The 63113-nt window shown below is 43.0% G+C and overlaps 6 protein-coding genes across 9 annotated transcripts; 1 reads left to right on the top strand and 5 right to left on the bottom strand.

Annotated features, from left to right (window-relative positions):
* Positions 1–9514: 9514 nt before the first annotated feature.
* Positions 9515–29558, bottom strand: LOC306788526 (pterin-4-alpha-carbinolamine dehydratase 2). Its single transcript, XM_079284083.1, has 4 exons — positions 29397–29558; positions 28297–28428; positions 11346–11426; positions 9515–9704 (listed from the first exon to the last, which is right to left on the bottom strand). The coding sequence occupies exons 1-4, from the start codon at positions 29517–29519 to the stop codon at positions 9609–9611; spliced, it is 432 nt and encodes a 143-aa protein (XP_079140209.1). The 5' UTR covers positions 29520–29558; the 3' UTR covers positions 9515–9608.
* Positions 29559–30030: 472 nt separating this feature from the next.
* txndc15 (thioredoxin domain containing 15) lies at positions 30031–33825 on the bottom strand. The gene is made up of 6 exons (XM_079283557.1): positions 33653–33825; positions 32529–32848; positions 31978–32124; positions 31322–31485; positions 30896–31026; positions 30031–30383 (listed from the first exon to the last, which is right to left on the bottom strand). The coding sequence occupies exons 1-6, from the start codon at positions 33747–33749 to the stop codon at positions 30187–30189; spliced, it is 1056 nt and encodes a 351-aa protein (XP_079139683.1). The 5' UTR covers positions 33750–33825; the 3' UTR covers positions 30031–30186.
* A 1145-nt stretch (positions 33826–34970) lies between these two features.
* On the top strand, positions 34971–40671 carry LOC306787978 (uncharacterized protein). Its single transcript, XM_079283304.1, has 2 exons — positions 34971–36675; positions 38311–40671. Exons 1-2 carry the CDS (start codon positions 35003–35005, stop codon positions 40010–40012), a joined length of 3375 nt encoding a protein of 1124 aa, XP_079139430.1. The 5' UTR covers positions 34971–35002; the 3' UTR covers positions 40013–40671.
* Positions 40672–43982: 3311 nt separating this feature from the next.
* Positions 43983–45618, bottom strand: cUnh5orf24 (chromosome Un C5orf24 homolog; the record flags this gene model as incomplete). 2 transcript variants are annotated; one of them, XM_079282795.1, is made up of 2 exons in its annotated part: positions 45461–45618; positions 43983–44600 (listed from the first exon to the last, which is right to left on the bottom strand). In XM_079282795.1, exon 2 carries the CDS (start codon positions 44592–44594, stop codon positions 43983–43985), a length of 612 nt encoding a protein of 203 aa, XP_079138921.1. In that variant the 5' UTR covers positions 44595–44600; positions 45461–45618. The 2 variants fall into 2 exon arrangements, with proteins under 2 accessions (XP_079138921.1, XP_079138922.1); XM_079282796.1 differs by having other exon boundaries at positions 43983–44597.
* A 1032-nt stretch (positions 45619–46650) lies between these two features.
* ddx46 (DEAD (Asp-Glu-Ala-Asp) box polypeptide 46) lies at positions 46651–56854 on the bottom strand. Of its 2 annotated transcripts, none has more exons than XM_079282919.1 (23): positions 56718–56854; positions 56317–56475; positions 55875–55997; positions 55663–55750; positions 55398–55566; positions 54886–55166; positions 54646–54756; positions 54300–54465; positions 53500–53620; positions 53171–53346; positions 52645–52766; positions 51801–51879; positions 50633–50715; positions 50325–50489; positions 50034–50196; positions 49274–49467; positions 49021–49158; positions 48728–48877; positions 48249–48476; positions 47890–48108; positions 47543–47687; positions 47312–47385; positions 46651–47160 (listed from the first exon to the last, which is right to left on the bottom strand). In XM_079282919.1, exons 1-23 carry the CDS (start codon positions 56732–56734, stop codon positions 47113–47115), a joined length of 3219 nt encoding a protein of 1072 aa, XP_079139045.1. In that variant the 5' UTR covers positions 56735–56854; the 3' UTR covers positions 46651–47112. The 2 variants fall into 2 exon arrangements, with proteins under 2 accessions (XP_079139045.1, XP_079139046.1); XM_079282920.1 differs by having other exon boundaries at positions 55875–55988.
* A 921-nt stretch (positions 56855–57775) lies between these two features.
* Positions 57776–61891, bottom strand: camlg (calcium modulating ligand). Of its 2 annotated transcripts, none has more exons than XM_079283259.1 (4): positions 61625–61891; positions 60478–60941; positions 60326–60391; positions 57776–60033 (listed from the first exon to the last, which is right to left on the bottom strand). In XM_079283259.1, the coding sequence occupies exons 1-4, from the start codon at positions 61758–61760 to the stop codon at positions 59815–59817; spliced, it is 885 nt and encodes a 294-aa protein (XP_079139385.1). In that variant the 5' UTR covers positions 61761–61891; the 3' UTR covers positions 57776–59814. The 2 variants fall into 2 exon arrangements, with proteins under 2 accessions (XP_079139385.1, XP_079139386.1); XM_079283260.1 differs by having other exon boundaries at positions 60478–60917.
* Positions 61892–63113: the final 1222 nt, after the last annotated feature.

Genomic DNA, 63113 nt, shown 5'->3' with positions numbered 1-63113 from the left:
AAAGTGAGTTTATATTGACTTAATGTGGGAACTCTAGTCGGCCTTTTTCTATTAATTAAATGAAATATTCAATATTGACTTGTAATGTGTCCGTGATATTAAAAATGTAGTTCATGTTAACCTGAAATACCTTTTTGAAAAATGTATTATATTGTTCCTGACACTCAAAAGTCCGATTTTTGGTAATTGTTCTAGTTTTTATTTAATATTCTATTCATATTTTGTAACCCATAGTTTACAGTGTCTGTACTCAAACGTGATGTTGACCTCTGTGCCTTTTTGGAAAATCTCTCCTAGGGACTCTAATTTAATATTTCACCATAACATTTAGCGTTTATCTCCCATGATAAGCCTATAATATTCCTTTAATATTTTTTAAAAACTCGATTATTGAGCTTGAGGTTCTATAAAAGAAAGTCCTATATTCGTCATATTTGTTAGCAGGCTTCTGGCTTCTGGCTTCTTGACTTCATGGCGCCCTTTTCCTGTTATTAATAAATAATGTTCCTATAATATTTTATCTTAACCTGTAGCGTGTCTGATCATCAAAAGCAAGTTTATGAATCACTTATCTCTAGAATGCATTTGTTATTTTACCAGAGTTTCTGACGCTCAAAAGTTAGTTAAATGTAATTTGGGTGTTTTACTGATGAATTTATCTCTTATATAATATTTGACCTTATCGTCTGGTGAGTTTGTAGACGAGTTTCGGTGATTTGATCTTCTGTAGCAGACTAAAACATATATAATATTTTCTCATAACTTCTGTCAAACACACTGCTGTTACTATTTCTGTAAGTCTAACTGTCACAGGTTACTGAAGCTCTCTTGTCGTTGAGGTCCACCATTCATAAGTCATAACAGTAACATCAGCAGCGCACGCGGTTCATACTAATTCTTTCCTGGGGCGTGCCCGCGCGCATGGACCTAATGGCAGAGCGTTTGGGTGGGCATGCGCACTGGCTGTGATTGCAACCATCCGCTTTGATTTGGAAATGTTTAACGAGTGGACAAAGCGCACCCGAGGCTCATAATGATTCGTAACGAAAACAAAGCGCGCATGCTGTCGTAAATGTTGCCCACAATACTTGTTTCCGGGTATAAATAAGACCACGCGGGACCGTGAACGCCCCTGAACTAAGAGAGCAGAGTTCAACACGCCGCTTTATAGCCGGTAAATATTTGAACTCGTGTTTGTATGATGAGGAAGTCCCCACTTCTCCTTAATTATGAGAGATACTGCAACGGAATAGAAGAAAACAATGGAATCACAATATCAGTTGCGTTTCCTTCCTCTCTCAAGAACGAATGATTCAGAGTGAAAAGATGAGAATAAGTTAGGCAAGAGATAAATCACAAAAGTTGTTGTGAGTAATTGAAGATAAAAGAAAAGGGTCAACTGATCTCAATTTGTATTTTTCTGGACATTTCAAGAAGTCACAACTGAGATATGATGGGATTTGTTCATGGTTTTATGATATTCCATTTTAAAAAACGATGAATCGGTTTCTTTAAGGAAATAATCGGCTGATTGATCAAGAATGAAAATACCATCTTAAAGTCACAGCATCAAGATGAAGGCTGCAGCCAAACTGAACTGTCATAACGGAGCTTTGCTGACGAGTCGCATTTCTCAAGAAGAACTCAACCAGCAAACTTACAAAACTTTGAATGCGTAAATAATACCAGCTTTCCACAAGGCCCCTTTATAAGTCAACTGTGCTCCTGCCGACCACATCGGAGTGCCGAGGTGGTCTGAAGTAGTTTTGAATTACAAGTTGTTTTCACGAATTACAACTGTACTACCGGTATTAACTATTAGCTTACGGTTTGTGTTAAACTGAGGTTCACACTCATTTGGTGGTGGCCTAGCAACAATAGAATAAAAAGACGCAGCAAAAACTTGCATTCTCTCTAATGTCCACCAGGGGGCGACTCCTCTGGTTGCATAGAAGTCTATGAGAAAATGACTCTACTTCTCTCTTGATTTATTACCTCAGTAAACATTGTAAACATGAGTTTATGGTCTCAATCTCTAGTTTCAGGTCTTCTTCAGTACAGCATGATGTTCATTTAGTCGGCTTTGTCCGATCTGGGAGTTATCCGTGTTTTCGTCTTACAATTCCTCACCCTGGTTGCAAAAAAGCAAGATGGCAACTGCCAAAATAATAAAATCGAGGCTTCAAAACGGCAGGCCAAGAATAAAGTGGTGACGTCACAGTGACTAGATTCACCTGTAATATACAGTTGATGGTCTGATCAGGCAACAAAATGTCAGCGCCAGGACCTGCATCATTATTATTATTACTATTATTATTATTATGTTAAGTTCCTGACTTGTGTCTGGTGCCTTGTTTTCACAATCTAGTCTCAAGACTTTATCTTAATTTTCATTGTGCTCACATGGTGCATATTCCTTAATAAAGTTAATACAATTACAGAAAACTAACTCGGCTGCCATGAGGGTGTTAGGTGTTGAGGTCAAACGGGGCCCAACAGCATTTCTTTTGCCCTGGGGCCCCTGAGAGGTTATGCGACCATGGCTGAAATGATATTGTACTGCATGACCAAAATCAAGTACAGAAACCAAGAGCCAAATAGTATTTGTAGACACGCTTAACGTTTGCATAAAGGAGGCAGCTCCTAACCTCCTTATGAAAAATTAAAGATGTCTTCATTTGGGTGACACAGCACGATCTTGGCAAATATCACCACGGCATCAAAAGAAAGGAAGCAACTTGTATTTGAAGCCATTATTTGAATGTCACTACACTTCTGTGGCTGATATCTAAATACCGGCCATCTGGTGTACCCTAATTAACAAAACAAGCTCTCCTACAACCGAGGCCTCCCCTCAGCTATGACTACAATGCTGCTCAGCTTCTGTTAGTTGTCTCCTGCCAACTCTCTGCAGCGGCTCGTCTGATCCTGAAACCTGCACTACAGCTGCTGCATCCTATAAACACACCACGTCCCCGTTTAGATCCAGACCTGTAGTTTATTCAGAAGCACTATAATACAACAATACTGACCCTGCAATCAAACAGCAGCAGCAGCGAGCCATTAGGACGGCACCAGGGTGACTGGTATCTCTCTGGGTGTGTAAAAGCAGCTGCTGCACCCCAAAAACAAGACCACACAAAACAGGTGTATGTACTTTACAGCACCGCTGACCATATTCTGCAGCACAATATTTGGGTTTTAAGTCTTCTAGGAAGCCATTGGCTTCCTTTAATTTTCAAAAAGGTATGAAAATCTGAAAAAGACCTGAAAAGTGCACGAGATGCAGTGCAGACCTTCCAATCGAAAGCGGACACTCACTGTGATCAGACAATTATTCATAGCCGCATAGAGACTGTATATTAAGTGTGCATTGAGTACCTGCAGGTTGTACCATGCTATGATCGATCAAAAGTAATGACTGCTGGGAGTGGAGGGGAAAAAAGCATTCGGTGACACCGAATCTCATCTGTTTTACGATCACGTTTTCAAAATCTCAAACTCTAAGAGAACAAAAAAAGTGCCTTGACAAGAAGGTGGCTGGATCCTGAATCACTGCTCACATTTAATTGCTTTTGGATCAATGTTGCCATGAAATGCGCATCACAAACGGCAACTGAAGTTGTTGCATGTTGCATGAATGACCGATGTAAATGCCTAAATAATAAAATGTGTTGTGAATAAGGTGCATATGCTTAAGACAACATTTTGCAATACAAACAGAGTATACAGGAACACCACTGCAGATGAGATGCGACTTGAAATGCATCAATTTACTGCGGCCAACTTTATTAACAGACACGCATCCCCTCTAAGTCTATGAGACTGTTTTTCACTTCAGCATCAATCAAATCCACAAAGCATTTCTTAATTTATTCAAATCTCTACTTTTAGAATAGGTGTGTTACGATGCTTTCAGACAGAATTGAAGGGCCTCATGTTGCCCTCATGTGTCATGTGTGAGGGCTAAACCCTTATATTTCCCATAACACTCATTTTCAGCATATATAAGCATCATTATCACTTTATATCACATGATAGGCACAAAAGGGGAGCATTTTGATACAACTTGACAAACAAATAGGAGGGAAAACACCACATGACTTACTAGCAATACATATACATTTTAAAAAATGGATTGGCCTGCTATCCTGCTAATGTCACTTTATATCTTTTGATTGTTTTATTGCAGACGAGGGCTGATGGAGATAATCCCTCGAATTCCAGGTGTAACATTTCATGCATTGTGTGTTTTGATGTTTGTGCGACATAAGAGTCGTGAGCGTGCAGTCTTCTAGTAATGGAAGTCAGCGCGACACAAACCAGGCCAGTGGCACAAAAAGGCATGTTTGCTGTAAATGTTTGATAGTAAGCTAAGTGCTGCTAGCATACTTCCAATAGCAGGACGCGTGTCATACCTTTGTTAGTGATCTTCTTTATGGTCCTCAGGCAAAAGGAGCCTCAGGACTCATATCTATTTATACTTCCTGGTTTTACCATGTTTGAAGAAGGGGGGGGGGATGTCTATTTTTGTTGTTGTGTTTTTGTGAAGCTGCTGATGCTTGTTACATATACAGGTGGCGCTGTGATTTATTGGTGACTTATGAACACAACTTGTAAACATCAAGTGGCCAACTTGTCTGTCTATTGCCCGTGTGTGTTTAAGCTGAGCTCCCCTACTAGTGGTGCAGCCCACTCCAATTTACTTGGAGGGTATATAAAGGGTGGTTGTGCGAGGTGTTGGAGGATCCATACCCCACTACTGCCCACCACTGTCCAGTGGTGGGCAGTAATGCATCTATAAGCTGGTCTAGCAACCACCAATACGACCTGAAGAAAAAAGCGTTTGGGAAAAGTATGTGTTAGCAATCACAAGGATTAAGATACGAGTGTATCCAACAATCATAGTTATGAAATCTTGTTCACCAGTTCCAGAAAAGTTAATCAAGTGAAAACGTCACATTCAGAAGAACTTATACAGAATACAGGCAACCAGGTTGGGTAGGGTAAAAAGTATGTTGGAGTGCGGAGATAGTGGGGAGGCCTGTCCTCTCCCTGCTTAGTTTCTGTAATATTACTTCAATAAAGATGTTTGTGTCTAAGCCTGATCCTCTGTGCGACTGACCACAGCACTGGGGTCACATGTTCCCTCATTACCATGAACACTTTGCAATGAGTCACTTCCACATTTACTGTCCTGCTGCCAGAAATACCCATAGAAGTGTGTGTTAATCCACCTCATAAAATAGTCCCCAAATAAACACCACTCTGCTCAAAATCTTCCTGGATGCTGTGAGCATCAGCAAAATGTCTCAAACGGCCCAATGGCTGCTCATTTGACTTCCTTCCTCCTCCTCTTTGAATTACAATATCACCTAAATCCGATGAGCTGTATATATCCATGTTGAGCATGCACCCTGAGTTAATCATGTCATCTTTATGAATGTACTTTAATTTAATCGGCCTAAAGCCAACCTGATGATTTTAATATGAACCGCTAAAACAAGCCAACATTCATGACATGCTGCAAAGAGACACGCTTTGATTTATGGAGCTGAAGATTTATTGCAAAATACTGGATCACATAGTCAAAAGAGCATTTGGCCAATGGCTGCATGCTGTTGCAAGCCAACGTACAACAACATGAATTACTATAAGTATACGTGTCTTGAGAAAATGATGTAATTACCGGCAAGTCTCTGTCTCAGTACCGCAGTAACTCTGACAAAGCTGATACATGACAGTCATTTTGAGATTAGTGACCGTGCTGACTCCAACTGCAGTGACTTCACGGCCAAGTGTTTGTGTGTGTGTGTGTGTGTGTGTGTGTGTGTGTGTGTGTGTGTGTGTGTGTGTGTGTGTGTGCGTTTAAAACACACTAGAGACCTGTGGGTGGCTGAGTAAAGAAAGAAGCCTACTGTATGAAGGATCTGGTTCAACATACTTTATTGATTATCTGACTGATTATCTGATTTGCATTAGTGAGGCCGGCAAATGGTGTTGGGCGACAAGGCCTCTCTTGTTCCAGTTCTTTGACTTTGATGGGGTTGAGACAACAGATTCTGCATTCATAGGTAAAATCTGTCTGCAATATTTTGGTATTGGAAACGTTAGAAGTCCAATTGACCAATCAGATCCGAGCAGGCTTTAGCCCAGACCGTTTGTGTGGAGAGCAAAAGAGGCGGAATAAATAGCTTTTTGGGAAATACAATCTGGGAAACCATTTGCTGTCGTCTGACGATGATTTCGCTTTTTATTCATTTTAAATGATCTTGTAAACTGGCTACTGTGAGACAATCCTGTCGTACACGTCGTCTCACATCATTGCAGCCCACTGACTTTGATGATCCCCGGAGTTTTACCCAAGCGCCACCATGAGGTTGACATTTATTTTCTGTGTGTGTGAGATGTCTCGACAACTATTGGACGGATTCTCACGGTTCAGATGTTCAGATGAATTTGAATCTGTTGATCCCATCATCAGGTCCGGTTTCAATTTTGTCCAATATAAATACTTGCAATACGAACGACATTCCCACGAGCCTCAGCTGTACTTTATATTTAGTGCTAATTAGCAAATATTTGCATGTTAATAGATTGTAAACATGTTAAGCCAAATACGCCTGTAACATCTGCATAATAGCGTTCTGATGTCGGCATTTACCTCAAAGTATAAAGCCTCAGAGAGCCGCTCTAATGGCTGTATACACTCAGATATTTAGATCGGTTTACTCTGTACAAAAAACAAATAAACAACTGTACAGTCACATTAGACATTACAGATTGTTGCTTTCTAGTAAAAAACCATGTATCACCATTTTTTTTCAACATTTTTTCTGCTAAACTAAAAATAAATAAACGTCCCTATATGGGCTGAGGAAATTCTCCTACTTCTTTCAGATAAACCTTTTCATTGGACTGCTGCATCTTAACAATGCATTGCCACAAAGCTAAAGTTGTTCTCAGCTCGTGAAAAGCTGACGACCGTAATGGATGTCTGTATTAGGGAGCTCCCCTGTTGCTGATCTTTTACATCACTCTCCAATCAGACAGAAATCCTTCACATCCCAGAGAAAATGTGTTTTTCCTTTACACAAAAAGAAAAGAAAGACTACCGACAACTTGTATTTTAAATGGAAGAAGACAGCGTGAAACTGCCATTTATCAGCAAAACAGACAACAATATGTTTCTGTTCAGGCAGATGAGAACAGTCAGTGGCCGTCCAGTAATACAAACGGGGTGCATTTGATCAAAATAACAAATGGCGTACAAATGTTAAGCCCTCCGTTTTCTTTCTGGCAACAAGCGAACACTGTGATTACTATCAGCGGTGTGTACGAATCCCACAGACGAGCCCACATGCTAAACGCTGGCCTGTGCACTCCCCCACAGAGACTCCAAAAGAAGCAGACTCAAGTCAAGATTGACTGTCTATGACCTTGTTATCTTTATTTGGCGGTATCAGATTGCAACTACTGCCCCCCCCCCCCCCCCCCCCCCTCAAACCCTCCCCCCACATGGCCACAGAGTGAAGCTGCGATTCACACACCGGAGGAGAAATATGGGCCGCTACTTGGAAAAAGCCCAGAAAGCCTCTCTCCTGCTCCCACTCCATCTCTCTCTTTACCCTTCTGACGCTTTATGCTGGGGAGAATTATTATTTTTCCATCTCAAGGTCTGCACACAAAAAAAAAGCCCACCTGGTCTGTCCCACTCATCTATTCTCAACTCCATTCCCTTTCCACTCTTCTCTCTCTCCGTCTGTCTTTTACTCCCCTCCACCTCTGCAATGCCTACTGAACCTCCCCACTTTCTCTGCCTCTTCCTTCCCCTCGCTGTCTTTCTGTCTCCCTCTGCTTCTCTGGACTGCTGGCGGTGCAGAATTGGTAGGTGAAGCTGAACAAAACGGACTAAGGAGCCAGAATGCAAGGGGTTCACTAATGGGAGAGCTGGCTTGGCTGCCTGCTGCTTCTGGCCATCAGCTGAGGCCAATTATGTGAAGGGGCCACATGTGGCCCGGTCTGGCTTGGCCTTGTAGGAACTGCTGTCTGGTCACTTAAAAGTCTCCCTCCTCCTCCTCCTCCTCTTCCTCAGAGGACAGATGATGGTGGCCTAGCAGAGAGGCGTTCAGGGCTGAAACAATCAGTCAATTAAACTAGTTGATTGACAGAAACAAATGAATCATTTGAATTCATGTTTCAAGGAACGTTTTTATTAAACATGCACTGCATGCTGCCAGCTTCTCAGATGTGAGGAATGGATTGTTCATCGACAGATGGCGACGGGCATTTTGTGGACTTAACAATAAATTGGAAACAAAATGATCAGATAATTTGAGGGAAAATAATTGTTCCTCGCAACCATGAAAAGAAAAGTCAGTGTTTCAAATGTGCAGCCTCAGCTGAAAAGCACCAAGTAAGACACTGGAGACACATTGTGGCCAGCTTCCTGAAGAGAACCTGCTCTGTATGCAACTATAAACCGCTCATTCTAAGGTAACAACATATTTATTCTTATTTTCAGATGATACACTAGAAAACATATTAATATAATACTGTATATACAGTAGTTAAAACTAGCTCCACCTCAAACAGCTACAACAGTAAAATACTTACATGCAATAAAGTGTGGTATATATATTCAGTTTATCAGACACAGAGCAACCAAGTTTACTTTTGATGCTTAAATACTTGCTAAATATATTACCGAAACCTAACTTAGTGGTTTTGTTGCATTTTTGTTTTGTTGCGTTTCAATTTAGAACTTTGACCACGTGTTTCAAAGTGTGTAAAACTGCAAACCGAAGGATAGAACGTGAATTTGTTGGATTTTTACACCTTGACCTGATCAGGAAAGGCCGACAAAGTATAAGTACTCATTGTTTAGTAACAACTCAATGATTTGGAGCAACCGCCATCATCCAGCAGGTTGCCTCAGGCATACACTCTGTCCTTCATACATGAGCTTCCCTTCACCAGGTTACTGAGCACACAAGAGGATGAAAAGAAATTGTTTTGCTACATAGGTTGTCAGCATGAACATAGTTCCACTGATTTGGCTTTTATTACCCTCTTTTCTCTTTGCTGATCGTCTCCTGATGGCGATCCAGTCCAGGGAAACACAGCAGCTCCGTCTGACTCATCCCCTACCAAACCGTAAACCGTACAAATCCACCTCCTGCTGACTTTGACCCCTTCCTCACTGTGCTCCACTCTCCATGGCCAAAAGGAGAACGTGTGGTCTGGTGGAGGACTGACGGGGAAAAGCATCCTCTGGATCGTTGGCATGTAGCGGACAGAGTCGGCCTACTGCGAAGCAATGAGCACATGTGCTGCAAACGAGAAAACACCACACAGTGACACACACAACGTAATTAAATCTGTTCGGATCATTTACTCATGAAATCCTGAACCACAGAGAAAGGTTTTCAATCAATTCAGCGCTACAAAAATGTGAATAACAGAGACAACACCGTTTCACAAAATCAAAGTTTTATTCTTAACGAAAGCTTCTTACAAAATTTCAACAATGTCTAATGATTTTTATGAAGAATACTGGAGAGTTGTGACTGAAAGCAGAGAAACTTTCTGATCGAAGAGCAAATATATTATATGGAAAGTGCAATTTTGTCGATAAACTTGGCCATTTTGATGTCCCGTTTGGACAGTCCTCCACAGTCGTGTGTCGTCAACGTAATCTGGACCTGTGAGCAAACATACACATTGTTTGCAATCACAAAGCAAGAACATAACTGCTTGGAGTTAAGGGTAAGTTAAGGGTAACTTCCTCGAGTCTCAGCTGGTTGCCTGGCAGGCCAACAGTCCAGCTTTAACCCCCGTGAACCCACAGCATGCTATTTCTATACTCTTTTATTTTGGTACAAATTAAACAGTTATTAAATAAAAAGTGTTAATTCGTGAGCTTTACAGGCGCTCAAAGACGGATTTTGTTATCTCTGGACAGAGCCGTTTCTCCCCGCTTCCAATCTTTGAGCTAAGCTAAGCTAACTGCCCGCTCGCCTTAACTTCATATTTACTGTAACGAGCCTGTCTCCTGAAACTTACGTTCCCATACGACAAAACTGCATTGTGAATCACGTTTTCGAGGGAAACATATTTTGTCCTGGATTACGTTTGCCTTTGACGAATCACAAATACATTTCAAACTGCGCGAAAGTCTGCGTAGGGAAGAGTTCTGGGACGGATCCAAAAACAGCTTTCACCAAGGAGACTGTAAATCTCAGCGAGACATTGAATAACCTCAGAAAATGTCAAACTATTCCTTTTATGTGCACGACTCTGAATACATCGTACGTCTGATGAAAGAATGGGAATTTATTGGATTTTTACACCTTGAACTGATCATTTGGACGGAGCCAGGCCAGCTGCTTCTCCCATTTCCAGTCTTGATGCTAAGCTAGATAGCTAAATTTGAAAAAAGAACGTGAATCAGCACATTTCCCAAAATGTTGAACTATTTCTTTGAGCCTTGATCCACATAAGATATTCGGCAGGAGCCGTCAGCAGGCTGCATTTGGCCCCACACATTGAGATTGTGATGAAAACATTAAATGCTTGTAAACACACAACTTAATATTGAGATCCAATAAAACAGAACAGAACATGAATGAATATTAATAGAGTATTAGCAGTAGCGCAGAATACTGCATCTATTTCGTCGAGGCTGCAGCTCAGTCAGAGTGGGATTTATGTGCAAGTGCCTGGTGGAAAGTGCTGTGGGGGCCCAGAGACCCGCAGCACCATTCTGCAGCCACTTTAATAAAGAGTGGATTAGGAGCAGCATTCCTGTCAGAGCGTCCCGCTCCGCCACACTGTAACTCAGTGGCTACAGACTAATGCTGTGAGATTTTGAGGGACTGGGTTTGTCATATCAACCGCTACTTTATTTCTGAGGGCGGAGAAAAGTGAGAGTGTGCGTGAGCGTTGGGGTCGCCGAGGGGGAGGTAGAGATACTCGCGGCGCTTTTGCAAGAGAAACGATGGGATTAGAGTGTGAAGCTACTGCGTTTTTTCGTCGTTGCGACTAACGGAGTGTGTTTCGGGCTTTGAGCGGAGAGCTCTCCAGAACCAGTGAGGATTGTTTGACATGAAAAACATCTGACTTTATCCCGGGTTGATTGATCTCAGTGTGCCTGTAATTTGTCATAAGCCAACCGTAGCATTGCAAATATGGCAGTGACTCAAACACGTAGCCACGGTAAGACGGTTTGATTCTGCGAGCCGAGATGTTCAGTAATGGGAACTAAACAAATGCAGCACTGTAAGTGACTCCTCAATCACGATTACAAATTGTGATTTGGGCCATAATGTGGAGAACGTTATTACCTTATTATAAACATTGAACCATTCTGGGTGATGGTTCATCTTCTCTGCCTGCAGAGCCACTCGAGACATGAAGCCAAATGCCTGTTGAGAGAGAAACAATCAACTGTCAATCAAAAGCAATTCAGGAACTTATCCTCCAAAAAACTGCAAAGCAAGTACAAAAAAATATATACTATACATTACTTATTGATACAAAAAAATAATAACTGCCGAGAATCAAGTTTTTTTTCCGCTGTGCATATAGACGGACAGAGACAGACAGAGAGAGTTAGATAGAGGGAAATGTGCCTGTTACAGCAAAAAGTACACTTTACTATACAACACGCTTCAATACCAAAACTGAGCAGTATACAACATTTTGTCGACAATAGCTTTTTTTTACTGTGCATATAAACATGTGTATTGCTGTGAGGTGGACAACATTGTGCAAGTAGTGCAAAAATAAACGTTTAAATAAATTTGTGCAGATATGGGTCAGATCATTCAAGGGGATGAAAGATGAGAATGTTTGTCGTCTTTAGGAGGAAGCGTGAGGTCGACCCTCTCCTGACAGAGACTTTTTGGACCGAGAGATGGCAGTTGGCAGGAAGAAGCTCCTGCAGCGTAATAGTGAGTTTTTAAAACGACCTTTATTGATATGAATGGGGTGGGCAAAATATAAGAAACAACTGATGCAAAACAGTTAAACTACAGCCTCCAAAACAGAGCGTATATCGTTGAAATGTATTATTACAAACAATAACAAAAGCCTGGCCAGCAGCTCCCAGTCGGAAAAATGCAATTCCTAAAATAATTGCCCAACAACAAAAAAAACGTAATCATTTAGTGAGAAAAACACAAAGAAATCTTCCCGTTGATATCTTATAAAATCATAATGCTCCATCCATGTCATTCAGTCGGCGGTTTTAATGAATAATTTATTCGTGATTTGGTCAACCAAATGGCAGTAAATAGTGAAGAATGGTACAATCTTCCAAAAGACCATGGTGTCTTGCTTTGAAAAAAAAAAAACCGAGAGAAATTCTATTTTAAATCATAGAACACGAAATAAACCAGATCAGTTTCAGATTTGAGAAGCTGTATCCAAATAATTTTGCCATTTGTTCTGACTCGAGCTGATGAATCTTCTGTCTTTTGACTAATTGATTAACCGACTAGTTGTCGCAGCCGTAAAGGAAATGATCAAAGCATGTAGCTGCAGACGGATGCAGCACAAGGAGCAATGCTGCCCTCTGAGGCGCAGAGAAGCACAATATTCTGTGCATGCAGGAAACCCTCCTGAAGGCGTGTATGCGCGTACTTCCACACCCTCGCAAGTTAGCAGACAGCATGCAGGCACACACTCAGGAGACATACACACTCTTCATATTTCAAGTTCGGCATGTGGCTCTCTCCAATCACAGGCCATCCAGGGAGTGATTATGGTTATTCTAATTATCTACAAAGAGGAGAGTGAAATCCCTCGTCATGCCCACTGTGAAGAGAGAAAAAAAACCAGGTAGACCTATTTCAGAGCAATTTCCCACTGCAATCTCAATTAAGCCCCTAAATACTTCCTCCCCGCCTAATTAAATCAACTGAAACGCCATTGTTTACCGGCCATGGCTGCGGCCCCGTCCACCACCTGACATGACGAAACAGAATTACTCTCGCCGAAGAAATTAGTGCGTTGTAACCAATTTCTGAGACGTCCTGTTCAGTGCTCGAGCAGCGCGACGTGTGTAACGCGATCGGCAGCTTGATCAAATTGGTTATCAAGGAAAACCGTCTCCTGATCAATTTAAGTAATTGGCATATTCCTGCAACTTGACCCCACTGGCACCAATTTGGAGACCGAGGCGGTCTGCCTTTTCTCAGTTCCCATTGACTCTAATGGAGATGGCAAAGCAGCCTGTCATGTCAGGTGTTGTCCAAACATGTCGTCTCTCTCTCTCGCTCTCTCTCAGGGTCGAGCTCAGGATAATCTGCTGCTGAGGAACATTGAGTGACAGGGAAAAGGATTCTGTGTGAACACTTAAAGCTTCCTGCACATTGTCCCGTTTCAAAACACCACGTTCCTTTAAGAAAACTCACTTTCCAGCCTCGACTGTTATGGAACACAAACGCATCGCCCTGGCAGTTCAACATACTCCTTATTGGGCAAAGCTTGGACTAAGAATATGTGTAAAGAGGGTTTTTTATGTTTAAATTAATACTTTTCTTATTCTTATTATCATTGGCACCAGGTATATAAGAAGTGGAAGTAGTCACCGTGACGTCAACCACTTTGAAGCCTCCAGTTTGATATTTTAGCCGTCGCCATCTTGTTTTTTTGCAACCAGAAGTGCAAATAATAATAATAACCGCTGAATAAGACAATTTAAGGCAACCAAAATGTTCATGAACTGGAAAAAAAACAAACTGTGAAAGGGTTCAAGTTGTAAAACGTAAACATGACATTTTACTGTTTATTATCTGATCAACTGTGATCAGAGTCATTGTTATTGTTGAAATATCAATATCAGCCTAAAAAAATCCAATCAGGCTCTACTTGATGCCTGTTTAATTTCCTGACGGAATTTGGATTATTTTGGTCAGCAGTCCAAATGCTGTATGCCGATTGTAGCCATCTACACATGACTGTAAGAACATCAGGTTGAATTTGACTGAAACAGTTTTGTACTTTATCCCGCTGGAGAATAACTCTTTTCAGGCTTAATTGACCAGCATGTGTGACTAATAGGTGAACTTCCTTATTTAATAGAGGGTGGATCCCTTTTAACACCATATGTCTGCCAACTGGGTCACACCACTTTAAAGCAACATTATCACAATAACACAGTTGTCGATTCACTGACATTGCGGCGGGTCCGCCACTGCAAACATCTGCAGTCACATCTGTATGATACGTTTCCACATATTTCCAAACTTGGCAGAAGATGGAAGTTGTAGTCTGGACGAATAATTCACTTCGATTCAATTTTAATTCAAGAAATATATTTTTCATCAAAAGCCAGCTCATGGCATGAAGAAGTTTGCCCATGATTAAGAACAAATGCTGTATTATAAGTGTGTTTTTTATTTGCATTTTGAATCCATTGAATTGACAGTGAACCGAACCCAACCAGAGCTTAAACTCATTATCCAAACTTCAAAGTGCTGCACAAAACGCGGGCCGCGCTGCTTTTATCAAGCCAAGTGTCACGCTTCCCGAAAAGTTACACGTCTACGTTTACTCAAAATGGAATTTGGAGGAAGGCGGAATGTGAAACACAAGACGACAAGTTCAGCGTGTATGCAACATGAGCCCTGAATGTCCCAGGAAGACAAAAATGAGGAGAATAAGCAGTAATCTCCCACTGCAAATGAATCAGAGCTGAATGTCCGAATAGCCTGAAATCCTGAGAAGGCCTGAAGCTGGTGGTCCCTTGGGGGCGGTAAGGAGAGCAGCAGGACACAATACTGCCAAAGTGGCGGTCTGTCACCTGTAGGTCATCTCAACGCCCTCCACTTGGGCCAAACAAGGAAATAAAACCAACGCTCAACACGCTGCTGAGGCCTGATGTCAACACAGGTCAAGGACTCTCCCTCTCAAAGTGCTTTGTTTACCCCATTTGTATTATGCGGGCCACACTTCTTGAGTCGACGGGTCGGCTATCCATCCATCCAGCCAGCCATCCGTTCTCTCCAACCGGCCCGACAAGCTGCAGCTGTCAAGAGTCAGATAATTTGACATGACATTAAGCAGGCCCCTCGTCTCAAATAATCAGAAACACACCGACGGCAGACCCCCGCTATGCCCCCTTTTTGAGGAGCCGATTTGGTGCTATTACAGCATGATTGTCATACAACACTGGATGAGACAGTTTGACGTTGGAGCAGAGTGGTGTTCTCTCTCTCACTGCGGCCGTGGGCTGGAATACAGGACTCGGTTTCAAACACATGTGTCTGTTATTTACAGATCGGTTTTCCACCGCCGCGCGGTCCAAGGGCTTAGAAACGCCTGCTCAGTCTTGCCAGGACTAAGTGCATGCAGATTGTGCCTGTTCTTGCTAGCCCCTGACAGACACACACGTGCACGCTGAAGCATGTGCGAATGCACATATGCAAAGCCTCCTCGGCATACACGCGAGTATGTGTCGACACACATGAAGACAAGCCGCTCTCCTCCATTACACACCGCCATGACTACCCGATGATTACCCCGCAAGCCCCATCAGCGCCCGCGTCAGCGTCGGCCCCCTGGAAAACCTTCGCTACTCCACAGTGAAAGGCAAGAACGCTGTGAATTGCACGGTGGTGGTGGTCATGAGGATGAGGATGATGACGACCACACCTCTTATGTCTCATTTCTCTCCTTCACAAGCTTCCAGCTGGCCTGGACAGGACGGCCCGCTAAGTTGACATGTAACCTAAAGCAAAAATATTGAATAATTTGGAAGCACAGCTGCAAAGCGCTGAAGTTCTTTCTTGCAGCAGAGAGATCTCTGCTGGGTCATGTGTAACATCGTAATCTTCTTGAATGAACGTTCTTAAAGCTAAGAAACACAGAGAAGAGCTTCAATTTGATACCCTGAAGGTGATGCGCGCTGTGAACACTCATTAAGTGACTGTTATCCTGTGTAACAAACGTTCACGCCACGGTCAGCTCCCATTTATGTAACGAGTGTCATGTCCTGTAATGCTCAGGCGTGGCATTATGGCCAACTTATGCAAACCCCCTCATTAACTGCAGGGTTACCAGCAAGGGCTTAAAAAGACATTGGGCTCGTCAAAAGACAGCAGACGTCAGGGCCATCTTAGCTTGCCCAAGGACTGATAGCCGGATTATCTAACCACCTCCGCATGGGCGCCACACCTCGCTGCTTCCCTGCAGCCATTTTTCACAAGATGAGATGAATGCGCGATGCCTCCAGCTCACAGGGCGAAGTTTCATTTTGGAGATGTGGGAACTGAACACCACTGAGCTGATTAACCGGTCTCTCGCTGTGAGTAAAGGATATGGTGTGAGCACTTGTGTAGGGTGATTATCTTTGCATGCGGGTGTAAATACTAGGGTCTAGATATGGAGTTTTAAGGACTTTTTAACTCTTTTAAACATTCACATTCCACAAAATTACCAGTTTTTGTTTTTTACCCCTACAATTAGATTTTTGTCAGGGTGGTCAAGTCACTGAACCAGTTTATTTATGACACAAAAACTCTTTGAGAGTCTCTTCAAAAGCAATTTCACTCGGATATACTCTGGGAACAACATGCTAAAACTTTAATTTAACAATCAATTGAGTTAGGGTTGATTTTTTCCAAAACTGACAAATCCATCCATTCGTTTTTCAATTATCAACTCCATCTGTATTCAAAAGTAATCATTTTATAATAATACAACACAAAGAATGCCATGATAGAGTAAAGAATGTTAAGCATTTTTACTTGATAATTGACCAAAATAATAACTGTATAACATAAACAGGAATAGATTGTTTGATTGTGAAAAAAGATAGAATTGCATTGTCAATTTCCTAAACGATATGTCAGAGAATAATTTTTGTCAGAAGTAGGGACCACAAGGAAGCGATATCAAGGAATGTCTGCACACACAATTACAGTTTTATATTGTATAATATTATTGTGTTCATTGAGAAGTTTACAGTCGTTCCAGAGCAGCTGGTTGAATATTTCATCACCCACCTACTACTGGATTATTAATATTATTCAAATGAGGCATATTTAGATATTTTCTCCTCCTTCTAAAGATGTAAATCGGATCCAAATGCTAAATATGTTTGGACATTGTGCATGAGAAAAATGAATGAATTTCTGGAACCAGGGGAGGAGCCCAACATAGTCTTCGACAGACAGCCAAAGTCTTCAAACAGCAACCAAAGTCTTCAACCAGCAACCCAAGTCTTCAACCAGCAACCAAAGTCTTCAAACAGCAACCAAAGTCTTCAAACAGCAACCCAAGTCTTCAACCAGCAACCAAAGTCTTCAAACAGCAACCAAAGTCTTCAACCAGCAACCAAAGTCTTCAAACAGCAACCAAAGTCTTCAACCAGCAACCCAAGTCTTCAACCAGTAACCCAAGTCTTCAAACAGCAACCAAAGTCTTCAAACAGCAACCAAAGTCTTAGCCAGACAACCAAAGTCTTCGACCAACAAAAAAAGTCTTCGGCATTATTGAACTGATGGAGACAAAAGTAAACCAGATGAAGGACGAGAGGAAGAAATCAATTTCTTAATTAAGTTCACAAAGGACCTCACCCAGACACACTACAGCTGGGACACGCTGCAGAAGGAATACCAGAGGAAGGTGAACCAGGTGGAGGAGCAGATCCACCAGAGGGATACTTAAATCATGGATCTCTGCAAGGAGAAAGAGGGTCTCTGTCAGAAGCTCAGAGAGACCAAAAACCAGCTGTTGACTAAACGAGCTGAACTCCTCCAGAGCGAGAAAGCTTGGCAAGCTAAATACAATGCTCGGGAGGAGAAGTTCACAAAGGAAATGGCCTTGAAAGAATAGAGCTGGGAGACCAAAGTAAAAGCTTGGCAGGCAAATCACAAAGCTCGGGATGGGAAGTTCAAGAAGGAGCTGACCGAGAACAAACTGTGGGAGACCAAAATGAAACAGGTGGAAGACACGACGAAGGACCTGGTCGAGAAACAACCGAGCTTGGAGACAGAAGTCAAACTGATGGACACCTATGTAAAACAGAAGGAGGAAGACCTGGCCAACAAAGAACTGAGCTAGGAAACAACAGTCAAACAGATGGAGGACGAGAACAAGGACCTGGAGGTGTCAGGAGCCAGGATTCCCCTGTCTGTTGTGGTGTGCCATGTGCTCTGTTTGTCCTCTGCCTTCAGACACCTCCCAGGGCCGCACCCTTAATCGTGCACGGCTGAGGACACTCAAGCTGATCACCTCCTGCAGCCTGACACACCAGACTCAGGGCCCCTTAATGAGTAGCCTGCCACTATATAAACTCTGGTCCTGCAGTCTGGGAGTGTCAGGTCGTACCGTCTTCTCCCGCTGAAACCCCGTGGTTCCTCTGCCCGCCTTGTGTCTGTGGATTACACTCCGCTCCTCTGCCCTCCTTGTGTCTGTGGATTACACTTCGCCGCTCTGCCCTCCTTGTGTTTTGTGGATGCGCTCTGCCGCTCTGCTCTCGTTGTGGTCTACGGATTACACTCTGTCGACTCCAGTATCGAGCCACGGGACTTCACGCCGTCAACTCACCAGCCCTCCAGTGTCGAGCCACGGGACTCACACCGTCGATCTGTCAACTCTCCAGTGTCGAGCCACGGGACATCACACTGTCGATCTGCCACTCGGGTGTCGGACCACGGGCTCCACACCTGCACCCACCTGTCTATAAATAAAGCCTGTTTAACATTCACTTCTGTCTCCTGTGGTCTTGCGTTTGGGTCCTATCTGTGAACTCCCGTGACAGAACGACCTGACCATAATGGACCCAGCAACCACAGGAGCAGCTACGCTGGCCGGACATAGCACGCAGCTGGAGGCACCCCAGCAGATGCTCATGGAGATGCGTCAAGCCCTGCAATCCATGGCAGGTGAGGTCTCTGAGGTTGGCCGCATCTTGCAGCGACTGGTTCGGACAGGCCAGCTTCAGCCGGCTCCAGCACCGGACCCATCACCTGCACTCCCCTCTCCAGTCCTCGCCCCGCCGGTTCGGGAGTCCCCCGTGCCACCTCCAGGTCCCTATGATGGAACACTGGGGAAGTGTCAGGGCTTCCTGTTGCTATGCCAACGGGTGTTTGACCGACAGCCCCTGACTTTCGCCTCAGACAGGTCCAAGGTGTCTTACGTGGTCTGCTTACTGCGGGGAAGGGCTTTGGACTGGGCCATGTACACCGTGAGCAGCGACCAGCCTAATACTGTGGGGTATGTGGACTTTGTGACTGCTCTGATGAGAGTTTTTGACCCTCTGGGGAACTCTGAGTGTATGGTCAAGCGCCTTCTCAGCCGGAGACTGAGCCATGCAAGGGTAGCGGAACACTCAGTGGCCCGGTCGACTCCGGCTCCCCGTAGTCAGACTGCATTGCAGCCGGCTCCTGTTCCTGTCACCTCTTCGCCGCAGCTAGCTCCGGTTCCTACCGCCTCTGCGGCACCGCTTTCGCCAGTCCCGGCCGCCGCCGTCTCCGTACCGCGGCGACCTCCAGTCCCGGCCGCCGCTGTCTCCATACCGTGGCGACCTCCAGTCCCGGCCGCCGCAGTCGCAGTGCAGCAGCGACCTCCAGTTCCCGCCGCTGCCGTCCCGGAGCAGCAGCAACCTCCAGGTCCCGCCGCTGCCGTCGCAGTGCAGCAGCGACCTCCAGCTCCCGCCGCTGCCGTCCCAGAGCAGCGACCGCCAGTTCCCGCCGCTGCCGTCCCGGAGCAGCAGCGACCTCCAGTTCCCGCCGCTGTCATCCCGGAGCAGCAGCGAGCTCCAGTTCCTGCCGCCGCAGGGCCAGCTCCAGTTCCTGCCGCCGCAGCTCCAGTTCCTGCCGCCGCAGCTCCAGTTCCTGCCGCCGCAGGGCCAGCGCCAGTTCCTGCCGCCGCAGCTCCAGTTCCTGCCGCCGCAGCTCCAGTTCCTGCCGCCGCAGGGCCAGCTCCAGTTCCTGCCGCCGCAGCTCCAGTTCCTACCGCCGCAGCTCCAGTTCCTGCCGCCGCAGCTCCAGTTCCTGCCGCCGCAGTCCCAGTTCCCGCCGCAGCGCCAGCTCCAGTTCCTGCCGCGGCCGCCTCTACGCCGCAGCCCGCTCCAGTTCCTGCCGCCGCAGCGCCAGCTCCAGTTCCTGCCGCTGCCACCTCTACGCCAGTTCCTGCCGCTGCCGCCTCTACGCCGCAGCCCGCTTCAGTTCCGGCCGCCTCAGCGCCGCAGCCCGCTCCAGTTCCTGCCGCCTCAGCGCCGCAGTCCGCTCCAGTTCCTGTCGCCGCCTCCGTGCCGCAGCCTCTCCCAGACCCGGCCGCCGTCCCAGAGGCGCAACGACCTCCAGTTGCCGTCCCTGAGCGGCAGCAACCTCCAGTGCCCGCTGCCGTCTCTGAGCAGCAGCGACCTCCAGTGCCCGCTGCCGTCGCGGAGCAGCGGAGGCCTCCAGTACCTGCCACTGCGGCACCAGCATCCTATTCTCCAGAGCCCTTCCGCCCGCCCGGCCGTCCGCCGGAGCACCCGGGGCCGGAGCACTTCCGCCCGCCCGGCCGTCCGCCGGAGCACCCGTGGCCGGAGCCCTTCTGCCCTCCCGGCCGTCCGCCGGAGCACCCGTGTCCGGAGCCCTTCTGCCCTCCCGGCCGTCCGCCGGAGCACCGGGGGCCGACGCTCTTCGGCGGCCCCGTGGCGGGTCAGATCCTGTCACCCCTCCTCCGGACCCCCGCCGCCCACCCTAGTCGGCCTTATAGCTGTGGGGGGATCCCTCCTCCGGACCCCCTCCACCCGCCCTGTGTTGGGTCTTGTGTTACGTCTGGAATCCGTGCCTTAAGGGGGGGGTACTGTCAGGAGCCAGGATTCCCCTGTCTGTTGTGGTGTGCCATGTGCTCTGTTTGTCCTCTGCCTTCAGACACCTCCCAGGGCCGCACCCTTAATCGTGCACGGCTGAGGACACTCAAGCTGATCACCTCCTGCAGCCTGACACACCAGACTCAGGGCCCCTTAATGAGTAGCCTGCCACTATATAAACTCTGGTCCTGCAGTCTGGGAGTGTCAGGTCGTACCGTCTTCTCCCGCTGAAACCCCGTGGTTCCTCTGCCCGCCTTGTGTCTGTGGATTACACTCCGCTCCTCTGCCCTCCTTGTGTCTGTGGATTACACTTCGCCGCTCTGCCCTCCTTGTGTTTTGTGGATGCGCTCTGCCGCTCTGCTCTCGTTGTGGTCTACGGATTACACTCTGTCGACTCCAGTATCGAGCCACGGGACTTCACGCCGTCAACTCACCAGCCCTCCAGTGTCGAGCCACGGGACTCACACCGTCGATCTGTCAACTCTCCAGTGTCGAGCCACGGGACATCACACTGTCGATCTGCCACTCGGGTGTCGGACCACGGGCTCCACACCTGCACCCACCTGTCTATAAATAAAGCCTGTTTAACATTCACTTCTGTCTCCTGTGGTCTTGCGTTTGGGTCCTATCTGTGAACTCCCGTGACAGGAGGAGCTCTGTCTGAAAATGAAGAAGAAGAGGAGAGGCTTCTTGTCCCGCAAGAAGAGCACGGAGGAAAGGCAGACTGAATTGCAGAAAATGAATAGCAGAACGTATGAGAAGGGGATGGAGCAGAAAGAGAAGAAGAAGAAAAAGTTTTTTTAAGCCAGATGCACAACAAGAACGAGTAAGGTGGAGGAGGCTCCTGGTTGTTCAGCTTGGGTTGGACTACAGTAGCTCCCCTTTCCTCCCCCCGTCCACCCTCATCATCCCGTTATATTCACGGTGACAACGTGGCTCAGTGGCTCAGCACTGTGGCCTCACAGAGACCCCTGCACCTGACCGGCTGTGTAGGGTATATTCTCCCTGTGTCTGCATTGGCTTTCCTCCTGGTGGTCATGTTACCTCCCACAATCCAAAATCAAAAACGATGCACTTTAGGCTAATTGGAAACTCGAAATGATCTACTTAAATCAATCGTATTTATGTAAGGGTTTTCTCCTGCTGCTCAGGTTTCTCCAACAATCCAAAGATATACACTTTGTGTTAATTGGACAAAAAACAAACAAATAACATAATTTAAAGTCAAATAAACAGTGAAACAAAGTTCTATGTGTCTGCCTCTCTGAATAAATACATACAGTATAAATTAAATTGTTTGGGGGTGTTGGCTAGAGCCGATCCCAGCTGACATTGGGCGAAGGCAGGGCAGCATGTCTATTGCCTGTGGGAGGAGGACGGAGAACCCGGAGAGAACCCACACCGACACGGGGAGAACATGAAAACTCCACACAGAAGGGCCGTTCAGCCTGGGCCCCTCTCGCTGTGAGGAGAGTGCTAGCGAGAGTGCTAACATCCTGTCTGAATGTTCAGACTTACACAAAGCAAGCTCATTCGTCATACTTAAGTTTTTTCACCGTTATGTAAAGTTTAGGACCATTCGAATTTTTTTTTACATAATTGACAAGATTATAAAAGTAAACCATTTGGATAAATACTTTGAACAAGGTCAACTCTATTGCTCACTGATTAAAAAGCTGTGTGATCTTCTTCATCCGTCCATTACGCAAGTGATATGACAAAGAAAGAACGGCCGTCTCCTGGCTGAAAGATCGCTGGTTGATCTGTTTCTCTTACTAACTGAAGGGTGAGACGCGACAGACGCTCTTGAAGAGAAGGAGGTTCTCCTTTGACACAGTAACAGATTCTCTCTCCCTCTCTCTGTGCTGGGAGGGCGAGGCCTCTGAGAGTTTGGCTCACCCAGGGGCTCAGTTTTACTCGAAGGACAACTTTATTCAACACAAGCAGAGCGAGGCCCGTAACGACAGGCAGAGGCTTGAAGGAGATTTGGTGGAGAGGGAGCCCCCCCGACTGAATATAAAAAGGGGGATCAGCCCTGTCGAAACACAGCAGCGCTCTCCTCAGTCTCAAAACTGGAACTCAAGTCCAGAAGCCGTGTGGACGCTGCAGATTTGTTTCCGGTGCTTGTTATGCGTTTACCGTCGGTGCTTTCAAACCGATTTTCAATATACGTCTTTCATCTTATACATAGATAATACGTGAGGTAGTCATTCAGAGGTGAGGACAACATTGCCCCAATAACACTGAGTGAATACTGCAAAAACACCCTCAGAATGTAAAACATGTATGCTTCATATTGGTTAATACAGCAATATCTCCTGACTTTCATGAATCCTTTCATCCCCTTCGTTGGACAAAACCTTGTTCCCTTGCTGCATATTTAGAGATGGGGTTGGTTATCTCGAGTACTACAGCAACAGTACGCTGGATTTCAAACATTATCCAACTGAAAAACCCAGTCCAGTGTTGCCAACTCTTCTCCACTGAAAGTAGCAGCACTAGCTCCAAAAGTCGCTAAATCCAGCAAAAAACGTCGGCTTCTCTCCAAAGCCACTCCCCCAAAATGATATTAATAAACGTAAACAGTACTCACAGCTCTTAAGCTAGTAGCTTGTGGAAGACTTTAGTGATGACGATGCGTTCATTGATTGCTGTCGGGATGCAACGAGAATTTCAACAAAAAAATAATAATGTTTTTGACGATTACCGACCCTGCCTTTAAACTCAACCCTTTAGATGACGATTTGTGCTATTTCACTTAAATCAACTAGACGAGTTCAGTTGACAAAGTCAATCAACATATTCTGATTCCAGCTTCTTAAATTTAAATACTTTCTGGTTTCTTTACTCCAGTAAACTGAATACACATTGGAATAAAAAACAAGACATTGGAGGACAATGAGGACAAGTGTTAGTTGCAGCCCTATGATACACATTTATGTCGTCTGAATTGATAATAACAAGCACATACCAACTCTAGTTTCTCAGAAAATCTGATTATTTTGCACTTAAGTTAAGTAGCTTATTTCAATGACAAAATACTCATTACTTCTCATTTGTCAAGTGCTGATTGAGATATGAACTGACCTATATCGGGATAGAAGAATGTTGACCATTTCGCTCAGTCATAATTTAAAACCTGATATTAAATTTAAAATGATATAAAAATAAAGAAAAGCCGTATATATCCTGACGTTTGGCTTTTGTTTTTTCAAAATTCATCCATCCGTTTTCTTGATGGACACACTAATCATTTGAGCACTTTGAATGTTTCGATAACTAAATGAGCTCATCTCTGGTTGACGCCCTCATTTGCCTGGTTAAATAAAAACAGTTTCGTGCACTCAAAGTAATTTACCTGTTCTACAGTTTCTCTCCCTTAGTAGCTTGTTCACTTCGCAGGAGAGACTCCAGATAATAACCACAATCATTTTTCCACCCAAAATGCAGCTTTTGATGGATTTCTTTCCCTCCATCACTGTATGACTGAGTATTTGTGGGCAAAGGCCGAATGCCATCGTTGTCAACTTGAGCTAACATGACAGTTGAGCATGCACAGCTCACCTCTCCTACACAAACGGCATCTTATAAGGCTACTTCACTTGGGTCGCATGAATGTTTCCACTCCATCCACCGAAACGTAAAGCAGATGGTCATCTGTAAACAAACACAACATGAAGCTTGATGCGTAAACAATATCAGTGACTGAAATAAAAAACAAGCATGATTCCAATCAAAAGTTACAGTGTTAAAGACACACACAGATGTTTCCACATATGATTGCAGGGACTCTCACTGACCAAAGCGACTCCAGACAGAGGATTTCACCTCTCAAACCTTATTAAACATCACTGGACTTGATGAGAAATAAATAACTCGCGTTTACTTCTCAGACTACTGCCGCTATCGACGCAAAGTTTACCCACATGCTGCAGATGAATTACTGAGCTGCAGCAGCATTTCCACTTGCAGTAATCAAAGAAAAAGAAAGCAAATCCAGCTGTCATGTTCTTTAATTTTAATTTGCAGCTATATGAGTGGCTCTGTGTAGATTTATAAACCTTTACTGCCACCTAGAGACCACAAGAGGAAGTGTTCCAACTCACACAGAGGGGATTTGTTATTCTCATTATAAACTCTCGGGGATCTGATTTCCTCAAGCCCATCACTCGCAGATAAGTGGTGAATGGAAATCAGCCAGCGTGTCGCTCCTCATCTCCATTCTCCCCTCTGGTAAAAGCCCTTTAACAACAGCCATGACAAAGAAAAGGAGCTAGAGAGTTTGTGAAAATGCATCGAAAGGACTGGAGGGGTGGCTGGAGAGAGAATCAAAAAAGAAAGACAGACGGAGAGAGTTGCCAACATGTAAAAGTGGAACAACATGAGCTCATTCCCCAATAACATGGGGCACGGGGTGGGAATGAGAGACAGACAATGACGGAGATGGGGAAAGGAGGGTGGTAATGAAAGAAATGCAGATCTACCAGAAGGAATGATGGGGTTGTTAGTGGTTTGTGAAGCAGATGAGACATTTTAACCAATTTGATTGTTTGTGAAAGAAATCATTCTGATCGAAACCCCAATTGCTGCCAACTGGCCGCCTGGCGCGTCTCAGGGTAATGCAGCCTGACGTGTCGGGGTAAGAGGAGAGGCTTTCGAGCCAGGAGGAGCAGATGGGGGAGGTCAGCACTCGCCCCCCGACTTCAAACACGGGGAAGTGTAAGAACAGACTATTTTAGGGGCTAAAACAACTAACGACAGGATTAGAGGAAGTCCGCTAAGTGGCCTTGAGATGTTGCAGTTTACTTCGCCCGATACAGGGCTGAGGCCTCCCAATTCTCTGCCAAAAAAACATCTATATATGACTTTTAGTGGCTCTTTTACACCCAGAAGTAGACGATCTACCACATAGGTCCCAATATTGTTGAGTCAGTCGCTTGAAATTGAAAGTAATACATTTCTGTGGTGCGTTTCCTGTGCCATTGATAAACCGGGAAACAGGAAAGTTCAATTTAACACTTCAAGTTGTTTGCAGTACTACTTGAGGCAAGATTATTACACAGAAGAGATCAAATACGAAGAACGTACTCAGGAAAATACTTTTCACAACAAAAGAATAATACAAATTCAAATCTGTAGGAACACCAACGTAAAATCAGGCGGCAACTTCCAGTTCTGAAAAGTGACGCCGATGCTGAAGTGTCTTAAACCTGCGTTCTCTCTAATGTCCACCAGGGGGCGACTCCTCTGGTTGTACAGAAGTCTATAGAAAATGACTCTACTTCTCTCTTGATTTATTACCTCAGTAAACATTGTAAACATGAGTTCATGGTCTCAATCTCCAATTTCAAGTCTTCATTTAGTAAATTATGGTCCATTTAGAGTCAAACAGACCATAAAGCAGGGGATGCTTTAGGGCGGGGCTACCTGACAGATCCCTACCACGCCGTTGTCCGGTCTGGGAGTTGTCTGTGTTTTCGTCTTCAAACTTCAACCTTTTCACAGAGTGTTTTCAATTCATGAAAGTTTATTACAACATTTACAAAATGTGTCTGTAGAATAAAGGAACGAAACCAGTCAGGTCTCAAATGTCGGCATTGAATGCTTGTTTAGAATCATAGTTCAAGATTTCATGATAATAAATTAAAACTTTGTTTGATTTTGATTGTATTTTATTTGAGAAAAGTTGTTCTGCTGCTTTTACTGAGACAATGTTGTGTCATACAAAGTGGAACAGTTCAGTTGAATTCTAAAACAAAGACTTTGTGTCAGGTTATTTCATGTAATCTCATGTGGGATTGGCCGTTTTGATGGTATGACACAAATTCATAATTCATTAATTGTAGAAAAAACCTGGTCATATTCCTCAAAGTATCATTTTGGTTTGGGTACTCTAACTGTACTGTCACTTAACAGTATCAGTGTTGTTTTTGCACCAGTATTCAAGACTTGAAAGTAAACCCAGCACTCGATGTGTTTTTAATATAAAATATTTTAAATAACAACTACATGAATATTTTTTCTGATAGCAACATAAAGCTTCAAATCATGGCTGCCCCAACGATTATTTTCACTGTTGATTGATTAAGTTTTTTAATTAAGTCCTCGAATGTCTTGTTTTGTCCACTGGAGAGTAAAGAAACGAGAAAATATTCACATTTAAGAAGCTAGAATCAGAGAATTTTTGGATGTTTTTTTCTTTAAAAATGACTCAAACTGATTAAATTGTCCAAATAGCTGTCGATTGATTAGACAGTTGACGACTAATCAATAAAACGATTAATCGTTGCAGCTCTACTTCAACCTTTCAAGAGTCATCAGTGCTTTTCTTTGCAGGTAGGAACAAAAAAAAAAAGTCAAAAGAAAGCAGAGAGGAACCTGCCCTCTGCTGCACCTGCAAGCAATCAGCGCATAAACACAGATGAACGTGTGCGTTTCCGATGGTTAGCGAGATGGACGTGCGTCTGGCGGTCTGCGTCCTGATCTCCATCAAACAGACCTCCAGCCAGTTTACAAAAGCCCCCTGAAGACTTCAGCACAACGCGGAGGCTGTCAGAGTGAAAATATAATTTATAAACTACAAACAAATGACAAGAATTATTGGCCACCTGGAATAAAAAAACTACTACTGTGTGTGTGTGTGTGTGTGTGTGTGTTCTTCCTGTCATGATGAATTGAATAAAAGCCCAATACACACCAGCTAAACAATAACACAGAGTTGGATCAATATTGTGATCCCAGTGATTAGTTATGACTGTTCATGTCAATAACTTGAGGAACCTTTTATTTTTTATAACTTACACTTTTAGCGATCCAGCGGTGGACTCTGGTGTTTCAGTGCTGTCAATATGGCAAAAATCTAATATTTTTAAACACAGAAAACTACTGTGTGTGCAGTGGTGTTTGAACTCTTTGCTACTGGGCTGGGCGATGAGGCCAACATCTTCAATCATCATCGATGACGATATATGCGACAATATAGCATGTTTTCTGTTGACTCAACAAATAAACAAAAATAAATAAATATATATTAAATAACCATTTCATACTCTTGTGGGAGTTAAATACTTGACAAATGAAAAACACTGAGTATTTTCTCATATATTTAAAAAAAACTTTAGTGTGAAATAATCTGATTTTCTGAGAAATTTGACTTGGTGTGAGCTTGTCGTTGTCAATTTAGATTACGTAACTGTGTGTCACGATATCTCGATATATATGATGTCATCACAATACAAGTCCATCATATTAAATCATTGACACAGCTATTTGAAATGATGACCTGCTGCTGTAAACTATGTTACGTAGTGAACGTTCAGCCTGGTCTAAACTTAATCTTGGCCGTAAATCCAAGTCTGAACCCTAAACTAAACGAAAGAACAAAATAACGTCACTTTGCAAAAATATTCTGAACTCAAGATCAACATAAATAAACACACTCACACACACACACACACACACACACACACACACACACACACCTGATTGAAGGTTTTAAAGTGGAGCTCTTTGAAGATGGCATCGCGGTCGTCCACCTCCACCCACCCTGTGGCCCTGAGATCCATCACCTGCTGATCCCGGTCGGCGGGGGGGAGCCAGTGTGAGTCTGACGACTGGAAACAAACGCACACAAAAGTCAGAATGTGTACACCTTATTGTTGTTGTTCCTGTCGTAACTACATTAGAACAAGCGCTGACTCCGTGTTTCTTCTCTTTTCTCAGTCTGCTGTGGTTTGCTCTATCGGCCATATTTATGTTTCAGATGTATATCAGGACATTAATTCCTATTTAACAACTTTACGTCTGTAAAACGACTGTTTAACTGAAATTGAAACTATTATCAGTTGTTCTTGTATTTGTTTTTAAGACTTCTTCCAACCCAAGATCCCTTTGATCCAGACGTGCTAATTCATCCTTTACTGCCACTGTGGAAACACGGTTGAAGCAAAGTTTGAGATGTGCCTCATTATATATTCAGATGTCACATTCTGTTACCTGAGTACTATTAGTGCTGCGTCCACAAGGTGGCAGCCAAGCAGCGAAAAATATTTAACAATATAATTACTGGGCGTGAATTCTCCATCAGCAGCCTACATTTAAAAAAAGAAACACACCCACAACTAACTATTATTAATTATAAATCAGTTTGATATTGGCTTGTTTATGTGCAAACTCACACTCACAGTAATAAGAATATAAACGTGTCGGACTTGTCATTAACCCTTTTAAACCACAAATCATAAGTTATATTGTCTCATGAGTTAAATCAAGCGAATCGTTTGTGCCGAATTAAAGAATAGCTCCGAAGCTATTAAAAATGCTACAAATGTCCTTAATACTCGTATCATTTCTACAGGTGTGCATGTAGACATTTAATTCACTGCGTTTCGAATAGAGTTTGGTTTACGTCTCTCTTTTTTTTACGACAATCTCACGCGTTTTACGCCACTTGCTACTTCAGAGGTCTTACAAGTGTGTACTGTCCTTGCTCGTCTCGTGAGATCACTCCAGTTTAAATCATATGGAATACGATGCATACACGTGCAAATGCCAGTGGGCCGGCTGTCACTGCGGCACTCACCATTTTAGACGACTGGTTGTTGGAGAGCGCAGGCAGCAGCAGACTGCTCAGCCTGAACACACGGTTGCAGGGCCATGAGCAGCTCGTCCTCGCGCTAAACATTAACCCAGACATAACCGACATTATCCCTCTCCACTACCGCTCATTCTGCACTCCGCCCTACAGTCCTCACACACTGACATGGCTGGTCAGTTTACTGCCTGTTTAAAACTCCTCAGTCAGGAGTCTGGTTGTGCCAATAATGTGACAACTAGAAAGTGTTTCATGCAAGTCTTGCAAACATCAGTGATCATGACATTTTTATAAAATGTATATATTTCCAGTGGCGTATTCATACTTAAAACAGCCTTTAAGTATGTGTTTATATATTTTAAGTACACCATCTAAGTCAGCATTAAAAGGTGGATTTATTGTTAATTTGTATTTAATAACAGTGGATGACACTCCACTGCAGCTTTTACTTTATGTGATCCTGCTCCTTATAGTAAAGTTGCAGCTTTTTGCACTTTGCCCTTAAATGCTATGGCTGAAAGAGAATATCTAATAAAAAGCAGAGACGAGAACTATAAACAAACACCTGCTGACTCACACGCAATACAAAAGACCTGAAAGACAACAGTTACAAATCACTACATTCTTTAATATGAATTCCAATGGCTCACACACATTTATTTCGTTCATCACATACTTGAAATGTAAGCTAATTAGCAACTGTTAATTTTAATGAACAAAATGAAATCGTTCTTCAAATAATCGTTCACGTCCAGTGTCTTGCGGTCCGGCTGTGTTTTCAGTCCTGGTGCTCGTGCTCCTGTCCCGGTATGAGCCAGCGGATGCTGTCTGTCCGCAGGATGGCGTAGATGGTGAAGCCTGTGATGAAGAGGATGGAGAAGACCAGCAGCCAGTCGATGCTCTTCACCGGGACGCTGAGGAGGGGGCCGAGGCGGTCGGTCTCAGTCACGTTTTGGTCGAGGCCGACTTCAAACCCTGAAAACACATTAACGGTGCAGGTGGAGAAAAACATGACAAACTACTCGTATACTTAAGATCTGATACTGTATATACATATCTATATCCCTGATATTAACCTGTATATGTTTTTATGATCCAGACTGTTTTCTAATGCAGAAGTGTCTTAAAATCTGCAACTCCTCTGGTTGTATAGAAGTCTATGAGAAAATGACTCTACTTCTCTCTTGATTTATTACCTCAGTAAACATTGTAAACATGAGTTTATGGTCTCAATCTCTAGTTTCAAGTCTTCTTCAATACAGCATGATATTCATTGAGTAAATTATGGTCCATTTAGAGTCAAATAGTTGCAAAAAAGCCAAGATGGGAACGGCCAAAATGCCGAACTCGAGTCCTAAAGTCTAAAGCATCAATCCATGAACCAATGGGTGACGTCGAGGTGACTACGTACACTTCTTATACACAGTCTAGTCTATGCTGAAACCTAAAAACTGCATTATTACGGACTTCTTCCACTCAGTTTGTACCTGTCTGGTTGCCGATGAAGGAGGTGAGCGTCTCCAGTGTTCTGTCGGTGTGGTTGAAGCGAGCCATTGGTTTGGCCCCCTGGAACAGCAGGATGTTGGGCACTGCCACGGTCCCGAACCTCGTGGAGAGGCTGGTGGAAGACGGAGACGGACAACACACGGCTCTGTTTTAGATATTCACCTGAGTTGCTGATCTGGTCTAACATGATTGACATTTATTTAAATAATTAAAAATGTTCTTAATAAACATAAAAATGTTCAGTTTTGGTTGAGACTCTATGAAAAGTTATTGAAATTAGCTAGTTTACTATTTGCTAATAAAACTGTGAGTGATATTTCCACCAGACACAAGCTAATGTCACCCGAACAACAGATGATAAAAGACCACGATGACACACATTAATACCAGAAGTCATGACCGTTCACCTGCTGTGCTGCGAGGCATCCAGTGCCAGGAAGTGCATGCTGGGAAAGACTCGGGGCAGGGCGTTGAAGTGAGGTGCCAGGCTGGCTGAGAACTGGCACCAGGCGGTGAAGAACAGCACTACGGAGCACTCTGTGCCGTTAGCGTTCAGGAAGTCCATCAGGTCCTGAGAGAACAGAGGAACAAAGACGCAGACTGAGGGATGGATTCTTAAATACGATGTATGTTTATTCTTAAAGCAGCTTTCCCAGAACATGCATCCCTTTTCTCTCTTGTTCGCATTTTATTTGCAAATGAGTCTGCAAGCTCTGGTTTGTTGGCATCAATATAGCGTTTGACAAATACATTCGATTACCTCTGCTCAGGTAGTTGTCTGTTGCCTGTTAAGCAGTTTGTGTGTTTTGTCAAAAGCAGATCAAACACTTACTAACAGGTTTCCGTTGATGAACCCATAAGCCTGGTAGGAAGTAAAACTGTCCATTATTAGCTTACCACCTACAGTCCTTGGTCTATAATAATGAAGCTAAATGAATAACATGTTTAAGGGTTCACTAAACATGATAACACCTGTTAAGCTCTAAGTTGTCTTAAGTTAAACGTACGAACAAATTGAGGAAAAGCGTTCAGATGTCGGCAGTGCTGATGGCAGCATGAATACCTGTGAAGCGTTGAGGACCTGCACGGTGAAATCGTCAATTCCTGTGATGTTCCTCTTATCGCAGGTCACCTTGTACATCTTGGCGGTCTCTGTGGCGTTCTGCTCCTCGGACGGCAGGATGTCGGCGTGCACGATGTCGAGAGTGATCTGGGGGTAAACATCCAGAGAGAAGTCCACATCGGGCTTCAGAATGACACCAAATATAAACTACAACGGACTTATTGCTGTTGGTGTTGCGGCTTCAAATAAATACGGAAATTATTCATCGATTATCAATATAGCAGAGCAGATGCATTTTCTGTTGCTCAACTAATTGATTGACGAATCGTTTCAGCTCTAATCTAAACCCAGACCAAGCTTAAGGAGGTCGTTCTGCATGATTTTAGCTTATTACTTTCTGTTTTGGGGTTGTTTTTTTAATGTTTTTTGGGGGGGTGAGGGCAGGATTAACAGGTAATGAATTAATTAATTATCAGCTGTCAACTAAATTAGAAATATATGTATAAAGAAAAGAAAACACAACAACTCCCATTCATGTTGTAGTGAGTTACCTGCTGCGATGAGTCGTCGCTCATGTCCTCCATCGACGCTCCTTTAGCAGCCAGAGCAGGTGACTCACACTGGGCACTGTTCTCATCGCAAGGCGGGGAGAAGCCTGACTGGTAGTCTTTCACATTTTTGGGGAACAGGGACTCGATGTCAGACGGGTCGATGGGGGCTTCGGTTCCCATCACAGCATCTGCCATCTCAGCCGTCTTGAACTGCCTCTTCGGCAGAGAGTCCAGGTCTTCTAACTCCACAAATTTGGGGCTGTTTTCCATATCGGACACTGCGTCCTCTGACAGCATGAGCTCCAGGGAATCATCATTTTCTGAAAAACATAAGCAATAATTGATCAAATTCAGTACAGAAGACATTTCTCTGAGGATATCCTCCTTGTTTTCCTTTTGAAAGTGTACGACGATGCTGAAGATACGCTTTTTTTTAAGGTTTCTCTAAAGATGATCTCTTATTTATAAAAACAGGCTCTAAATGTGTTTGCCGTAAGTTATGTACCATGAATATTACTGAGTAAAGGAAGGTTTCCAGACCTCTAAATCACAACCCACATCTCTGATGTGTTCAGTGACAGATGGAAGTGATATGAAATGGCAATTCAGTCCGGCTGGAGGAGGTCAAGTTGCCAGTTAATAAGGTACACCTAGCTAAAACTAATGCGATCTTATACGTAAAAACCCTTTCTTCTGGAAGGTAATGGCGATGTTTTAAAGAGGTGAGCATGAAGTAAAGGTCGAATTAGCTCTTGCTAGGTCCTGCCCAATAAGGTCAAATCATACGATTTCCTAAACAAAGCATCACTAGCTTTACAGCTCAGTTAGTTAATGCTAAAATCCAGATATTAAAAAGTGTAACGTTAATGTGACTATAAACGTTTGATTATGAGTGTAATTAACGTTACACCATCTCTAATAATGTATAACATCCACTAGTTTGATGGACAGGGTTCGTTTGATGTCTTGTTAAATCCTGAACACATAATTGAGACAACGAACTAGCTTCTTGGCATAAAAATGCAATTAGCAGTATGATAACAAGTTAGCCGTTAGTTAGCGTTAACGGCCAGTTTGCAGTGTTTTGCTAGCTTAAAAAAAAAAAGCTGCTGTCAATCTCTTACCTTGTGCGGTCACAGCCGAATACTTCAAAACATCAGAATGATAGAACATAAAAAAGAAAACATAAGGGATGTGAAGTTTATTTAAAATCACCGTCATATTTCTTTTTTTATTTAGCTAGATGCAAATATGAACGACTATCACGACATGTTGAGATGTGACATGATGTTTTTCGTCTCACAGGAAAAGAATGTTTCCGACCGGTGGCGGAAGACAATACATGTTGCACCACCGAATTATACTTCCGGGCATAGAGACGACTTCCGGAGTGACTATTTGCAACAACAACAAAAAAGATTGACGTTATATCTTTTGATTTACGTTTGAAATACACGCCCATATGTGGCGTGTTTCTCTGTAGTACAACTAGATAGAAATAAATAACTAAAGATTTGGTTGTCTTGTATCTATACAGAAGGGAAATCCCGATTTAACCACTGAAATACACCGTATTTTCAAGATTGTATCAAAAGGAATTCCGTTAGCTGAAGTGATTAATTGAATATCAATTAAATGATTTGCACAGCATAATGTCAAATGACCTATATAGATTATACGGCTGAAATGTACTGATTTGTGTAATTTAATTAATTCCTGTGTGTTGAATAATATATAAGTATCTGTATTTATTTAAATAGACTATTTTGTGTTGTTGGTATATTTACTGCCATTGTCATTACATACTTGTGATTGTAATATATTGCATACATGCAATATATGCATTTTGAATTACAAATCTGTTTTTGTCCAACTTAAAACAGAATTGTGTTATTATTGGATGAATGGGCTTTATTATGTTAAAAAAAAATACAACAAAAAATAAATGAAAGGGTCATGTATGTAAAAATGTAGAAATGGATTTGGATTTTTGAGCATCGGCCAAATTAATGTCATAAAAAGTTTTGATGTTGTGTATTATATATTTTGTATCAGTGGAAGTATAGCAAATAGTAATATCATGTTGCATCGGGAAAACTGGTTCTCAGAGCATGTATTCCATTATAAAATCTGTATTTATCTAAAAGGAAGAATGTAACTGACGACTAAACACTGCAACTCTCAAACAGCTCCTCTTCCTGGAATGAAGCACAACTTGATAACCCCACACCGACTCTATTTACTGCTGGAGGGGAGGTTCCTCCTGCTCAAAGTCTACTCAGCTCAGATATTTGTCGTTCCCTCCCCTTTCACAGATCTGCCAGTTAAAAGATGGGTGTAAACACCATGTGATCAACTGTAAGAGCTGAAAAGCCCTTACACTGCAGATCAGTGGACACACATTGAGGAAATGAGCACAGCTTTTATAAACAGAGAGTGAAACTTACAGACACTCGCTGTCGTCGAGAGAAGAAATGGCACAGCAAGGGATACGACAGGATCGAGAAAAACGCAGCTGTTCAATCTGTCTGGATCTTCTAAAGGATCCGGTGACCATCCCCTGTGGGCACAGCTACTGCATGAGCTGTATTAAAGACTGCTGGGATGAGGAGAACAAGAACAAGAACACGCACAGCTGCCCTCAGTGCAGGCGGAGCTTCACATCGAGGCCTGTCCTGGTGAAAAGTACCGTGTTAGCAGAGTTAGTGGAGGAACTGAAGGAAGTAGGACTTCAAGCTGCTTCATCTGATCGTTCCTATGCGGGACCTGGAGACGTGGCCTGTGATTTCTGCTCTGGGATGAAGCTGAAAGCCTTCAAGTCCTGCCTGGTGTGTATGGCCTCTTACTGTGAGCAACACCTCCAGCCTCACTACGATGTTGCTCCATTAAAGAAACACAAGCTGGTTGAAGCCACTTTAAAGCTCCAGGAGAGCATCTGCTCTCGGCACGACGAGGTGATGAAGATCTTCTGCCGCACTGATCAGCAGTGCATCTGTTATCTCTGCTCCATGGATGATCATAAAGGCCACGACACCGTCTCCGCTGCAGCAGAGAGGGCTGAGAGGCAGACGGAGCTCGGGGCGAGTCGGCAAAAGATCCAACAGAGAGTCCAGGACAGAGAGAAAGACGTCAAGGTGCTTCGACAGAAGGTGGGGACTATCAATCTTTCGGCCGATGACGCTGTGAGGGACAGTGAGAAGATCTTCACTGAGTTGAGTCGTCTGATTGAGAAAAGAAGTTCTGAGGTGAAGCAGCAGATCAGATCCCAGCAGAAAACTCAAGTGAGTCAAGCTGAAGCGCTTGAGGTGAAGCTGCAGCAGGAGATCGATGAGCTGCGGAGGAAAGACGCTGAACTGGAGCTGCTGTCACGCACAGAGGATCACCTCCATTTCCTGAACAACTACCCCTCACTGTCCCGTCTGAGTGAGTCTAAAGACCTACCCAGCGCTGATATCCATCCTCTGTGCTCCTTTAAGGATGTGGCAGCAGCGGTGTCAGAGGCCAGAGATAAACTGCAGGCTGTTCTGAGTGAGGAGTGGGGAAAGATCTCTCTGGCAGTGACTGAAGTAGATGTTTTACTGCCTCAAGCAGAGCCCAGAACCAGAGCTGAGTTCATGAAACATTCCAGTCAAATCACACTGGATCCAAACACAGCACATAAATGTTTGTCATTGTGTGACAGGAACAGAAAAGCAACATTAATGGCAGCAGAACAGTTGTATTTGAGTCACCCAGACAGATTTGTTGAAAGGTGGCAGGTCTTGAGTAGAGAGGGTCTGACTGGACGATGCTACTGGGAGGTGGAGTGGAGCAAGGGAGTTATTATTTCAGTTGCATACAAGGATATTAGCAGAACAGGGACCATGGAGGAATGTGGATTTGGATGTAATGACAAATCTTGGTCATTAGAATGTTACAGTGGTCGTTATATATTCAGACATAACAAAACTGAAACTTCAGTCTCAGGCCCTCAGTCCTCCAGAATAGGAGTTTATCTGGATCACAGGGCAGGTACTCTGTCTTACTACAGCGTGTCTACAACCATGACTCTCCTCCACAGAGTCCAGACCACGTTCACTCAGCCTCTCTTTGCTGGATTCTGGCTTCCTTTATCTACTGGAGGAACTGCTGAGTTGTGTGAGCTCAAGTAGACAAGAGTTTAAATAATGATTCACCTCTAGACAGTGAATGTAGAGGTGTGTCTGCACTGCAGCAACCAAACATAGTGGGTGGGACTCTGGTGATTTCTTTCAGGATTTAAGTTGTTTTGTTTTCATCAGAGCAATTCACTGAAATTGTGAAAATGTCTTTTTTGTTGCTTGACAGGAATTTAACTTTTTAAAACTCTATGTTAAATCTGCTAAACATTTTCATTATATTCTGTGCATTGAAAATAGTGCATATGCAAAATGTCTGCTGATTATTTTTTGTTCAACTTAAAATTGAATTCGTTTTTCATTTAAATGGTCTTATATGTAAAAAAAAAATAACAATAATCACGAGTCATGTATGTAAAAATCTAAATGAATTGATTTAAATTTCCATTTTTGATTATCTGCCAGATTTATGTAACATAAAACGTAAAACATTGTAATTTTAAGTTGTACCATATCTTCCTAAACATGTTGTATAGTTTAACATTGACTTTGTAGTACTCTGCATACTGCTGTCTGTGTGCTGCAACTGTACTGATATAAAGAAAGTCACATTACTTCTTTAAATGTTTTAAATGTATGCAAAGAAAATGAACAGTAAAATGTTCTGATATAATCGTACATGTAACCCTCAGAATAAAGGTTTGTTAATCATCTTTCTTAGAGTGAAGTCAATTGTTTTTGGAAACATTTATGAAAAGTCAATGTTCAAAATCCTGCAAATGAATAAATTGTGACATGTCAGCATTTTATCAATAAACTGCGATTCTTTAAAAAAAACTGTGTTGTTCCTTTCACTGTCAGAGTATCACAAACATCTGTCTGTTTCCTGCTTATCTGATTTCCATTGAATGTGTTTTTTAAAGATATTTTGTTCAGAGACAAAAACTAAAAGACAATCAAATAAACCCTCTCGTGTAAAATTGTGACTCTTTTGCAAACGAAAACATTTCAAGACAACATTTCAGCAGAATGTGTTACTTTCAGATTTATTACACAACTTTTGAACATTCCACAACAAGCATGCAGGAATAAATTGGGAATAATGGGAATCTTTACAGGCTTCACCAATCACACTTCAGGAATAACTTGGCTTCACGTCGTCTCAGAAACACTCAGAATGTGAGCTCATGTTTTTGAAATCATCATCAACAGGCCGTGTGTTGATTGAATGCTGATTATGGTGACGGAGGATAATGTTTACCGATTAGTACTCTATATTGTATGAGTGGAAGTAGTAACAATAGTAGTAGTATCATGTTCCATTGAAAACTGGTTCTCAGAGCATGTATTCCATTATAAAATCTGTATTTATCTAAAAGGAAGAATGTAACTGACGACTAAAGAAACACTGCAACTCTCAAACAGCTCCTCTTCCTGGAATGAAGCACAACTTGATAACCCCACACCGACTCTATTTACTGCTGGAGGGGAGGTTCCTCCTGCTCAAAGTCTACTCAGCTCAGATATTTGTCGTTCCCTCCCCTTTCACAGATCTGCCAGTTAAAAGATGGGTGTAAACACCATGTGATCAACTGTAAGAGCTGAAAAGCCCTTACACTGCAGATCAGTGGACACACATTGAGGAAATGAGCACAGCTTTTATAAACAGAGAGTGAAACTTACAGACACTCGCTGTCGTCTAGAGAAGAAATGGCACAGCAAGGGATACGACAGGATCGAGAAAAACGCAGCTGTTCAATCTGTCTGGATCTTCTAAAGGATCCGGTGACCATCCCCTGTGGGCACAGCTACTGCATGAGCTGTATTAAAGACTGCTGGGATGAGGAGAACAAGAACAAGAACACGAACAGCTGCCCTCAGTGCAGGCGGAGCTTCACATCGAGGCCTGTCCTGGTGAAAAGTACCGTGTTAGCAGAGTTAGTGGAGGAACTGAAGGAAGTAGGACTTCAAGCTGCTTCATCTGATCGTTCCTATGCGGGACCTGGAGACGTGGCCTGTGATTTCTGCTCTGGGATGAAGCTGAAAGCCTTCAAGTCCTGCCTGATGTGTATGGCCTCTTACTGTGAGCAACACCTCCAGCCTCACTACGATGTTGCTCCATTAAAGAAACACAAGCTGGTTGAAGCCACTTTAAAGCTCCAGGAGAGCATCTGCTCTCGGCACGACGAGGTGATGAAGATCTTCTGCCGCACTGATCAGCAGTGCATCTGCTATCTCTGCTCCATGGATGATCATAAAGGCCACGACACCGTCTCCGCTGCAGCAGAGAGGGCTGAGAGGCAGACGGAGCTCGGGGCGAGTCGGCAAAAGATCCAACAGAGAGTCCAGGACAGAGAGAAAGACGTCAAGGTGCTTCGACAGAAGGTGGGGACTATCAATCTTTCGGCCGATGACGCTGTGAGGGACAGTGAGAAGATCTTCACTGAGTTGAGTCGTCTGATTGAGAAAAGAAGTTCTGAGGTGAAGCAGCAGATCAGATCCCAGCAGAAAACTCAAGTGAGTCAAGCTGAAGCGCTTGAGGTGAAGCTGCAGCAGGAGATCGATGAGCTGCGGAGGAAAGACGCTGAACTGGAGCTGCTGTCACGCACAGAGGATCACCTCCATTTCCTGAACAACTACCCCTCACTGTCCCGTCTGAGTGAGTCTAAAGACCTACCCAGCGCTGATATCCATCCTCTGTGCTCCTTTAAGGATGTGGCAGCAGCGGTGTCAGAGGCCAGAGATAAACTGCAGGCTGTTCTGAGTGAGGAGTGGGGAAAGATCTCTCTGGCAGTGACTGAAGTAGATGTTTTACTGCCTCAAGCAGAGCCCAGAACCAGAGCTGAGTTCATGAACTATTCCAGTCAAATCACACTGGATCCAAACACAGCACATACATGTTTGTCATTGTGTGACAGGAACAGAAAAGCAACATTAATGGCAGCAGAACAGTTGTATTTGAGTCACCCAGACAGATTTGTTGAAAGGTGGCAGGTCCTGAGTAGAGAGGGTCTGACTGGACGATGCTACTGGGAGGTGGAGTGGAGCAAGAGAGTTAATATTTCAGTTGCATACAAGGATATTAGCAGAACAGGGACCATGGATGAATGTGGATTTGGATATAATGACAAATCTTGGTCATTAGAATGTTACAGTGGTCGTTATATATTCAGACATAACAAAACTCTTACTTCAGTCTCAGGCCCTCAGTCCTCCAGAATAGGAGTTTATCTGGATCACAGGGCAGGTACTCTGTCTTACTACAGCGTGTCTACAACCATGACTCTCCTCCACAGAGTCCAGACCACGTTCACTCAGCCTCTCTTTGCTGGATTCTGGCTTCCTTTATCTCCTGGAGACTCTGCTGAGTTGTGTGAGCTCAAGTAGACAAGAGTTTAAATAATGATTCACCTCTAGACAGTGAATGTAGAGGTGTGTCTGCACTGCAGCAACCAAACATAGTGGGTGGGACTCTGGTGATTTCTATCAGGATTTAAGTTGTTTTGTTTTCATCAGAGCAATTCACTGAAATTGTGAAAATGTCTTTTTTGTTGCTTGACAGGAATTTAACTTTTTAAAACTCGATGTTAAATCTGCTAAACATTTTCATTATATTCTGTGCATTGAAAACAGTGCATATGCAAAATGTCTGCTGATTATTTTTTGTTCAACTTAAAATTGAATTATTTTTTCATTTTAATGGTCTTATATGTAAAAAATAACAACAATCACGAGTCATGTATGTAAAAATCTAAATTAATTGATTTCAATTTCCATTTTTGATTATCTGCCAGATTTGTCATATAAAACGTAAAACATTGTAATTTTAAGTTGTACCATATCTTCCTAAACATGTTGTATAGTTTAACATTGACTTTGTAGTCTGCATACTGCTGTCTGTGTGCTGCAACTGTACTGATATAAAGAAAGTCACATTACTTCTTTAAATGTTTTAAATGTATGCAAAGAAAATGAACAGTAAAATGTTCTGATATAATCGTACATGTAACCCTCAGAATAAAGGTTTGTTAATCATCTTTCTTAGAGTGAAGTCAATTGTTTTTGGAAACATTTATGAAAAGTCAATGTTCAAAATCCTGCAAATGAATAAATTGTGACATGTCAGCATTTTATCAATAAACTGCTATTCTTTAAAAAAACTGTGTTCTTCCTTTCACTGTCAGAGTATCACAAACATCTGTTTGTTTCCTGCTTCATTGATTTCCATTGAATGTGTTTTTTAAAGATATTTTGTTCAGAGACAAAAACTAAAAGACAATCAAATAAACCCCTCGTGTAAAATTGTGACTCTTTTGCAAACGAAAACATTTCAAGACAACATTTCAGCAGAATGTGTTACTTTCAGATTTATTACACAACTTTTGAACATTCCACAACAAGCATGCAGGAACAAATTGGGAAGAATGGAAATCTTTACAGGCTTCACCAATCACACTTCAGGAATAACTTGGCTTCACGTCGTCTCAGAAACACTCAGAATGTGAGCTCATGTTTTTGAAATCATCATCAACAGACCGTGTGTTGATTTAATGCTGATTATGGTGACGGAGGATAATCACTCAATTATAAAATAAACTATCAGATCATGTGCACGGATTTAACTTGAAGTATCAATAAATGAGCCATATTATTGAGTCCATTTTAGGTAATCCACTTCCCAAAATCATCCCTTAATCTCTTCTCCCTTCTCTCCTCCTTGGAGGGTCAGTGCCTCACAACAAGTCAACAAAATCCAAGACAGAAACAGCATTTTGGACATGAAATCCCCAAAACATGCTTCAGCTTTTCAGTAAGAAAACACCCTTAAAGTTGCAGACGTTTATGGGAACAAACCTAAAAGATGGAGCGAGACAGACACGTGTTTGACTCGTCATAGGAGGAGGACAGGTGTTCACAGTAAGCGTCTATATGTCTCAGTCAGCCATGACAGTGTTCATCATACTGTGACGTGTCAGAATGTCTGCATCCTACCAGCGTGTTCATCATACGCATCGATAGAAGCCTAAATCAATGAGTGAAACCCATTCGAACGTAAACACTGTAAATAAAAGACACACTTTAAGATGTGAAACAGACGGGCATCGTGTCAGCCATCAACTTTAAACAAAAATAGAAAATACCGGTTCAATATCAAACATGGCTACATCAGAATTATATTTAAAAAGACAACTCCTTCCAGAGTTAGATAACAGATGATATAAACACGATAAGATGCATGGAGCTAAGTATACATCGTCAATGTATAGCAATTTACAATGCATTCTAAAAACTGGCATTTTATGCCAGTTTTTAGATGCGACAATTGAAAGGTTCAATTCAAACAATCATACAATCTTTAAATGGGATCGTGGTCTCTAAGTGCTTTTTCATTTACACTGTACACAGTAACTGTCATGCTCAGGTTAGTTAGTGAGGAGTTGGAATAGTTTTTTAAAACTCAAATAAGCACGAATGCCTACAGTTAAGATGACGTCTTATTCTTTGGTAAAGGAGGGTGAAGGGGATGTTTGTACGGGACGTTTCGGTAACGAGGTCACGCTTCGCACATCAACAGAACGAGTGAGAGAAGGCCTTGTACACAAGTATAAAAATACAACCATAATAAAAAGTGATAGTATCAAAGTGTCCACAGTACAATACATACATACATACATACAACAGATTATTGCACCAAATTGAACTATTTTATATTTCCTCGTGAGAGCTACACTACTCCTTCACTCTCAGCAGTTTGAAACGCTTGTCTATGAATAATACCGAAAACCTGAACGTTCATCAGGAAACGTTTGAAGATTTTAAATGATGTGAACCTGAATACAATACATATTTGACCCCAAGGTCAAATATGTATTCACGGTACACTAAGCATGTTGTGAAATGACAAATATTAAAACCAACCACATCATCTTTTTAAAGTCTGTCTCAAGCCTGTTTGCACTAAATTATTGAACAATAGAATTTCACAAAAACACCAGCTTCAGATTAAAAGGGAAATACTACGTTAATGTTCCTTAAACAACTAAATAAATAGTAAAAAACGGAAACATCAATACATACTGTTTAAAATCGTATACTTTAGTGTGATCATCGTAAACAAATGAGACTTGTAGTCTGTTTATCATAATGTTCAACACATGTGGTTATTAATCGTTCTTTTCTCCTCATATCTAAAGGCAGTGGATGTAATGGAAGTGATTCTCTGTACGCCTCTGTTCTTCTGATGGAACTCCTACAGCTTTGGCTGTTTGCTCTGGAGAAACGGCGCCACCTGTCTGCAGAGTTTGCACCAACACGCAGTGTAAAAAACCGCCATTGATGGTCTCATTTGCTCATGATTCAGCATCACAGTGTCAATATAATAGTTGTAAGTGTTTGTTTGACCTGTGAGCAAGAATACAAATAACAAACGCAGAGCAAACGCCATTCATCCAAACGCCATTCATCCAAACGCCATTCATCCAAACCAGCAGACGGCGGTCCACGTCGGTCAGTTGCTGTCAATCTTTACGCATTCACTTTAAGGAAACAAACAAAAACAAACACTACTTCGGACTTGGGTAACAGTGTTATTTATCACAACAAACTGTACGTAGACTCAGTCGCTTTGATGACATTTTGCATGCAAATAATACGTTGACTTTTGGTGAGGTGATGTTGAGACAGTGAACAGTGAGACATCGGTAGAAGGAGTCTGTTTTTTTTTTAGTGTTCTGGAGCCGAGTGGAGAAAGTTGGATTCCAGCTTTTGGGGGTGCTGTTGGCCGAAAACGATGTACATCTATGAATGAAGTGCCACTGAGCAAGGCACTTGACCCCCAACTGTTTGAATCCAGACTGACAAGCCTCCCATATTACAAATGTGACACATATAAAGGTGCTACACGTAACAATTTGCTTTTCAAATTAAAAGAAGAACAGTGCTGCTACTTGTCCCTCTGCTTTTTTTTGCATCTCATGTATTTGTTTAGAAAGCAAAGAACAACAGTGACTATCCAGCTAATAAGGGATTCAAACTGTACTGTGACGAACGTACGAAGTTAAATTCGTCCTGTGCTGGAAAGCAGATTTCACACCGATAACTCATTTGTTTACGGTAATAAAACATTTTTAAATGGATGATTCGCTCCTTCAGTGGTGTTAAAATGATACATAAAGCACACTAAAAAGAGAGAGTTAACACCAACACGAATAATAGAAAATCTCCTCCTCTCATCCTCACAGCGGACAGGGAAAGATTACAACAACAACCCCCCCCCCCCCTCCCACCCCCCACCCAGTATCAGGAAACCTGTGCCCATGCGTCTCTTATCCGACTGACGGAAGGCGAGTGGAAACCTTCACTCATTAGCCGTCTTCTCTTTGCAGGAGGGTTCACAGAGGATTTCCTTGTGTGGTAGCGGATAGGGGAAAGCCGCTCCGCTGCAGGTGCTACCATAAGCCAGTTTGTTGAGGCGAGAGAGGCCCTTGATGCTGCCGGGGGGCCGTCCCGGGCTCACCTTGTATCCCGCCGCTCTGGTCGTACCCAGCGGCCTCCCCGGGCTCGTCTTGAACCCGGCAGCTCTGGTGGTGCCGAGCGGTCGCCCCGTGCTGGTCCTGTACCCGGCCAGCTTGGTGGTCCCCAAAGGCCTCCCGCGTCGGCCCGACTTCCCGGCGGCCTTGTTCTTCTTCTTGCCGTCGTCCGGCGCCTGATTGGCGCTTTTGATGTCGGGGATTTTTCCGGCGGAGCCCACGAGCACTTCCTGTCTCTGGCACACCATGGGCTTGTGGCTCTGGGCGGGTAAGACCATGGGAGCCAGGGTCATCTGGAGGGCGGACGGAGGCGGAGGAGGGTAGAACTTGTTGGCCTGGGTGCACAGGTCAAAGTGGGAGGCCGGGTGGTGGCCGTCCTCCGCGAGGCACGACGGCCTGCTGTTCATGCAGAAGTCGCTGCTTGTCACCTGGCGCATCATCTTCTGCTGGGGGGTCGGAAATAAGTTGCAACTGTGTTATTATCACAGATAAAAAAGAACTTATGTCTCTATGTTGAGTCAGTAATGTGGTCTGGGTAGTACAATGCCGTGTCCCTGTATCGTGAAGATGCTTTCATCTTCCACGTTTGTTGTGTTGTGCTGATTTCTTTTCTGAGTCGGAGTGTCTGAACCCTTAAAACATGTCTGTTAAACTACCCCGCTGTATATATTGTGTTGTATAGTGATAATGATTACAGAGATTAAGAAAAGGGGGTTAAACACCTTGAGAACAAGTATAAACCTCATTAAAGTGATGCTGAATGCATGTTGCTCATGGTCAGCAGCTGACCTCTGACCTCGTTGTGTTGGGTTTCATTACTCGGATCACACACAACAAACCCTGTAATCACAATCAAAGTCACTGTTCTGACCGCTGACACACATAACTGCTCTTTAAATTCCAGCAATACAATCACAACTTAACGATGAGGCTAGAAATAAAAGCTCGAGTGCTGCTGATGAGATTTGTTTGTTGTTGTCTTCTGTAGGTGTGGACTTTTATTTACGATCACAAACACAACACAGTTTGTAGTAATATTCATTCACAAAAAAAAATAATGTACATGGATTCCGCATTTTTGACGACAAAAGCCCCCCCCCCTTCCCAAATCCCCTGCATGTCACTTTGCTACAATGTAACGCTCCAGCCTCGTTTTGGCCCGAATAACGGTTTCCAGGAAAAGGGTTTGAAATAGTAACAAAAGAGAAGGAAAGTGAGCAGATATCCGACATGCATGCGTACATTTAGGACATATACATATACATTAACCTAAATACACCAACATTAGCTCTGTGGTTTACTGTACCTCGATTGTTCGCAGATCTCGGTCCAGAAAGGGTTAAAAATGATCTTTCATCCCTTAAAGCGTGAGTCGATCCATTTTCCCAAAAATATTTTTTCGCACCACAGGTCGTCGGTACATCGGGTTTGCTTCGGTGTGCACGTTAATGGTTTAGACGTGGGGGTTTTGTGCGTGCGTGTGTTATTTCCCAGCTCCAGAGGTTTGGATGAGAAACGCAGCCATTTTCCATTAAAATTGAATAAGACTGGAGCGCAGTCTGAGCATGCGCAGAGCACCATTGGAGGTTTTTTTTTTTTCTCCTTCCCCTCCTGAACCACTTCCACATCCAAACGTTTTCACTTTTAAATACATTGTTTATTTGCATTCAATACAGGTGCAAAATTATTGTTTAAAATGTTGCGTTGTCCTGAAATTAAGCCTTAAACCAGTTTTACAACGCTCACCAAAAACAGCCCTCCAACGATGATGAATAATATACAAAGGAGAGGCTACTGAATAATTAAAACTGTAGGCAGGAATATATTGAACACCATATTAAATAAATAAATACAAATGTGCATATGAAATAAATCCTGATATAAATGAGGCATAGTTATTTAAAGAGGAATAAGTTTCTATTTTAGAAAGGACGTTTATATTTAAAGGTCTATTTAAAAATGTAACATTTAATTTATTTCCCACTTCTTATTCCCATCTGAACTTATATTCATATGAATGTATGGGGCTGATTTTGTCTCACCAATTCAGACCAAAGCAACAGAACAAGAATTAGCTAGCGCCCCCTGTGGTCCCTCAGCCCGCTCTCCTCCCAGCGAGCTAGTAATAATAATAACACATTTATTTTGTATAGCACTTTAAAAAAGGTACTTAAGGCACTTTATAATGGTAAAAATAGAAAACAAAAGTCCACTAGCGCCAGAGTGACCCCTTAGTTAGCGGCTATAGCTATATATATATAAAATATATATATATATATATATATATATATAATATATATATATATATATATATAAAAAAAAAAATATATATATATATATATATATATTAAAAAAAAAATATATATATATATATATATATATATATATATATATATGAAATATATATATGAAATATATATATGAATTAGATGGCATTCTAACATATGAGTAAACAGTATCCACCAGATTTGTTGAATATAAAACAGCAGGACAAACTTAATCATTCATTATTTTATTGTGCGGAAAAGTAAAAACATCTTTCATCTGACTATTTCCTCATAAAGACTATGGCTGGGATGTTGCTTGTACATACAACAGGGTGAAATCTGACCAAAAAAACCCAATGAAAAGAAATTGTGTCTTACATTTAAAAGACATATTGCAGATAGTGATGGTTCATTGACATCGGAGGTCAAAACTGCATCAGACATTTTGGAATTTGTCGGAATGAAAATGAAGGTAACCCAAGTGAAGCACAGAGGAAACTAAGGGGGGGGGGGGGGGGGGGGGGGGAAGGATGACGAATATAAACAAAAGCAGATGCTAAACTGAGGTTATTGAATGGAACATTATTAAAAATATAGACTAAAATATTCCTCAACCACTTTGATGAAACTGTAGAGATGACAGGGGACCGGTGAGAGAGGAAAACTCCTCCAGCGAGTCTTTGTTCCGCCTCTACAAGACTTTGTATCGGCCTTTGCTCGTCGGCTGGTACGAATTTTGCTGGAAAAAAACAAAAAGAGACAATAAGCGACATCTTTTATAGACATTTGCTGAATAACAACCTGCGATGTCTTATGTATCCTGCTCTAAAATAGATGTCCACATGAGATCCAGTACTGGTTATTGATTTCAAGCAGAAGAAGGTACTTACTAATCTGATGAGCTCCTCCTTGATTAACCGCGTAATCTCCGTTTTGGCTTTCTGCACAGCCAGTTCATTTGCACCTAAAAAAAACAGGCACAACATTTATAAAACAGTATTCAAAGTTCTAGCAAACACACGAAAATAGGAGTGAATTCAGAGCCCAGAGGTAGTTTAAAAAGATAAAAGAAAGAGTGGGAGCCGCACTTTGAATGAGTAAAATAATTTCGCGACACCTACTTTCAATAGCCAGGTAGATCTTGCGTTCTCCCTCCTTGGGCTCTTTGCCTGGAGGGAAATAGGTTCCTCTGATGGTGATGGCGGCTTCAGAGTATTCACCGATCCTCTGCAGAGCTTCTTTAGACGTCACCTTCCACCTCGCCGTCTGGGGAGGAACCAAATGATGAAACACTTTGTAAGACTTCCTGCTGGATTCTTTCATTATTTACACCCGTCTGATGATGGCTGTGAGGTTCATTGCTTGTGTTGCCACTTTTGTTAATCAAATGTAGATTCAGATTAGTTATATTAAAGATATTTTAGTTAAATTAAAACAGGAACCTGCTGCATATCGTTGCGTCACTGACCTGAGGGAAGTCGTTGATCTCCAGCTCCTCCTCGTATCTCTTGACGGTCTCGGCCTGTTCAGCCGCCTGCCGCTCCTCCTCCAGCTTCTCCACGGGGGTGTAGTTCAGCTTGGCGTTGATCTTCTCCGCCAGCTGCTCCGCGATGGTCTTCGCGGACACCGAGGGCGTCATGATGGTGCCACCCCGGAGGATGGCGTTGGTGGCCTGCTGCATCACGTCCTGCCATAAAGAATACAAAATGAATGGTAGAAAATGAAGAAAGTAAGAGGAATAACTAAGAACTTCTGGTATTATTCGATTAATTAATTATAATAAGTGATGATTTACAGACGTAACATTTTCCTCTCTGTTTAACGTACCTGAGCTTCGGCGCCCAGGTTCTTCTGAGCGTTGATCTTGAGCGCCAGCCTCTTGGCCATCTCCAGTTTCTGGATGTTTCCAGCAGATGGGGGTCCGACGCCTGGCATCCCTCCGGCGACCGCTGATGAGGAGGCGGATGCTCCTGCAGGACCGGAGGACGATCCGGGAGCGGACAGATCCTTCACCCTCTTCTTGGAGTTGAACATGCTCTCGATTTGCTCCTCGATCTGAGGAAGGTAACGGAAAAGTACGGCATGAGACTCACTTTGGCATTTTACTTCCTTGCTCTCTCACAGACACAAAAAGAAGTGCGTGTGATGTATGAGGTGCTTGTGTGTGGGAGATGCCAGCCTCCACTTTTGAAAAAGACTTTCAAAACTAGCCCCCACGTTGCTTTGGGCTACGTGTATGTACAAGACATTACGGTAAGAGCATGTAAGAAGTGACGTCAACCTATTTGATATCAAATGTTACTCACATCCAGGGCTCCGTCCTCGTCGTCAGAGTCCTGCAGTCCAAGAGCAGCTTTCTGCAACTTCTTTCTCTCATTGGCCAAATGATGTTCGGTCTCGTCAAACTTGAAGCCTTTCCCTGAGAACCCGCTGCTGCTCTTAATGGTCTTACCCTCCTGTCGGGAGAAAAAAAAAAAAAAAAAAATACATTTAATTCGCACATTTTTTAAAGCGGTACACTCATTTTCGAGAGTACCTAATTGGGTTTACTTGCTAATTGAGACACGACACACTCTCCCCGGTTTTCCCCTCATCTCACCGCTTTCTGTTGGTCTTTGAAGGTGGCCCAAAGCTGCTCCAGTTCAGGCGGGACAGGAGAGCCGGACAGCTCCAAAGCTTTGATGATATCTCCAGCATAGCGGACCTGATCGTCCGTGATGAAGGTGTAGGCGAAGCCCTAGAAGAAGGAACAAGACATTTTAAAACCTTTGACTGAGAGCTAACAAGTCTATTTTATACAAAAACAAGCACCGAAAACACTCAAAACCCAAATTCAGTTTTAAGTAAGTGACCTTGTTGCCTGCTCGGCCCGTGCGTCCGGCCCTGTGGACGTAGTCCTCGTAGTGGTTGGGACAGTTGTAGTTGACCACCAGGATCAGCTGCTTGACGTCCAGCCCTCTGGCTGCCACGGAGGTGGCCACCATCAGACGACATGCTCCATTCTTAAAGTCGTTTATGACGCTGTCTCTGTCGTACTGGTCGATTCCTAGGAGGACGGCAGTAAAAGGAATATTAAAAGACCAAATACTAGACACGAGTTACAGTACGGCAGGAATCAGAGCTGTTGATAGAGATTCATCGCCAATGAAGCTGTATGAGACAAACGGACCTGAAAGTGGAATATTACCGCTATATCGTGTACATACTTTTTAATATCACAATATTAGGTTGCAAAATGTCATATTTGATTGCAGTTGATCTTATATTCTTTTTAGAGCGTGATGTGATTTAACGACGTAAAACCATACCCCCAAAATATATGATGTAGTTTTTATTTTTGTTTCTTAACACAAGCAACTACCGGTACTTCTTAAAATAATCTAATCGAGCTCAGGAATCAATTGTTTTGGATTCAGCTGCTGCTCCAGCAGATAATCTAGCTGTCTTTACGACCTTATTCTTAACTCCTCACATTAAAATGTTAATGTGGACATTTCTGTGGAGTTTATCGTAACAAACCTGGAATTCTGGACTACTTATTAAGAACATTCGAATTGTAGCAAAATCCAACTACCACCGAGTAATCACTGCATCTTAAATGTGGTTCCATACCTCCGTGCAGTGACATGCAGGGGTACGAGGCCTTCATCAGGTCCTTCAGCAGTGTGTCTGCGTGCTCCTGTTTGTCCACAAAGATGATGACCGAGCCCTTCTCCTGGTAGTGACCCAGGATCTCCAGCAGCTTCAGGAACTTTTTGTCCTCTTCAATCACCAGCTGCAGAAACAAAGGGCAAAAAGAAAAAAGGGAGAAAGGAGCCGGTGAGAGATGAGTCTGTGCAGATACCGGGCAAAAGCACATGAATCATTTTTCAGTGAGCCGGAGGTGAAACGTGGATGGTTTACCACGTGTTGTTCCACATCGGAGCAGACGACACTGCGGCCTCCCACCTGGACCTCGATGGGCTTGCCCAGGATCCTACGAGCCAGCGCCTCCATGGCTCTGGGGAAGGTGGCCGAGAACATGACCGTCTGACGGTCTGGACGCACGTTGTCCACGATACGCATCACCTGGTGGAGGAACCAGACCACAACCGGAGGTCAAGGAATTCTGTCTACTCATTGTCATTTTTCCATCTTATGTTCGTCAACTCAAGATTTATTTGGTTGAGGACAAGCCCTGGTTGTAACATTTAAATCCGGGCGACACCCACCTGTGGCTCGAAGCCCATGTCGAACATCCTGTCTGCTTCGTCCAACACCAGATATGTAGCTCTGCGCAGGTTGGTGACTCGACCTACACACCAAAGGAGAAGGAGCATGAGGGGAGACGGTTAACTTCAAGAAGAGCCAGTCCTCATACGCACTCCGCCTTCTTCAAACAAACATGAATCAAAACACAGAGAACCTTTTTCGGGGCATTAGACTACTTGACATTACTCAAAATTACAACAAAACAAGGCATCGTTACTTCATAACATTCGTTTGTGGACTAGTTTCAAGTGGCCAGGGTTTTAATTTAACTATATTTTACAGTGTTTTTTTTTTGTTGTCTCTGGTCTTTCGTACCATCTCAGGGGAATGAGGGACCTGTAAAAGTCAGAAAACATCCTCAAGATACAATACAAGAGATGGCGCCCCATCAAGCATTATCTGACCAAGCGCCTTCCCACCTACAAGGGAAACATATTACAGATTACCTCGCATGTGTGGAAACAATAAAAACCCATACATTATAATAACAGATTTACACAATGAAAGTGTCAGCAAATATAAACGACTACTTCGTTCTTAACACATTTCCAGTATTTCTTCACATTTTATGCAAATGCTCAGTACAGTACAGGGCTCTACAGTCATATTTATTCCCAGAAGCCACATGAGCTCCAAATTTAAAAAACAATAAAAAGGGAGATATTACGGATGCATGCTTTGAATATCAAGATGCACGCGTGTGCCTTTTAAATGTCTTCATGAGAGCGCTAAAATAATACTGTAGAACCCCGGCTGAGCATTCGGGCTACTCTTACTTAATATAACATAATTACACATCCTGATACACCCACTTTTCAGTGCGCCTATCAGACGTTTTGATCGTCTCAGGCTTGGAGTCTGAAGAAGCACGGAGGCAGCACCAGGTCGACCTACCTGTACTCGCCCCGATCTTCAGGAAACGCACCGCAGCCTTGCAGAGAAATGACTGATCCCAAGGGCGGTCAAATAATGTCAAGAGTTTAGTAAGCGCTACTGACTGGGTTCATTATGTACTTTGTCATATTGTAACATTCATTCCATGCAAGGTAACTGAGTAAAAAAAGCCCCACAACGCATAGAAACCCTACAAGAACGAAGAAGTGAGAGGGTCGAAGTGGATTCACTCACCGCTGTTGGCCCCCAACATGTCAATCATTCTTCCCGGTGTGCACACGATGATCTCAGCTCCCCTCTTCAGCTCAGCGATCTGTAAGCCAACAACATCAACTTAAAGCTACACGGTTTGTTTATCGTCATTGTGCAACACAGGATTGCACAGTTTGTAGCCTCACACGCTACATAAAGGCTTTTCTCGATGGAAAAGATGGGTTTTTTTCTCCTGACTCTGTACGTGTTTGATTGACAGATGGTTCATCCAATCACCTGCCATGTATTATTTTAAAGTGCCCGCCCCAATGACAGCTTCTCAGATGGTTCTGTGTAACAAACCATCTGGCGGCTCAGGTTTTATGCAGGCACCTCTTGTCATCAATATCACTGATGCTTTGTAGCTCAAAATTGAATTCCCTTTCCCCAAACTAGGGCTGCAACCAATTATCCTTTTCATCAGATGAATCAGTTGGGGCTCTTCTTGATGAATGGATTAGTAACCTAACTAAATTAAGTTAGCTTCATTTTTACTTTACAGGCACGAGAGGGGTCTCGATCTATTCATTTAACTCTCTGCAAGAAAGACCGTTTGCTTACACATATTTGCCGCAGGTCACAGCCAAAGAAATTATTGAAGAGATTTTTAAAACCATCTTCAATAAAATGACAGTGAGGAATAAAAAATATAAGACCGACTTCTCCGAGTTTAATATTTCGGCTAAGAGTGGAGTGTCTCTTTAGCACAGATAATGAACCTATAAGTGAGCAGGAGGAGAACAAACGGGACATGATGTCCACTTGTGTGAAAACATAATGTAAAATTGAAGCCTTTGGGGAAATAAAAAAGACAGTGTGTGTTCACCTGTTCGCTGATGCCCGTGCCTCCGTAAACACACACCACCCTGAGTCCCAGCTGTTTAGAGAACTTCTTACACTCCTTGGTGATCTGCAGAGCCAACTCTCTGGTCGGAGTCATGATTACAGCTGTGGGAGAAACATCAGGATGAGAAGAGAGAATAAGCTTCTATCTTTTACCATTTTGAGCACTTAAGTTTCCACAATATGATTTAAATAAGATTTGACGCCATGTATTTGCATAACACTGACTTTAATGACCGTTACGGTGGCTAATAATGAAGATTAGAACTGCTGTTGAAGAATAACTGCCAGTGGATTATTATCAGTGGAAAGAGATTCTATTTTAGTCTTCCTCTGACCTACATTTGAACCAAGTCTTTGAAAAGAACAAGACTAGGACGTCACAACTTCACCCGACACTTTTTATTCGTTCATTCATTCATATTTTTCTATTTGAACGTACTCAATTAAAACAGGAAATATGTCTGTTAATGTTACTGCTGGCTCGAGGAAGTATAAAGATTCCTTACAGATCGGGCCCTCGGACTCCTCCAGGGGCCTCTGGTCCATGATGTGTCGGAACATGGGCAGCAGGAAGGCGATGGTTTTCCCGCTGCCGGTCTTAGCGATGCCGATGAGGTCTCGGCCCGTCATGACGGCGGGGATGGCCTGGGCCTGGATCGGGGTGGGCTTATCGTAGCCGTGCCTGGGTACATTTGTGAGGAAGAAATGAACATGAATATCAAGCGTTTGGTCAGTCAGAATCAAGTTTCATGTCTTTTTTTAAACGGTTATCTTTGTTGCCCTCAAAAAGTTGCCGAGTCCATGACATCCGCGGTCAACGTTGGTTCAGACTCACCGCTTCATAGCGGCGAGGATCTTCATAGACACGCCACACTGCACCCAGGTCTTGATGGGTTTGGGACAGCCCTTCCCTTTGACCGTAATGCCTTCCAGTTCCAGCCTGTACGCGTTCACATCTGTGTTGATTCAAAACCGTCCGAGCAGAAAGACGTTAGATGGGCAGTGAAGGTTTACAAAGACACGTAATCTGAATGGCAGTAATGGAAGTTTCTCTGGGGAATATAAATCTGCTGTAAATACTAAATTATTGAATTAAGTTAAATTGGCGACGGCGGCTGGTAGCCCGCCTTTACTTTGCTTGTTTTAATCTGTTGTGTTTCCTACCGTTTGGCTTCAGTTTGTGTTGCACATTAGGGAGAAGACCTTATATTGACTGATTGACACTAATAACGGATATTATATGAAGATGTGATTTAGTGAGTAGCTATTCATTTTTTTAATTTTGGTGTTCAAATATTAGGATTACAAACACAGAAACACACCAAACCTCTTGGAAAATGTTTCTCATTTGATAACAACACTCTAATAGGATCTGTAAAAATGAATGCCTTTAATTAAACCAAAAGACATATTTTGTTTTGTGTCCCTCGCTTTTAGAAAGGTATTGAGGTTTCATACTCAGCCCAAATAATAAAAACAATACCAGCCTCATAAATATTTGGATGTATACAGATAAAATCACAATAGTACAACACAGATGCAGCCTTTCTATTCAAATCATCAGTGTGTGCGAGTGTTGTGGGATAAGCACTAATCGTGACTGAAACCTAAATCTCCCACGTTCGGTTGACTGACCTTCTGGAGTCATCCTGGCGAGCTCAGGGACCTCCACGTAGAAGTTTCTGCGGTACGACTCGTACTGGATCTTGCCGTGGTCAACGGGCTCCAGGACCTTCCTCTGTTTGGTCTGAAAGCCCGTCAGAGCCGTCTGCAGATCCACCTCCTCCTCCTCCGACGAGTACTGTCAAAACACGTCGGTTACATTTGGGATCGTTAGCAGCGCGTTCCATCGAGAGGAACTTGGCGATATTGTCATTTTGGCCCGATGAGTCTAAATCAGGTTTAATTCACCGGGAAATTTGAAATATTGTATAACGGGTAACAGAGAAGAGCGGTATTGCTTGGGGTAAAGACAACTCACTTCCATCGCGTCCTGGTCGTTCTCCATCAGCTCGCCCTTCTTCTTGTGAGTGTTGGGTCCTTTCTTGGTTTTAACAACGGTCATCACTTTGGTAACCATCATTGCTCCTTTCTGTTAAAGAGAGAAAAACAAACATGCAGGTCATCAGAGGAAGAAAAACATCCACAACATCGAGTCCAACACTAGAAGATAAACTGATAAGAACAGATGGAAGGTGGTCGTTTTCCCCCTCAAACTCGCCTTATCATTTCCTTTCATGGCTCCCATGTTGAACTTCTTCACCTCCTGTTTCACCTCCTCCATGTAGGCGTCCAGAGGGTCCACGTCATCCTCCTCTGGCACCTGCTCTATCGGGATCTCGCTCTCCTTCTCCTCCTCTTCCACCTCCTCCTCCACCACCACCTCCTCCTCCTCCTCTTCTTTCTTTTCCTCCTTTATATCCTTCTCTTCACCCTCCGGCTTCCCTTCCCCGTCTTCGTCATCGTCTCCCTCCATCGGAGCGGAAGTGTCCTCGTCGTCGTCTGAAATGAGGAGTCAATTATAAGGCTCTGCAGGTATGTTACCGGTCAAGTGAAACTATATTTACATTTTCACAATGCAAAAACTCGATGCTAACCAAGTAATCGACAATAAGACATCCCATCAAATGGTGATGGGCAATAATAATCAATGTTAAAACAGTTCAAATAATAAAGTAATAGTAGTTTTGGTACATTTTTGAGAGTAAAGAGAATTTGCCGGTGCTTCCTCACCTTCGTCATCCTCCAGGCTCCACTTCTTGCCCTGCTTCATCTCCTCCAGCTCCCTCTTCATCTCTCCGATGTTTTCGATGGCCTTCTTCCTCTGCTCTTCCCTCCACTTCTCCACACGCTCCTTCCTCTTCCTCATCTCCTCCTCCAGCTTGTTCTGGTCAAAGTCTTGCTGCATGGGCACAGAGAGAAAGATCGGAAACATTGCTCCCATCTACTCCTTTTCTTTTTTTAAGAGGTTAGCAAGAACTGAATATGTGGTACTTACATCCTCAACCTTCTCATCCTCCTTCTCCTCTTTAATCTTTTTCTTTTCGGATAAAGGATCAACGTTGTCCTTCTCCTTGCTCCTGGACCTGTAGGGGAGATGACACGCAATAGAATAAAGATACAACAGTAGCATGATTTGGTTACCAGAGTTGTTAGTTGTGTCTTGAGATGTTTGATTGCATTTTTTCTTTTTCTTTCAAGAAGTCTCACTTTTCATCCGGCCTCCTGCTCTTGCTGGGGCTCCCAGACCTGGACCTCCTTGCTCGGTTCCTGCTGCCAGACCTCCTCCTGTCTCGGCTTCTGGACCTCCTCCTCTCTCTGCTCCTGGAGCGCCTGGATGGCAAAAGGCAAACATGAAAATACAAGAAGGAGAAAAATACTGGTCGCTTGTCACTTCAAAGAATATTTTCACACTTGGTTAAACGATGACTGAAAGTGTGGATTTATTTTAGAGCGAATGCAAACTCATTCAGACCCTGCTAGTTGTTTATTTGTGATTTGTCTTGAGGTTAAACTTGCATCCATCAACTGAGAGCGGCCTTTACAATTTAAAACTGGACTGAACACAAACATCACAGGTACACCGAGCTCCACGCTCTAAACAGCTGCAGTCTCTCTTTAACAATCTCGAGTTAACATAAAAACAACCCACCTGACTCGTTTCCTGTCTCTGGACCGGGACCTGCGGCGGTCCCTGCTCCGCGAGCGTTCCCTCCTGGTCCGGTCGTCTTTCTTGGATCGTTTGTCCGGTGATCGACTCTTTGATCGGCTGCCTGACCGACCCCGAGACGCGGACCGCTTCCTGTAGTGTCTGAGTAACCCAAAACAGCAGAAAAATAAACCACGTCAGCCGATAAACTGCTGATGGTGTACTACACTCGTACAAAACACGTTTTAATTCATATATTCCGCAGATATACGAAGATGAACTGTTGGTTTATTTACGTGCTAACGTCTGTACGTTTTTAGCTAGCATGCTAATTGAACATTACAAGGATTAGCTTAAGTTTAGCAGTCACAGGAGTTTAAATTAACTCGATAATTCAGACATACCTCGACTCACGTCCCATTGATACTCAACAATGCTGTTTCTTGTCAATAAATAAAAAGAAATAGTTCACGGACAACAACGAGTCGAGTGCGAATGGAGGGTTGTTTGTGTGTCTGTGAACCCGCACGTTAGAAAACTGCGACAGCTAAAAGTTCACGAACTCGTGCGGGTTGAACAGCGCAGCGCGCCACCAAGTGGTGGGAGGTCAGAACTACAGGAACTCGTACGGAAAGCCTGAGTGACATGTATAGGTGTCGCGAAATACGTTCACTTAGAGGAGGAACAGAAACACGTTAGAACCACAGACCTGTAAATTAAATCTTTAATATTATGATGAAAAATCTGAACTCTGAAGACATTTGAATTTTGGGTAAAAAAAAAACGTTTGGAAAAGTGAAACGTTCATAGGATCTTGGAGGTCACTGCAATGTTTTCCTACACTTATATACGGTGTTTATATTAGTTTTATTATTAATACTTTTGCTACATTGACGAGAAAATAGTGAGAAGTAAGAAGTTTGAAGACAGCTTGGTCTATTACCATGGTGTTATATGTTATGCATTAATATACAAACTCAACAATTATTCTTACCTTATTTTAATTTTATTATTGCTTTAAGCCAAGTCAATTTCATGCATGAGCCAATATCACAAATTTGCCTTACGGGTGTTTACGCTGCATATGACACACAATGTCCTTAGATTCTCAATTCGTATTTGGAATAACTCAAAATGTTTATTAACATACTGGTTGCATAGTGTTTTATCATATCTTCCCTCAATTAAAAAAAATAAAGAAAAATACTGATTACAGTGAAACACTCCTTAAAATATCCTAAATTTACATAAAATCATCCTGTATATTATAATAAAATGTATGTTTTTCTGATCGGCATTTCATCAGACAAAATGCTACATGTTCAACAACAATACTGAATAATTGTCCAGAACTGGGAACATTTGTTCTTTGAATATAGTCATAAAGAGCTACAAAACTAAGCAAATCAAACCCTTCATCATCTCAGGTCTTTAAATAAAGTAAGAGTCAAAACAGAGGATGTCACACAAGTAGTAGTATTTATTTGGTACGAATTGTCCGGTTATTTGTATATTTCTATGTTTTTAATCAGAGACTGTTTACATCATGTCAACACTGAATTTGTTACTGAAGTAAGATACTGTGAACATTATCAAAAACAATCAAGTAGGTCAGACAAGTCTCAGGATAAATCACATCAATTCACCTACATGAAAAAAAAGAAATTCACATTAATAAATTAATTTGGATGAAATCAAAAAGCATGGAGAGAGAACACCACAGAAGAAGCGCATATATGACATATGTATATAAACGAGGCTCGAACCAAGCAAAGCAGGACACATTACCAGAATTACTCAACACAAACTAACACAAACTAACCACTGCCCCGCATTTATTTTCAGCGACAGCACTTCCCGGCGAAACCCCCAAAACACTCTCGCCAAATCACACTTTTCATTACATATACCGTATGAAGTTTACTGCGTCTTTAAGCTCATAGCCGTGCAAAAAAATAATACACTCCACAATCAAGGGCTAAATGCTTCCTCTGACTTTATAACACGGGTGGATCCTTCTGAACGCTCGGTGACAGATCGCAAAAAGAAAGTACGATATAAACGCACTGCCCATGAGGAAATCTGTCACAACACAAAATTCATAAAAATCATCAGGAACTGGACAAGATCAATACATCTTTATTTAAGCTCTAACTAACTGAAAGGTGTTGGGCCATGTGTGTAACTGTTCCGAATTCTTTGACGCACTAAACACGACACACTTCGAGGTTGAGGCGACCCAGAAAAATGTGTCTTTCGTCCTCAAATCATTGACTGTACGTCCTGTATCTAGTTCTCTACGTTTCTTTCTAGCTGATGTTATATGTGGCAAAGAAAAGGGTCACATGTAAGAAAAGAAAATATCTTTTGAGCTCAGAATTAACAAAAGAATGAGAAGGAAACCTCAGAGTCATTACACTTTTGTTTAAAAAGGAAACTTTTTGTTGGACCTCCACGATGGTCGGACTCCAAAAGTTGTCGTCAATTTACTTTGAAGCCAGGAGGTGGATTTAGTTTTTTGTGTCTTACTAATTATATGAAGCTTCACCTTTAAAGGTTGCCGTTATCCATCAGGTTATCATCATCAGAGTTACGTGAACGTTACGCCCCGAAGCTCGAGTGGGGAGATCAACGACCTCCAAAGTCAGACGCCAGCTGAGTCTGCGTCCTGTTAGCTGCTAAGCTAATGCAACATCGATGTTATTCTCTATCGGCTTTTAGGTAACCTGGTTTTTAAAGCAAGACTAAAGACTAAAGAATAAATAACATTTTTCTTACAAATGAAAAGCTGACTTCATCAACAGCAAAACAGCAATTTAATACAACCAGAGACTTTGCAGCGACAGTCTTATGGTGGCTAATGTTTTAGTCAACCGGTTGACTAAATTTAAAAAGGAATTTTTTAAAAAGGAACAACGTCCCCTTTTATGTGAATGTCCAATCAGTGTTGTTGGTAAATATTGTCGGCTGAAGTGATAGAACTCCTCAGTGTGTGCTGTATGCATGCGGCATATCTTCCACCCTCTCACCGTGCTGCAGTAGTGTACTCAAGGATGTGTCGGTACATCACTGCTGGGCGTGTTTGCAGGGGCAACAACGTCCACAGACAGACAGACAGAGACAGAGACAGAGAGCGAGACAGAGAGAGAGAGAGAGAGAGAGATGCATCAATATCAGAATATTTTTAATGCTTCTGAAATATCGCTCACGCCAGTGTTTTTCCCGTTCGTAAGTTAAATTGAATCTGCGGTTGCCAGAACGATGATGAACTGTACTGGTGTTCACTCCGTGAGTATGACATTTATTTCTATTTGTTACACCCGAAAAATACGATAAATGCTTTCGCACAAGCAAACACATGCTGTCGTTCTCTAGAATCTCTGGTCGCATGTAGCTTAGCATCAGTGGAATCCTGGACGCGCGACCCTGATCGTAAGGCAGCAAGGACTCGTTGGCAGACAGAGGGAGGGGGACGACAAGACAGGGGGGGGGGAGGGCGTTTTACTGAGATCCTGGCGGTCCATCAGGGGAGGGGGTCTCCGAGCCAACGAGCAGCAGGATCTCGTGCGAGAGGATGAAGGTGAAGAAGTAAACGCAGAGGTCGGCGAAGACGTCGCCCATCCTCCTGTAGGTGTCCATGGAGCGGTTGATGACCTCGGCCGGGATGCCGGACAGCAACAGGGCCGCTGTCAGCACGGTGGTCTGAGCCTTCTTCTCTACCTGGAGGAAGAGGAGCACAATGCAAAGACACTAGGACGCATGGCTGCAAAGAAGTCAGAGCGACAACATTAAGTCATGTGTAGATGGGACCCAAACATTGTCAAAACTAATGCAAAGTCTTGTGAGAAACTGTGAACTGGCCAAGATTTTAAAAAAGTGCAACATTAGCCAACTGTAATTACGACAAAACCATACTTGAAGATAAGAATCTGCATCCATGTTAAACTCTCTGCATACAGGTTAAATGTGAGTCTAACACTGGGAGAGGGCTCATAAAATATCTAATACTCACCTTTGGAAAGTATTTGGACAGCCCCATGTAGGCCAGTTCGAGGGTCAGAAACGGAGCAAATATTGACTGGAATGAAAGATTTACGCATAAGACAATTATGTTTCTGGTAGTCAGATGCATTATTAATGAATATGGGTTGATATCAGACTCACCAGAAATCTGCAGACAAAACCCCGGACGAAAACCGCGAGGAGGACGCTGCCGATGATCCGGAAGATTCTGAAGGGATCAAACTCCTCGGACTCGGACGCGCCGTCCTCGGTCGGCTTCTCGTTGGCCAGCTGACCCCGCAGTTTCATGGCATCGTCAAAACGGGACAGGTACTTCTGGAGGCCTCGGCGCGGGGAGCCGCCGAGGTCGTCCGGCGCCCGCTCCCCTCTCGGCCTCTGTCGGATCCCCCCGGTGTCGTCTTCCAGGGAGCCTCCCGGCGGCTCGCTGCAGCCCAGCAGCGGTGAGCCCCTCCTCTCTGGCGTGGCACCGTGGGAGCGGCTGCCGAGGCCCGAGGCCTCTGGCGGAAAGGGAGACGGCCTCTGGGAGGATGAGGACGACGACCACGGCTCCGTCCGGTCAAGATCGAGGTGGAAGTGGGGTTCTGCTGGACGCAGGAGCGCCCCGGCTGAGGGTGCAGGACAACAGCAGATTCAACGAGAGCTGAAAGTCCATTCATTGTTAAATATTGATTGGTTACATTGAGAACTTGAATGGACAGATGTTATCTGTAGCCATTTGTTCTTTCTTATTTTTATTGATCTTTTATTTAAAAAAAAAATAAGTCAGCTGATGGTGTAACCAAATTGTTTGTTTTGTTTTGTGGTCTTATTCTTACCAGATCTGATCATATTCTACCCGGATCTGATCATATTCTACCCAGATCTGATCATATTCTACCCAGACGTAGAGATGCGTGTTTTTCACTGGACGGGAAGGTGAAAATTGTAAACTGAAAAGTAACTGCAGCTGTAAGACAAACGTAGTGGAGTAAAAAAGAAAAGTAGCATCAAATATTTGACTCTGATGTGTAGTAGAGTGAGTATAAATGTAAAGCTGCATAAAAATAGAATAAAATCAAGTAAAGTAGCCCTGAATATGGACCATTGGTTGCGTTACGTTACACCAGTGTTCATTCTCAACATGAATACTGAAATGTGCACGATGGTAATGTGCTGACTATTAGCTCAAAACAACAACAGCAGTAAGACGAGGCGTGTGACAGTCACGACCACGTGTCTCAAGCAGAAGAAAAATACTCTTTTTGAACATCGATGCGGTGTGGAACAGGGATCGGCCATTACGTCATACCGTTGTTTTCAGATTCGTTTTTGGTGAAGCCCACGATCCTGTTCATCCTGTCCTCTGAGTTCATGAGCAGCTTCCTCCTCCGGATCTCTGCCCTCCTCTGCGCCGCCGACAGAGCGCCAGACTCTGCGGACTCCATGTTTGAAATACAATAAACTAGCAATCAACTACAAAGTACATTCACTGAACAAGATAAGAGATTCAACGGCAACAACATAAACCGCAACCCCCTGACCAGGATCACCGAATTACACGGAATGAGTGCGAGCGTTGTTTGAGGACAGAGGACGCACAGTGATGACGTCGCCAACATATCTATAAAAAAAGAAGAAAAAAAACCTCGACGCTGACTTGCAGGAAACATGATGGGTCTTAAGGGCCTTTCTCATTATTATGCGTTCTTGTCTGTATTGACAATATATATATATATATTACTAAATATAATAATTATAATATACTAAATAATTAACTAAATATAAATATATTTGTCTGTACTTGTGTTCTCGTGAGGATTATAATAATAATGGTGCAACATCCTTTTCCACGATTATTATCATTCATTTATTTTATTTTATGTAGAATAGTTCAAATTGGAAACAGTAAATACACTTTTTACATGTATTTTACATGTATTGAATAGCTTAGTGACTAGCTCTGAACTCAGTAGATCTTCGCCATTTGTGTTAACATACGTGCTCAAATGTATCTTGCTGTTTGTTTCATGGAAACTTGATATTCTTATTGGTATTGTAGAAATATGCTAACGGTATTTACAGGCATTAAACGTATAAGTATTGTGTGTGTGCTCATTTGCAATAGTGTTGCGTGTGTCATAGAGCAAAGGGTTAGCAAAGTTAAGTAAGTAAATGTGTGTTTCTATGTGTTTAGCATTTTGATGATTAATGGCTTCACAATCGCAATTTTAATCTAATAATCCCACATAATGTGATAGTAATTATAATAAACAAGTAACAAACAGCTGTATTTTGTTTGTTATTCAGGTCAATGCAGAGTTCCTGCTGATCACCACCAAGCCGTTTCAATCAAAGTTCATGTCACAGCTGGACCTCTTCTCAGACTCCCTGATACAGGGCTTAAAGAGCAAAGGAGGTGTGAAGGAGAAAAGGTCAAGGATGTCCTGACCATCAATGATTTGGTTAGTACATATGTATACAATATTAGTTTCACTGTATTGGTGTGGTTATTGTAATATTTTCTTGTCCATATCTGCTTTTTTTAAAACATTTGATGAATAGTAAATGGCCTGCTTTTATTCTGCTTTCATCCAGAACTTTTAGTGTGATGACATCAACACCAAAGGAAGGGCATCTGAGAAGCCTGTCATCTACCTCAATGAAGATCCAGACTCTTTATCAATCTGGTAAGTTTATCGCAATATGTTTCCCATGTAGCGTCAAAGTGTTACCCACATATATATATATATATATATATATATATATATATATATATATATATATATATATATATATAT

The sequence above is a fragment of the Melanostigma gelatinosum genome, assembly GCF_949748355.1.
Source record: "Melanostigma gelatinosum genome assembly, chromosome: 14".
Taxonomy (NCBI): domain Eukaryota; kingdom Metazoa; phylum Chordata; class Actinopteri; order Perciformes; family Zoarcidae; genus Melanostigma; species Melanostigma gelatinosum.
This window is presented reverse-complemented; position numbering and strand designations above follow the sequence as displayed.

Bases quoted from the DNA above. Each gene is read 5' to 3' on its own strand.
- ddx46 (XM_079282919.1), bottom strand. The intron at 55,998-56,316 runs GTGGGTTGTTTT...TTTGCCATCCAG, and splicing joins AGAGACAGGAAACGAGTCAG to GCGCTCCAGGAGCAGAGAGA. The intron at 51,880-52,644 runs GTGAACACACAC...GTTGGCTTACAG, and splicing joins GCACGGGCATCAGCGAACAG to ATCGCTGAGCTGAAGAGGGG.
- txndc15 (XM_079283557.1), bottom strand. From the start codon at position 33,749: ATGACGGTGATTTTAAATAAACTTCACATCCCTTATGTTTTCTTTTTT. The intron at 32,849-33,652 runs GTAAGAGATTGA...TATGTTTTTCAG, and splicing joins TTCGGCTGTGACCGCACAAG to AAAATGATGATTCCCTGGAG. The intron at 30,384-30,895 runs GTACAAACTGAG...ATGTGTTTTCAG, and splicing joins CTTCATCGGCAACCAGACAG to GGTTTGAAGTCGGCCTCGAC.
- LOC306787978 (XM_079283304.1), top strand. From the start codon at position 35,003: ATGGCACAGCAAGGGATACGACAGGATCGAGAAAAACGCAGCTGTTCA. The intron at 36,676-38,310 runs GTAGACAAGAGT...TGAAACTTACAG, and splicing joins GCTGAGTTGTGTGAGCTCAA to ACACTCGCTGTCGTCTAGAG.
- LOC306788526 (XM_079284083.1), bottom strand. From the start codon at position 29,519: ATGTCGGTTATGTCTGGGTTAATGTTTAGCGCGAGGACGAGCTGCTCA. The intron at 28,429-29,396 runs GTGAGTGCCGCA...GTTTGTTTCCAG, and splicing joins ACAACCAGTCGTCTAAAATG to TCGTCAGACTCACACTGGCT. The intron at 11,427-28,296 runs GTGTGTGTGTGT...CTCTCTCAACAG, and splicing joins ACTTTAAAACCTTCAATCAG to GCATTTGGCTTCATGTCTCG.
- camlg (XM_079283259.1), bottom strand. From the start codon at position 61,760: ATGGAGTCCGCAGAGTCTGGCGCTCTGTCGGCGGCGCAGAGGAGGGCA. The intron at 60,392-60,477 runs GTGAGTCTGATA...CTTTCATTCCAG, and splicing joins GTTTTGTCTGCAGATTTCTG to TCAATATTTGCTCCGTTTCT. The intron at 60,034-60,325 runs GTGAGTATTAGA...CTCTTCCTCCAG, and splicing joins TGTCCAAATACTTTCCAAAG to GTAGAGAAGAAGGCTCAGAC.